The sequence below is a fragment of the Rhyacophila brunnea genome, unplaced genomic scaffold (assembly GCF_057557595.1).
Source record: "Rhyacophila brunnea isolate RB1 unplaced genomic scaffold, BYU_Rbru_1.0 scaffold_10, whole genome shotgun sequence".
NCBI lineage: Eukaryota > Metazoa > Arthropoda > Insecta > Trichoptera > Rhyacophilidae > Rhyacophila > Rhyacophila brunnea.
The window spans coordinates 9,945,873-10,000,000 of record NW_028232752.1 but is presented as its reverse complement, the minus strand read 5'-3'; the positions used below and the strand labels follow the sequence as shown (position 1 = coordinate 10,000,000).

The following is a 54,128-nucleotide window of genomic DNA, read 5'->3' as shown; positions in this document are numbered from 1 at the left end:
GGCTGACAGAAAACCCACAACATAGTATTTTTATTAGGTATATCAAAAATATATCTGCATTTTCTTTGTATGATAGAGTAGTTAGTATATCATTCTTTTGTATCTGAAATCAGAACTTAGGAACTTGTTTCTCTTGCAGATATAAAATAAGAAAAATGTCTGCTTGCATAATATTTTAATTTCCGACTTTCATCTCTTTATAAAGTTTTAGTGACGCTTTTTGCAAGTGGACTGTATAATGTTGAAGGTGTCATTCGCGCGGTATTGTTTGTTTGGGTTACCCGGTGCGCGGCACTTGACGGTACACTGTTTATGGATGATATAATATAGGTTGATGAATGACGATAAGTTGTATGAATGATTAGAATGCGACGTTTACTCAAGCCGTAACAGTCTTAGTGGAATGAAGTTTGAGCAGATATGTTTTTCGTTAACTTTTGAATCACGCTGTAGATAGGAAGCGACGGTGAAGTATAACAACTTTCCCACGTCCGCTTGTCGGATGTCATTCGAGCTAACTGAATGTCCTTTGCAGTTATGGTCGATTCCTGACCCGTAATTGCTCATATTCTGGTCTTGTAACAATAATAAATAAGGCGATTTGAGTAGGGGGGGGGGCTAAGGATCAATGTAACTACAATTTGGTCCAGCCATATTATTTTACTATGCATCGACATATATATATATATATTCTGTATTTGTTTTTGGTGGTCAAACCCTGTCATGATATATGTATATAACAGGTAAGAGAGTTGAGCTCAGACGATACAATGGTGGCGGGCGTCACGCGATACTATTTGGCGTTCACTGCTTGGCTAGCATTAAGTTGAAACGATTTTCTATGGCTAAGGTCATTAAGCAAATAACACAGGACCGTAAAAATAAAAAGAAAAGTTGATATTGGCCCCGACAATTAAGCACCCGGTTTATTTTTTTGATGGCGTTGCTCGATTTTTACAACTTTTTTTACGGCCCGCCACAATGAAATTTTTAAGCTGTTTTTAATCATGTTATATGCCAAACTTTATAAATAGAAAGCAGTCATTATTGTTCAATTTCCTGAATTTTGATAGACATGCAAAAGTACTACGCCATGAAATATGCCAAATAACCAAGTCTGAGTATCGCTCTGCCCATACAAACTATACTTCAACAGTTCAATGAAACTTTCAATGCGTAACATATTATAACTATTTTCCTTTCGATAATAATTCGTCAAATGATTATTTTTCGACTGCCTTTCTACAAGGCATGCTTACTTTTCACTCTCTTGAATCTCGTAGGTCTCTTCTGCTCTTGAAATATTGGTTCTTACAGTACTCTCTGAATCGTTTTCTAAATTGCGTTACTACTGTCAATCGGCTTTTGCATTTTAAACCAAAGTCGGTATTAATTACCTTGATTTATTACTAACCGGTTTCACGGATCACTCCAAGATTTTTTGTTGTAACTTACTTGAACTTGCTAATAATTAATAACTGTTTTTTTTTATTCAAACGAATTATTATTAATTAATAATCTCTTTTAATTAGTTAATTTAAAAACAATATTTTAGGAGCAAAATCAATTATAACAATATATAATAATTAACTGTTAATCATGCCCATTTTTTGTATAATAAAATGCCTAATTATTGTCAAATTTGGGATCACAGAGATTATAAAATATAATTTTTTATCGTAAATATTTCACTATATATAATGTTAACATTAATTATTTTATTAATGGTTTTATAAATGCGTTTAAAAATTAATAAATCTAAAAAATGTTAACACTACTGCACATGGATGTACTGAAAAATGGCTATATTATACAACATTAGATCGAGAGGTTTAAAAGAATACTATTTTATGTAACGTCCACGGTTTTCAATTTATGTGTGAGTCAGGGTATGGACCTAATAGGTTGAGCAAGTGGTTGACATCCATTTCTCGTAAAAAAACAAACCTCTACTCTGTAGAGGCCCATTATTATGATTCTATTACGATCGGTCATGGTCGAAAAAAAAAAGTAATAGAAAATACTTTATGCAGTCATCAAATGCTTAAAATAAATATAAAGGATAATAAAACTTCAATATTGTGTAAATAGATATTCTACAACGTTTAAGGAATGTCCAGGATTATGCTCTGCAAATACCATAAAATCTGCATTTTGACCTACGTTGAGCATGTCCCTCCTTAATTATTATATATTGTTATAACTGATTTGCTCCTAAAATAATGTTTTTAGGTTAACTACTTATTTTTTTATTCAAACGAATAATTTACAAGATTATTAATAAATAAATATTCGTTTGAATAAAAAAACAGTTAATTAATTATTAGCAAGTTCAAGTAAGTTCTTCTTAGTACTTCAAAAAAATAATGTTACATTCTTAAGTTTTATGAATTATTCGTTGAATAAAAAAAATTGTTTTTTTTTTGTTACCATTTCGCGAATCGAAAAATAAAATAATAATTATAATATTTTAGAGGACTTCTTCGTATTTTGTTTACTGTCTATTTGCAAATTTGACAACGGAAGCAACAACCGGCTTGCTTTTGTTTCAGGCACAAATAATTACATGTAAAATAATTGGTTAGCTCCTGTTGTTAGACGTATTAATATCTAACTCAAGCTGGGCTGCAGAGCCAGATGTTCCGGTATAATTTAATAATATCCATTTACGCATAATTTTGTGTAAAATAACCGAAAGAGGGGCATAATAAATAGCTGTAGTAATTTTACCGACTGAAACGCATCAAGTCCTTGTGTAAGAGAGATACTTTTTGTACTGACTCCTAAAACTTTTCGTTTATTTTATAATATTTATAACTAACTACTTTTTTTATTCAACGAATAATTCATAAGAAAGCTACAACATATATATCGCGGAGTAATCCGTGACGTCGTTTAGTAGGTATTTAACAGTGGCTAAGGCTCCATACTAGGCGATTATTTAAAGCCTACCTTCTAAGAAAAATATATCTTCAAGTATTTGATTTATATTAAAATAGTTAAATAAAAAATATGTATGCAAAATATAAAACAATTGAGTCAAACAATCGTCAAAATTTACAATACCGTTTAATTGAGTTGAGTTTCGAATAAAGAATAAGTGGCCACAAGCGCCATCTATTTTTAACTGAATTAACTTCGGATTCCGATCAACAGAATCCAAACTACTTTGTATCGCTATGACGTCACATAATATCAAGCATGTCTGTAAATTTGAACCAAATCTATAAGCGCTACAGAATACGCTTACTGTAGGTCCTACACTCTTTAGGAATATGTTTATTGTCGATGTCTTTCGCTTTAAACATATAACAACTACATTAACTACATAAAATGATTAAAACAAATCTATTGCATTCAATGAGATATAATTAAAAATTGATTTTAAAAATAAAAAAATAATTGTATCTTATGATGTGTGTCATTGTTTTGTGTACATATCCATCAGTAGTAATATCGAATTATCTCCTTATTACCCGTAAGTATATCTGACAAGTATATTTTTTTCTCATATCTCCACAGCCTACCTCTTTCAAAACGTCACCCTTCGCCACTGGTATTTAAAGTAAAACCTTCGTTGATTTAAAATACAAAAGCCAATAGTAGCTCAATTTAGAAAGTGATTCAGAGAGTATTATAAGAGTCATTAGTTAAAATTTGTCGTATTTAAGTATAAGTAGTACCTTTAGCATAGTGGTCTATGTGCGTGAGTGCGAAACCCAACAGGTTGAAACCCAGGTTCGATTTCTGCGCGGTGTCTTATTATTTTCAAAAAGATTTTTTTCTTTTGGTTTATAATGTTATATTTTCTTAGAAGTGCTTTCAATATTAAATATTATTTATTTTCTTTACCCTTTCTTTTCCCTCCACCAGCCGCCACGTCTCCACACCGACCATAACGAAAGTTAGGCGTCCTTTAAAAGTTATGCTGAAAGTATCCCGGTACATCTATTCTATCCACAAGACTGCTATCGAGGGTAATTTTTAGATAAAGGACAATATTATTATAACTTAAGTCCTAACCTCCTCCAAGAACTCCCCTATGTTGACACCATCCAACCATCAAAGTCTGGGCCTACCTGTCAACCTTTAACCACCCGGTTTAGTATCCTTCGCATCTATTCTATACAAAAGACTGCTGTCGGCCGCTATCGGCAGCTATCGAGGGTAGTTTTTAATACTGTTGTATCGAAGTATAAGCACTTATTGTAACAATTACAATAAATTTATTGTAATTATTACAATAAGTGCTATGTTTTAACAGCATCTCTCTTGGCTGTGCTAAATTTTAGAGCAAATTAGACAGTTTTGACTGTTTAAACGGCTAACGTATTGTAACAATGATGATACTTCGATACAAACATATGAAAAGCTACCCTCGAGAGCTGCCAATAGCATTCTTGTGTACTTATAGAATAGATGCGCATGAGCAACTTGCTTAGCAACCTTAGTTAGCGTGCACTAGAGTGTGGGTAATTCCTATTTTGATATAGTAAATTTACTAAATAGTCAATTACGTTATCTACACATATTAGAGAGATATAACTTCCCATTGTCATAATATATTATGATCATCTTGTTGTACCTATATTAGTTGGCCTACAGTTCATTATAAGCTATTGTATCAGAAATAGATGGCCCCATAGTATTGAGACCTAAGTTGAAGTCTAAATTAACCACAGGAATGTAAGCTAAAGAATACTAATTATTTAAAAATAGGTTACATTTAGGTGCTCGTCAGTGTCAAGACTGTCAAATCGTTTGAAATTGTAATGCCAAATCATAATAATGACAGCGTTATTATCAGATATTTTTTACCGATCACTATCATATTAATATTCGTATTGAATCTGCAATGCTCTGCAATTGAGTCATTTTTATATCTTAATACTATGATGCCGCAATGCAGAGAGTGCGACGTTCCGTACCCTTATGATACAACCTAAAGGGCTCCGTCGCCATGGCCGGGCCCTCCTTTCCGCTGCAGCGGCGTTACAAAAGTGATCTATGTGCTGCAGTTCTTGCATGGTTGTAGTCGCGAGATTTCGCGATGGATCGAAGGAAGTGGCGCGACTTGATGTGGCGATACTTGCCTTATGCCCCTATACTATTACTTGTTAGCTAGTGTGTCCGCCAAATTTTAGGAGTACTTTGGTACGACCGCGATATGAAGACTCGAGTGCGTGAGATAGCACGGCACTCCTCGGTGATTTAAGTAATTACAAGGAGACGCTTCACGTGGTTGGGACATGACGTGTTCCTAATGCCGTAATTAAATACGACACAACCTTAAGGGTTCCATTGATAGTAATCGTCAGATGGTGGAATGTGTGAGACGTGGCGATAGACCGAGGGAATCGGAGTAACGACGTACTTGCCATATGTCCCAACCATGGGCCCCATCTCGTGAAGCGGGCCCCCTACCTATCGCTAAGGATAAAAGCAGTATGACGCTCTACAGTAGCGTTTTCCAAATAATGGTGTACGCGGTAAAATTAATGTGTATGTTTAGTGTTTATTGTATACTTTAATACATCCATTTGAATTATGGAGATGTCGAGTATTGATACACAATTAAAAATTGTATCATACAACCACATAACTTTAAATAATAATATTATTGATGGAAAATAGCGCCGCAGTTGACTTTTTTTACTATTGAATCAAATTTTTGTGTGTTTATATCTCACTTATCTGGTCGTCTCGCCTCGCCGGGCCCCTCCTGAGCCTGGGCCCACAGGCTAGAGCCCTGTCAGCCCCCCCCTCCTCTTGTGGGGGCCATAGTCCCAACACTGAGGCGTTACAGGGCAAAGTAAGTAAGCATAGGAGGAGCTTTCAAATTATAATAAAATGTATTGTTACGGCATAAGCATTTTGTGCACCGAATGAGTATCCGTGAAACCGGCTAAAATTCTTCTTGAGCGAAACATAAAAACGTGACAGAAAAAAAAATTAAAATCAGTTAAAATATTAATAAGTTTTCTGTACCTACGCCCCACATATTGAAGATCATTTTTTTCGTATATTTTGGAAACCTACCTTTTACGTTCACGGCTGCGAAAGATAGATTTTAACGAGTATACAAGAAAGCTCGGGTGCCACGCTGCCAATTTATTTTATGGCCAATTTTTTAACATAAAAAAAGCATTGAAATCACTTTGAATAATTGACCCATTACATTTAACGTTTAAACGACACAATATAATCACTTTTATCATATTTTGGCGGGAGGTTTTTTGTTTAAAATGATGAGTCATTTATTCTGACCCATAAGTTCTTAGGTAAGTACTTATTATTATAATGCAGCAAAAACTCTGGTTAAGGCGATACCTCTACTTACCAGAGGCACCTAGTGAAAAAATACGAAGCTTGTAATTTATGAAATCGAGCTTCAATATTGGGACCATACCTGAATAAGATTCCGTATAAAAATAAAAGTCATAAACTTTTTTATTTTTATAAAAATCGATGTTTTTTTAAAATCAACATTTAAAAAATATTAAAACTATGAATAAGTCAAAAATCTCATCTTAAAGAAAATATAAAAAACTCAATAAACTAAATTTTAATAATAAATACAACCACAGAATATAATATTATGTAATAATAAGATGGGATCCTTTGACAAATTCACATTTATAACATATTTTTTACAATTTAAGCGCCTAGTTCCAAAATCCCCTAAAACGATTTGAGGTAGTTCTGAGAAAAATGAGAAAAACGATTTAAGGTAATTTTGAGAAAAATGAGAAAAACTCATATCTATTAAAAATGTGAACTTTATGTATTTATTTTTAATATGTTACATTTTAAAGAGTATTTTGGCTTTCCATTTTAGGGGTATTTGAAAAGCACACTCAACCATTTTAACGGGTTTTGAAATTTATCCTAATTTGAAATGGTTTTTGTCGTTTTTAAAGTTCAATCTTTGGCCATCATATAGGTAACAAAAATATCCATCTAAATACATTTATCTGATTCAAAAAATTTCTAAGACCTTTTTTTGGACGATTTGTCTAAGCGCTTCAATAAATTGTAAGTTTATCTTTGACTTAAAATAAAAATAATTACAAGATAAAAAAAAAAAATTATATACAGCGTTTTTAAATTTTCTGTTCAATTATTATGCTCAATATGCCCAAACTTGTACATAATGAAGTAAATAAAAAACAAACAAATATAGAATACTGAAATGTCATTTTGATTTCCATAGTAACGCACGTATATATTAATAATTTAGTTGCTAGGACCACCCACTTTGCAACCAATAATAGTGGATTGGATTACGAATTTCTTCCGATATAACTTTTCATACAAAACAGAATTAACTGAAAATTGATTCAATTCTACTTAAAGATGGCTAAAGGTATTAAAAGAGTGCATTGGCATCGTGTTCTGAAGTGTTTGGGAAGTTAGTTAAAAATCGATTGCAAGATTTGTACTGGATAAACAACCACCGGACAAATACGAATACGAGCTAATAAAAACGTTGTAAAATAAGTCCAAGTCGGTTATAGGGAAGCCAACGGCAAAAATATTTTGAAAATAGCCGATATACTGGATTATTTGTTAGATTGGGTTAGTTTAGGTTAGGTTAGGTTAGGTTTTAATTCTTGAATTCATGAATTTTGCCAAAATCATATTTTTCTTTTCAATGTTTTCAGATACATAATATTTATTAATTAATACAGTTTAAATTATCAAAAAAAATGTCTTAAATTGCAGGCTTCGTATTTTTTTGTAGAGGAATCGAACCCTTTATAGGGCAAAGGTCGAAAACGGTTTATTTATCGACCACCTCATTTATGAGCTATAAGTCATACACTAAATATGGAAATATCAACCTTAGTGCGTCAAGACGTTGTCGAGAACGTTATCTGGTTATGAAATAAACCATCTAATATGAAGTGTACGTCAATCGCTCGCAAAACACTATTTCAACGAATGGTCGATGTATCAGCCATTGCGCGTTTACGGTCACGACTCGACGAATTCGCGAGTGACATTTGACTTTGCAAGTCATTTTGTTGCCATTTATATTATGTGTTGTGAAAAAGGGTATGTACATAAGTATTTAATATGCATTTATTTATCGATTTACATTATATTTTTTACAAATATATTGTGATAGAGTACTTGTTTCATCATTCTATTGCCAAGCGGGAAGTACATAACCTCAAATTTGCGATTCGCACGGCTGACTTCTAGAATTATTTTAAAAATAAAAAAGCAGCTTAGGCAGCTGTGTATAGTTATATTTTATTGTGAATATAGTATACTATCATAAATATATTTTAGTTTTACTCAAAATATTTGGGATCGGAAAAGTTTTCAAAATATCCGCGAAGAAATGGTGTTTTTTTGTTAGTTGTGACATCAATTGAATGCTAAAGTACTAAATTACTATGAATATCGCAACTTTAATGGGTTTGTATTGTATTATATTTGACTGTTGAAGTCACATCATCATCAGCTGGGGTCTATCCGCTGCTGGATGAAGGCCTCCCCCATCATACTCCATTTTTCTCGGTCATTTCGTAATATGGTAATGTTGTAGGTCGGTAGGTACTGTTACGATAATATGTTTTATTTTTGTTTCAGTTCATGAGTAAATCTAAAAAAAAAAGAGCTGTCGATGTGCTTATTGTAGTACGGCTAAAGAGCCAAAACGCATATCTTATTTTTGTAAGCAATGTAACGTACCGCTTTGCATACTATGTTTTGAAAAGTATTACGTAAATGGGTGTAAAAAAATAAAAAATAAATTGTAACCTTTCTTATGATTAAATAAATAATATGTACAACCATTATTTATTTGTTTTATTTGAAAAAAATATATCAAAAAATCAAAAAAAAAAAAACACCTGAATGGGCACTGGTTGATAAAAAAACCATCATAAATTATAGTTTTTCCGAATTTCTGATAGGTATTTTTTATTTTTATATTGAAATTGTTTTAAGATATTAAATATCTGATGCAAAATGATAGAGATCGGTTTGAAATGAAGAAAAAAATGCTTTGCCCTATAAAGGGTTATTAAAGGTATATTATCAATATTATATTAGATAATGCTTGAACGTTTTGTTTACGTCACGTATTCAATTTTTGAGACACTGCTGATCTTAACGTATTAAAAAAAGCAACATAGATTTACTTCGAAGAGTTTAGATTTAGTCAGGTTAAATTGGAAACTTTGTTTAAAATATGTTAAAAAAGTTTTAGCAGTAAAAATTGAATGCCAGTTTTTTTTTTCTTTATTTGGAAGCAATTGAACTCTTCTCTGAATGGAAGGCTATTCTGCTTTACAATGGTGTACAAAAGTATACATACACTTTTTTTAACTACAGACATAAATAGTGACATTATTAATAATACAGAATTACATTTTTGTTACACTATACATGTACGTTACATTTTTAGAGAAATTCATGTACAATTTTCATAACTGAAATATTTGGTTTTGCTAGGAACGAATTAACCGTGAAAGGAGGGTATAACCTGCATTTTCCCAATTTATTCATTACCACCTCTCTCTCCTGGTCACAAGCATCACATTGGCAGACAATGTGGTTAAGATCTTGAGTGGGATGCCCACACTGACACTGAGGGCTCTCTACCACTTTAATTTTGTACAATGATTCGTTGAGACTGTAATGCCCTGTCCTGCTTCTAGCTATTGTCACTATTACATCTCGCTTTATTTTACAATGTTTACTAACCCAAGTTTTAGGAGATCTACTATAATAGTTTTGATAGTAGTGTGTTCTCTTTTTTTTCTCAAGATTTTCTAAATATTTACCGTTATTTTCGCTCAATGTTTGTTTAAACTGGGCTTTAAAATCTGTGTATAGAATTCTTATATTTTCTGATGGGTATTTTACAGATTTTTTGCCAATTGATCAGCAATTTCATTGCCACTAATTTCCTTATGAGCTGGAATCAGTATATCTGTATATTTGTACCGTGTTCGTTACTATTGCTAAATTTGGAAATGTTGGTTCTAATATTAAGAATGTAGTCATTAGTTTTGATGCTGAAATTTGGATTTTCGAGCGAGTGAATCAGACTTAAAAAGTAAGTTTATTTTTATTTTTGTAATTAAGTGCAATTTTAGTGGCTTCGCATAAGGCTTAGCACTCTGCTATATAGATGGAAGTGAATCTGTGGACACTTTTGCTAACCTACACCTACAAAAGGTGAATCGGGAATTTTGCTGCTAGTTTTAACATTTCGTTATAATAAAGATATGCAGTATAATAAGATTATTTTTTGTTACTCACAGTTTTGTATTATAATATTGACAATTATTTTTATCATCCAAATTACAAAAAATAACAAGATTGAAAAAATACAAAGACAGCTAGGTGGCCAGTACATCTACGTGCGCACATTTTGACATTGAAGTTAAAGTCTCTCCACCAATCCCGCCCCGTACCACCCTCGGTCTTAATCAAAAGTATCACGGAACCCGTCAATTGGTGATGTAAAGCATCTAAGAATTGGCCTGGGAGTGTCCTGGGAGAAGATGCCCAAGACTTAGATTGCTACGCTCAAAGTGAGCTCTGACTGAGTTTACTGAGTTTACTCTAATGCAGAGGAGGGCAAACTTTTTGGATGGAGGGCCAAACTCAAGAATTCAAAATTAGCGGCGGGCCGCAAATAAAATACCGTTTTTAGATATACACTATTTATTATCACGAAAAATAAACATTACAAAAAAATAATGAGAAGAATGAAACTGTTGTACATTTTTGATTTTTTTTTAAATTCAGGTGTTAATTAATATTGCTTAACAAAACTGCTTCTAAATGGGCATCGGAGATATTTGATCGTAAAGAATTTTTATTGAGGTTCATGATCGAAAATGTTTGTTCATATAATATTTAAGTAGGTTGATCTAAAAAAAACGAACATTTTTCTTGCATAATCTTTAAGTTGTTCGAATTCGTCTGAATTAAAGGCATTGTAAAATTTGGAGATTTCTTCACGACGAAGCAATTGTCTTAAATCAGTGTCACACTGCAGATCAATAATCTCAAGTTGTAGCTCTGTCGGTACACTATCAATATCTATTGATCTACATACAATATCTACATCCAGAGCGAGATTACAATCCGAAATTTCTTTCCATTCATTCCCAATCGATGTTCAACGTAGAAAATAGTGGTTACATAGTGTGAAACAAGACGAAAGGAAGACGTACTGAGATAATACATTTACGAAACAACAAGTTCTTCAAATTTTAATCTTTTGTCAATATTTTTTTAAAAAAATTATAAAAAAGTTATTCGTAATCAGAAGTACAATTAATGATGGCGGGCCGCAAAAAAATACCCGGAGGGCCACATGCGGCCCGCAGGCCGCAGTTTGCCCCCCCCCCCTGCTCTAATGCAAAGTGCCAGTGAGAGATAAAGCACATGGAAATTACTAAAAAGAAAATGAACCTACATGTTTTTTAAATTAAAGAACGAAGCTAATCATACAGGCAGCAAAATTTATGTGAAGAGATCTTCACGCCCGTAGTAAGACGCCGCAAATTTTTTGAAAGCAAGATAATTGGCCTCAGTAGCAACCAGGTCGGACGGACCGATGGGTCCAATAGCTGGTTGGACCGACCTGAGCATCTCCTCCCGTTCGGAGCACATACTCAGACACTCCCATAGGATGTGGTTGGCATCCTGTATTTCCCCTCCGCATGGACATGTCGGACGGCTTGCAAGTTTTGACAGTATATTTATGAGAAATTATATTTTTTCTTCCACCTGCGGCGCTGACTATTTTTACCTTAAATCTTAAAGACGCCCACGGTGGCCGCGCGGCTTAAGCGTTGGACTATCATGCCGTGGGTCCCAGATTCGAATCCTGGGTCTGGCAAGTACACATATTGTTTTTCAATTTAAGTGTGAGTCAGGGTATTGACCTAATGGGTTGAGCAAGTGGCTGACATCAATTTCTCGTAAAAACAAAATCTGTTAATACAAACCTCTACTCTGTGGAGGCCCATATGTTCCCATTAGAATCGGACATGTTCGGGAAAAAAAAAATCTTAACCTTCAGTGGATATTCGTGCCAGAAGTATCATCATCGTCGCTAGCTGAATCTATCCACTGTGGATGAAGGCCTCTTCAAACTGATTTCACTTCTCTCGGTCCTGTGTGTTGCGTGAACACGTACTTCCGCAGAACTTAACCATTTCATCGATCCAGTGACCTCTCGGTCTACCTTGCGGACATTTTGTACCACTGGATGACTAGGTTTGTCCCTTCTTCGAGCTATATGTCTAGTCTATTTCCATTTGAGGTTTTTAGCAAACAATATTACATCGCAAACCATTGTCTGTTTTTTTTTATCAAATCATTCCGCGTTTTTTCTTTTCGAGTTATCCTCAGTATGCACCTCTCCATACCATGCTGTGCTACTCTAAGTTTCTGGATCTTAGAGTCCATGTTTCACACGCATATTGTGTGATTAGAGGAAGCACACACTGGTTGAACACTTAACGCTTTCGGCACAGTGGGAGGTCATTTTTGAAGACATTTTTCAGTGGCCAAAAGTACTCCAGCCCAGCTTTACTCTGCGTACAATATCAAATATACATCCATCTATGGACACGTGCCTTCCCAGATAGATGTAGTTTTTCACTTGTCCAAGCTGAGTGCCATTCATGAGGATCTCTTTTTTGCCCATCTAAGGTAGGTATACACTCTTTATTCTTTGCTACTTTGAAAATTCCTTGATTAATAAAAACATCGCTTCTTCTGTAATACCTATTACTCGATTTATAATCTAACTAAACTTTAAAATACTTCGATGATTAATGGTTGGGCCAATTATGGTTGCTATTTCCCACCAACCTTAAATCTCCAGATATTATCGTAAGTCAGGGCGACCAGCAGTTACGGGTCATCAATCGACCGTGATTAAATAGCACCAGTTAGCTCAAGTTACCTCAAGACAACGGGTACATCTAGGCTTGTCGATTAATACGATTATACAGACTTATTCAGAAGTTATTCGTGGACCATGACCGGGTCAGCTTGATATGGTTTGACCGTCGTCCAAGCGATACTCCTGAATAACTGGAAAGCCATGAAACCAGCTCTTGTCATTCATCAAAAGTATACCATCAAGTGCCGCGCACCGGGTAACCCAACATACTATACCGCGCGAGTGATAGTGCAACCGGACCACGGAGCCTCAATAGTAAAAAGGTCAGTGCGTGGCATCCTAACATAACCCCCCCTCAGCATACGCATTCACCATCATTCCGTCACAAAATTACAGTACACTATGAAAAACGCAACTAATTATAAAATAAGTGCCAATTAATCATTTTTTAATTCTATTACAATACATAATTATTAAGCTGTCCTTTTTTCAGAAACTTTCGTGAATGCTCACGGAATACCAGTTGGGAATCACTCACTGGATTATTATTTATAAAATATACCAAACATTTTAAGTAACTTCTTCAGTCGTTAATAAAATATTTTATTATTGAATATTTTGACTCTGACTCATCGATTTAAATAACCTCAAATATAAAGAAAGAGAAAGGTATTAATCACCGAGAAAACCAAAATGATGTTGTGGTGAGTTTGTTTGAAACAATAAATCCACGTTGATTTTATGAACGTAAACAGTTGGAAATCTTACCTTTGCTGTCTTTTGTCAGTGGTAGGCCATAACTTAATTTTCTGCAAGCTTAAAATATAATTACCCAACTATTTTTTATTTCAACGAATTATGTACAAGATTTAAAAATTTTATATTGTTTTGTTGAACATACATAATTTGAAAACACTTCTGAAAAAATATATAACCAATAGAAAAAATCTTCCCAGAAAAAAACACCCAGCAGGAAAAGGACCTGCGTCTCTCGGGATTCGCGCCCACGCACATCGACCTTGATGCGATCGGCGTCCTATCTAATTGCGACAAATTTTATCTATTACAATATTCTTTAAAGCGCTTTCTAAATTGAGTTACTGCTGGCAATCGGCTTTTGTATTTTAATTCAAAATAAGTTAATTACTAACGTTATTTGATAGCACGCCTATAGTAATGTAGTCGATATGCGTGGGCGCGAATCCCGAGAGACGCAGGTTCGGTTCCTGCTGGGTGTCGTATTTTTTCAAAAAAAATTTTATCTATTAGTTTTTTATATTTCTTTTATATTTTTGACTGTCAATTGAGCCTTCAAGAAGTGAAGTAGGTCAAGTGACAAAATGGTGAAATTTTCTAATTTTAATGAATCTAGTTTAATGAACTTTTAACATCATTTTTTGTATGGAGCTATATTCATTTTTTTATATTAAATGGAAGTTTATTACATAAACAAATAGAAAAAAGTATTTATGGATAAGATTGATTGTAATAAGATAATAAAATGGGTGAGTTTACTTTACGTTTACTTATTATTAAGTATTAATGTCACTTGGCTCACTTAAGCCTATGTTATTCGTGTTCACCTCTACATACTAATAGTACTTAGCTCACTTTAAGATAAGTTAGTCATGTTCACTATTACGTGGGAAACTTGCATTAATGCATAGAAGTAAACACAGCTAACAAGCATGTTACCATAGCAACATGCGTGTTACCCGTGTTCACTTCTATAGGATAACAACACGATAACCAGTTGGTGAGAACGGTGAAGTGATCTCTTGGCTCACTTGGCTCACTTCACCATTTGACAATATTATACGATAGCTCAATGAATATTTTTATTTTTACAATAAAACACTAGTATATTATATTTACTTAGCTCACTTCACTTTTATGATAGTTTATGGCATGTAGAATACCATAACGCACCTAACTCCTTTTTTTCAAAAATTTCGTTTGGCTCACTCGACTTCTCCTTGGCTCAATAATTCATGGTGGAAATGCATTGTATTATTTAATTAATTATTTGTAATTAAATAAAACACATTTTTTAGAAGGCACTTATTCCACTTTTTAATTAAATTTTTGTACCGGTTTCTCTTCAAGGGGACATTATCAAGGACGAAACCGGTACAAAAATTTAATTAAAAAGTGAAATAAGTACTAAAAAATTGTGTTTTATTTAATTACAAATAATTAATCAAATTATGGTTATATAAATTTTCAGAAGTGCTTTCAAATTATGTAGGTTGGTATCTTAAAATAAAACTTTACGAAATAATAACGAATTGTATGAAATAGGTAACGGACTAATATTATTATATTTTCCCACGGTGAGTTGAAGCCGTGGGTGCAGTTTCGAGCTTGGATTTTTTGGAAAAAAAATCATGTTAAAAAATTCATTTAAAACCTCCACATAATATACAATCAGTATTAATTGCCAACTGTCATTCATAAAAATATGCCAGATAGGGTAAGAAAATAAGCTAGCAGACAGAAAAAAGTGCTAGATTTTCACAAGATTAAAAATAAACTAACATTTTCAAACATGCGCGTCAATATCATTTTACTCCCTACTTCAATTATAGTTTGTCAAATTATGGCTACGGCCGTATGTTGTAGCTTAACCACTGGGTAATGACAAAAGAAATGGCGTATTTCAAAAAAACATTTTCTTATTCTTAGGTCAATAATTATTATAAATCAATCATTATTCGTAAGATGTTTATCACACTTAAATGGTCAAAGACATAGCTTATAATATGTATCTTTAGAATCATCTTCAAATGTGTTAATCTTGCTGATTTTTTGAATAATAAAATGCCTAATTCTTGTCAAATTTGGGATCACAGAGATTATCATTATAATTTTTTATCGTAAATATTTTACTAAAATTATCACGTCATAAATTATACTTATGGTTTTATAAATGCGAATAAAAATTAATAAATGTAAAAAACCTTAACACCACTGCACATTCATGTACTGAAATATGACATTAGAGCGAGAGGTTTAAAAAAATACTATTTTATGTAACAAAAATACTTTATGCAGTCATAAAATAAATATAAAGGATAATAAAGCTTCAAAATTATATCAATAGATTATCTACAACGTTTAAGAAGTGTCCAGGATCATGGTTTGAAAATACAATAAAAACTCAATTTTGACCTACGCTGAGCATGTGGGCCGTTAATATAATGTTATATTTCAGCGTTTTTAAGAGAATGTAAAACTGTAAATGCTACATTTATTATACCATATGCCAAATGCATATTCAAAACTGCTATAACTGGTAAGAATAACGGTACATACAATGTAATTTATGAGAAACGAATGCCTCTAATGAATTTCATCCTGCCGCCAATACAATCAATGCCATGCAGACGTTGGAGCTACGGATGATGCATGAAGGCTACCGAGTGACAAGGGTTCTTGAAGATGACGCGTTGCGTATATATGCTCTAATTGAAGACTAATTAAAAAGAATATTTACAAGATAAAAAGAACTTTTTATATACAGCGTTTTAAAATTTTCTGTTGAATTATTAATTCTGCTTAATATGCTCAAACTTGTACTTGATATGAAGTAAAAAAAAATAAACAAAATATAGAATACTGAAATGTCATTTTGATTCCCATAGTAACGCACGTATATATTAATAATTTAGTTACTAGGACCATCTCCTTATCAACCAATAATAGTCTTTTACTTTTTACGGATTTTTCTGAAATAACTTTCTATACAAAACAGAATTAACTGAAAATTAATTCAATTCTGCTTAAAGATGTCTTAAAGTATTAAAAGAATGCATTGGCATCGTGTTCTGATATATTCTAAAAGTTTCAAATGTCTAGCTAGTCGGGAAGTTAGTTAAAAATTGATTGCAAGATTTGTACTGAACAAACAACTACTGGACAAACAAGAGCTAATAAAAACTTGTAATAAAATTAGACGCTAATGAAATCATGTTTTATATAGTATTTTTTAAATTGGATCCTATTTATTATTAAATATTATTTTATGGTCAGTTTTATTAATTTTTCTCTGTTTTGATAAGATTTTTGACCCCTTGATGGTTTTAATTTGTGTTTTATCTATTTAAATAGATAAAATATGACTTGATATCCTTTTTATTCATATCAAATCTAATTCAGGTAGGTATGGTCATAATGTTGTCATAGTGTTATAGGTCATAGTGTTAAATACGTTATTTTTATAAATTGTATTTATTGTGTATTATGGCGCATTAATCAGTCGTTGAAATTCCATAATACTCTTTTCTAAATTAATAAATAAATAATTAACTTATTTCTTTGCAACTCTTGAAGCTATTTTATTGTTGTGAAACATAGATTGTTTGAATATTATAAAATATAGTTAAAGCATGTCGTATTAACTTCTGGTGCCATTAGGTTTAAACAGTTTGCCTGTAATCCAATAAGCACGCCTTTGCAGCCGACAGAGCAGCGAACAACACTTTATCAAACAACAATGGAAATCTCATTTCAGAGAGAACAAAACAGACGAGGATTATTGTACGCGGTTTCCTGTGTTTTCCTTATTTTTATAGTGCCAGCCCAGACAGCAGCCGAACAGCAAACCCACCTACCCACCTACCCACCTAATACCTGCTTTTCCTTACAATCCTATTGAATCAAAGCGCCATTTCTCTGTTGTATGTTTTATAAAATGAGAAAGAAAAAATATATATTTAAAAAAAAATGCTACAATGGAAAGGCAACATCACAATCATTACAGTAGAATTTACAAAAAAAAATAGAAAATTTCAGTTTTTTTTCGGTTAGTATTGTAACGACGGATTGTGAAAAAATTCGCATCTTTTTAATATTTTAAAACTTTCTGGCGAAACTACCACATGAGGCATCTAATTCCAAAATCCGATAAGTCCACATTTAGTCAAAATCGAGAAAAAAATACCCACGTTATCTTTGTATAATTTTACACAATATGTATTGATCTATAAATTCCAAAACGCGACAAAACCCTACGAAAAAAAAAAATTAATTCTCGATTTATTACAAAAAGCGCTAAGTCCGTGTTTCATATTAAAGCTTGGTTGATTTCGCGCGTGTCAACCAATAAGAGAACGTTCAATATTGGGAATGAGGTATTTTCAGTTTGTATTTTTTGTAACTACGGATTGTGAAAAAATTCGCATGTTTTTAATATTTTGGAGCTTTCTGGCAAAACGACCGTGTCACATGTTATGGAAAACTATAACTAAAAAATAGTGATGAAGGGTGGAGGTAACCTGTGGAGATCCGACATAATTAATGTACACTAAACTTTGTCAGGCATACTTATTTATTTTCATTGAACTAAGAATACAAATTTCAGAAGGTATTAGTTAGTTTTTAAATTCAATTAAGTCCTGTCTAAACCAAGCCATAACAGTGGAGAAAAACTGTGGACATGCTACATAAATAGGGGTCTAGGACGATTTGGCACCGGGACAACTGGACGCCACGGAATTCGAAAATAAATAGACGTTTGGTACTTATATGTACTTTAAAAAAATATATTTTATATTAATATTTATATGATTATATGATGATTTAATAGTTGGTGAGAATGTAAATATGCAAACATAAATAATGATTTAATCGTGCATATGTTTAAGTTCCAACAAGAAAAGAGTTTTTTTATGTTATATAAAGCCTTAGGCATGGTAATTCTCAATCCGCAATAAAGAATACTTTATATTAAGAGTAAAATGAATTAAAACTACTGAGTAGTAGCTATAAACTGATTAAAATACCTCGTCTACGTTCTGTATGCGTGTCTACGACAGTGCGGCGTCCAATTGTCCGGAGTCCAGTCGTCCCATTCCCATAAATAGTGCCACAGTAAAATTTGTCAGGCATAATAACATAACAAATGTAACACTATCTACAATAATTTTTATTAATTCAATGGAAACAAATAAATATGACTGATAAAATTTGCACTATTTTTGTCAGATCTCCATAGCCTACCTTCACTGCTGTGGATTTTTTTAGGCAGGGTTTAATTGAATTTAAAAAACTAACCAATACCATCTGAAATTTGTATTCTTAGTTCAATGAAAACAATTAATATGTAAGTAGGTATGTCTGACAAAATTTAATGTGAATAATTTATGTGGGATCTCCACAGCCTAACTCTACCCTTCGCCAATGGTATGTAATGATAGTTTTCCATAAAATATGATGTGGTCGTTTCGTCATATAGTTCCAAAATCTTCAAAAGATTTTTCACAATCCGTAGTTACAAAAAATCTATTAAAGTATTTTTAAATGCTGGCAATGCCTACAAGTTACTATTGTTACAATTTGAACACACATTGCTTGGTAGTGGATCATAGAAGAAACGTAATATGAATGGGACACTTTTTATATGTTGTAATAGAGGGTGCATTAAGGCGAAGTCTTCACTGAGCCTTTTTTAAAGAGGCGCCTAGCGGAAAAATACGAAGCTCGCAATTTGAGACATTTTTTCGATAATTTACAATTTCAACTATATTAATGAATAAATATGTATCTGAAAACATTAAAAAGAAAAATATTTTTTATTTTTAGTCAAAGATAAACTTACAATTGTAAAAATTGTAATAATTATTACATATATTTTATGTTCATATTTATTATTAAAATTTATTTTATTAAGTTTTCTAATCATTACATACCTAAGAGATTTTTGACTAATTATTAGTTTTAATATTTTTATATCTATTTTAAAAAACATCGATTTTTATCAAAAATATAAATGTGTATAACTTGAAATCCTTTTTATTATTTAAACACTTTATATAAACTACTATAAACATTTATTATTGTGATAGTTTAATTTACACACTAATGGTACCAGTAAATCCATGCGCGTGTACAGGCGATATAAATAAATGTAAAATGTAAAAAGTAAAGTGACACATTTCAACCACAACCAATACAGTAATAAAAAGAACATACATTTCTCCTTAATTATGATAAAATAGATACGTTGTATGTATATAGAAGAAAAATGTGGAGTTTTTGATGTATGAAAAAATGTAGCATGACTCTCAACTTCTTTGTATGTTACAGAAATGAGTCGAAGGGGCCAGAGGTATTTGCGAGATAATCTTCAAGAAAACATTTCCGAAAACTTTTCGAGGATTTCTATCAGTGGGTCTATTCTATACTTATCGAACGCTAAAGTGATAAATAGTATCAAACTTAGGGTAGGTTTGTATCAAAATATTAGCACTTATTGTAACAATTACACGAAGTTGGTTCTTATTGTTGCAATAATATGTGTCTTATTTTAACAGCAGTAAGATAGGTGCTGTTAAAATATAGCACTTATTGCAACAATAAAAACCAACTTCGTGTAATTGTTACAATAAGTGCTAATATTTTTATACAAACCTACCCTAAGTTTGATAATATTTATCACTTTATCACTTTAGCGGTCGATAGGTATAGAATAGACCCACAGAGGCATAAAATCACCTAAACCTGGCTCTGTACAAATTTAATTCTAGAATCTAGCTAGATCTTATTAGAGATGTTATTTGATTTTATAAATTTTATCTATCCATTTATATCCTTAACACAATGTTTTTAAAATATCATGTGATCGCCGCCAAGGTATTGTTATCCGATATGGTAAATAAAAAACATCAAAAAGTTATGTAGATACATTTTTAAGGATTTTTTATTTAAATAAGTATGTTTTTTTTTTAAGTTTTGTAATAAGCTTTACAATACTTACATAATATTATTATAATGACGTGGATCTTGACCCCCTCAAAAGGGAATGTATTAACAAATTTTTGCTTTGACGTCAAAACTTAGCTGTCAAAATTGAAAATTCAGTAAGAAACTTCAGTATGTAGTTATTGCAATAATAATATTATTAACATAATACGTCGTAATGAACCATCTATTGCTGACTAACCGAATCAGTTTAATAAAATCAAGTTGTTTTATCTACATTTTAGAAGTTGTATCACTATTTTAAGAGATGTCAGTATAAAGTTTTTTTTTACTACAAAACTTTTTTATATTTTCAATAGATGACACTATCTAAGAAAAAGTAAGAATGATAAAATTAAATAAATTATTTATAATAATAATATTAATATGTGCAATTGAAAACTCAATAAACTAAATTTTAATAATAAATATGACCATAAAAATAATAAAATGTAATAATAACGTAACTCGTGATATAAATATTATGTAAAAAATTCACATTATTTTTACAATAATTATTGTAAGTTTATCTTTGACTTTAAAAAAATCTTTTTAATGTTTTCAGATACATATTCATTAATTTAAATTGTAAATTATCAAAAAAAATGTCTCAAATTGCAAGCTTCGTATTTTTCTGCTAGATGCCTCTGCTGGTATAAGGATCCCCCTTAATTTTATTATAAAAATATCAATATTTTTAAATATATCCGTAAATAACAAGAATTTAAATGTGAAAATGCAGTAAGTAAGTATAATATTATTGTAAATTATTATTATCCGACGTTTATTACCATTAATCCACACATATTAAGTAATTGTTTATTATTTTCCTAAACTTGAATCAAAATAATTATTTTGAATAAACCATTTGTTTTTAATTACCTACTTCACTCAATTTATTATATATAGAAGATAGTCCATCCTCATGATCATGATAATTATTTTTAGTTTCCCTAATGTTATGTCTAGACTTTTTAACATATTCAAAATATTCTATAAATAAGGCGTTTCATTTCCGCGATGCAGTGATTAATAACACCAATTAATAATTATCAATTTTACATGACAACTTTATACAAACTATTTAATTATATGTTCTCATGACACGGCAACATTTTAATAACCATATATGTATGTATAATTGGTAATTTCGTATTATTATATTATTATATTTTTTTCTTTTTGTTTTTGAATTGTCAAAGTAGGGGCTTAAAAATTATTTCGGTATATACATCAATGCAATGGAGATGAAAAGTTTATATTTATATTATTATATTTAGTTTTACGTTACAAATAAGTAACAATTATTGATCTTTATTAAGTTTTTGATTATATTTATTATGAATTGTTTAATTGAAATCTTCTAAAATGTTGTCTATTCTCAGACACTCAAAGAGCGTGACAACAAAGAGGGACATTACAATATTATTTTCTACCATAGTTGAAGAAAAGGTTCAAATTATTCTTTTCTTTATGGGTACCTACATAATTATTTTATATAATTATGTTTATAAACAAGAAGATATCAGGCTAGGCAAACAATAGTGTTATGTTATGACAAAATCAATTTAAAAAACGTTTTTATTTTATAAAAAGAACCAGGGAGCTCAGAAATAATAATGGGAACTGAAATACCTAACGGGTAAGGAGAAACAGTGTTACCGATCTTGAGTAGGGAAGAATACAGGATAAATTTAAACACGTGTCAAGAATACGTCATACGTCGAATACTGACAACTGCTCTCGGTTTATGCATTGACGATCATTTAATATTGGTGGATTACACACACTATTGCACGTCTATAATGCGGGGTTCACTTTCGTAGGACACACACACATTCAAAACCCTGCGTCAAAATTTACTATATTGGTATATAGTATATCGGAATTATATTTATTATTATTTTCTCTATGACAATGACATTATAAAATTTAATATTCTGAATTTCAGGCATGTACTCATTAATCTGCATCAGTTGAATGCAGTTCTATTATTACTTATATTTGAGACACTTTCAGAAGAGTGGTTTGAAACAGACTAATTCAGTTATTTATTATTTATATTATAGACAAAGATATGCACCGCTTTTTCTTCACTAATCCAACTACAATATGATGCATAAAAATAATAAATAATTTCAGTAAATTGTTTCTAAGAACTGTCTTGGTAAATATTTAAAAATGTGAGAATAGTTCTGTATTCAGTTGACGATAACATATTATGTGTCGTTGAGTTTCAAAATCCGCTATAACACTTTTTCATTATATTGAGAAAATCAATAAAAACTTTTTAAACTAAAAAGGTTTTTGAATGCTTCAGTAGTGTTATAGCAGGTTTTGATAGACGCATTGATTTTGTTTCATAAATGACAGTTAATCGTAGCGGATTTTGAAAGAGGCAATAAAATTTTCATGTAGAGATTTTAATAACGAATCCATCGATATATATATCTAAATTATTTCAAAAAAGTGTTATATTGGTTTTGAAAGTCAGCGAGATAATTATTAGAGTTGTAGAAGCAACACCTTTGCTAAAGACAAGATTCTGGTAAATACTCGTAATATAGGTAGGTACTGACATTCACTACACGCCGTAAGATAATGCGAACTTCAATATTATTTAAAAGAAGGTCCTTAATTAATTCTTTTTCAATAATATTTGTTCGTCCAACAATCATTACAATATTCAAAAGTTCACCCTGTCGAAGTGAAAAAAATATTCCTTCAGTTGGCTCTGAAAATATTGCAAAAATCATCGCCAATCAGTCATATATTGTTCCATTATTATAATAGGTGCCTCTGTACTGAAGTAGTACTTTATAAAAAAATAATTATTAGTGGAAGGACATGGATCTGGATGGTTTTAATAAAACATTTTGCGTGTTATTTGAATAATTAAAAGGCTGTTAGATTATTTAGGTTGATTTATTTGTCTCACAATGCAATCAATTAAATCGTGACTACATACAAGTGTTCCGATTAATGTCTCACAATGCAATCAAACACATTGTGACTACGTACATACAGTATTCCAATTTTTGCCACATCGCACGCAAGGGTCGCTATACCATGCACATTTTAATATAAAATTGCATTTTAAATCACATTTCTGTCTTAAAACTATATACAATAGGACATTGTCTTGTAGAACCAAGACACTTTTTTCAACTAGCGTCTAGATTTAGCCAATTCGTTTTATCAAATTCAGTCGTATCAACATACAAATAGATCAATTCAACATATAAAGTATATTGTATTCATTGCAAAACCCTCTATAATTTACAGTCACATTTTTCGTTGTAAAAAAAATGTAGTTTTCTTCGAAATATTTACTGTACTATTAAACAGTTAAAATAAACTGTAATAAATGTATGATAATTATATTGTTGAATAGTATTAAACTTTAGAAATTAATAAAAAAAATATGAATACTTATAGAGGACTTTAGCAATCTTTCAAAACTCAATGTAACTGAATTATAATATAACCACACGTTTACAGAAAAATTCTAGCAAGAAGAAAACATATTACAATATACTCGTTAAATTTTGTACTAATATCTACTAATACTACAATAATATTCTATTATAAAAGATCGCTAAAAATAACTAACAATATTAATGATAAACAATAAAAATATATAAACCTATAAGTTTTATAATGAAATGGCAAATGATTAATTTGATACAAAGCAACGAAATTATTTTAATATTAATACCAACACCCAGTAAAAAAGTTCAAATAATTCTAGCAAAACTCAATAAAATTATATAACTTTTTATGATGATTTGGTTCCTTTTTTTTAAATTTAGCTGCTATAAATAAATATTTTGTAGAACATATGACCATCATAACGTTACGAAAACTATTAAAGAATTGTGCATTTTTTATTTAGGTCAGTCTTGAGTAAATATGGCCACGTATGCCCCAGAAACTATAAAGCTAGCCGTTTGAGTACCGCGAGCGATACAAACGACAGCGACAGAATAATACTACTGCTTTTGGAGTGATAGTGTCGCCTGTCACTGTCGTACGTCTCAGTCGCAGGACTCAATTGACCAGCTTAACTACACAATAAAACTAAACTTTGTGTTTTTCATGACGCAATGTTGTCTAACGTAAGGCTACACAACATAAATCGTCTGTTTGAGAGCACATTTGCAATTTGTTTGCGGAAGATATTTGAACAATTTTATTGGATTCAACAAAAAGAATTAAATTATTTCTTAATATTATATAGAATTATTTAAATTGTTTTTTACGAGTATAACGTACCAAATCTGAAGCCCCCTTTTGAACCTGATAACGCGTTGTTGAAAAACTTTTGCGCAGTTTTACTAATAGAGTCTGTTGTGTCACCAAAGATGCTGACAAAAGGCTTATAAGTTACTGGCTTTTGCGTTGTGTATGCTTGATATCCAGATGGTCCGGAGTATTGGTTCACTAAGATGAACTTGTTCGAGTCAGTTTCCTTCTGGTAAGAGTTCTGTCCTTGAGACATTGATGGCCATTGGAAGTTGTTATTGTTGTTGTTGTTGTTATTGCTGGAGTCGTATGAGTTGTATGCTTTGTAGTTGTATGTGTTGTATGATGATGTGTCAATTGCATCGGGTGCGCTCTCGGGAATTGCGTTGATTGGGGCATGGTCGTAGCTGACTTCGTTGATTGTGTTACCGTATGAATCAGCTGTGGGCAAAGAAAAAATATTATCAGATTTTTGAACATTATTTAGCACTATAATTTATTTTAACTTAACTTTATTGTAGAATCTTCATAATAACTATTATTTTAAATCTAAAGAGAGTCATAACTAACATATACCAAAAATCAAGTTTTGAGATAATCGCAAAACACCACCAGAGCACTGTATTTTGTAATAAGAAGAAAATTAGTACTGAACTTTCTTGAATATCAATGAGTGAGTGAGTCGATATATTTTTTTTAAATATATGAGGCGTCTAATTACAAAAAGCGACAAGTCCACATTTCAATATTTTCGCGAAATAACGTTTTTATCTTTCAAGCTTCAATTATTTTTTTTAACGTTAGATTAGATTAGATTAGATTAGACGTTAGTTTTTTCCGTTGTATTCTATATCGAAATTAGAACCAAATGAAAATTTGTTTCAGCCGATAAACTCTCAAACTTAATAAATATATGTAAAATAAAATTGGACGTAGCGCTATTTGTACTTCACTTTTTAATTTACTCCGCATAAGGCACATATTTCCGTGGCACTGTCATGAGTTTACCAGATGCTACAGCATGGGAGACGCCCTTTTTAATATTAAACGTTCCATTATTGGTTGACTTAAGCACGCGCGAAATCAACCAAGCTTTAAATAATATGAAACATGGACTTGGCGCTTTTTGTATTAAATCGAGACTTAAAATATTTTTTTTCGAAGGGTTATGTCGCGTTTTGGAATTTATAGATCAGTACATATTGTGTAAAATTATACAAATAATACGTGCGTAATTTTTCTCGATTTTGACCAAATGTGGACTTATCGCTTTTTAGAATTAGACGCCTCATATATAATACTCCTAAGGCTGCAAACACACAGCACACTATGAAAATTAGAGCTCTCTATTTGGTTAGGTCATGTTTTTATTCATTGAAAATGTGAGTTATGAAACGAACAGTCAACTTTGTCAACGATTTTCATATGGTTTAAAGTGACTTTTTATAGCCAACTATTTTTCTTTCTATGAATCACTTGTTATATTTAACTCAAAATTGACAAAATTTCAAAATGTGAGTTATGACTCTAGGCGACTCAAATAATTTAGAACATCGAAATTGAAACTAAATGGAAAATAATGAATGTAAAGATTTCAAATTAAAGAAAACTGTGGAAAATAGAATCAAATATAAAATTAACATATTATGAAGAAAAATGATAATATTAAAGTGTTGAAATACATAAGAGCAACAGATATAACTAATGATAAATATAGTATTAGATGATAAAGTAAGCTTACCGCAAAGTCCACTGTATTTCTGAGAGTCAGAAAGGCCAAAGCTGGTGCAGGCTGGCACTCCCTTTTCATAAGGAATGATTCCGATTACGTTGCCTCCTGGTCCATAGTTGCAGACGTACAGTTTAGTGTAGCCACGAGATGGATCATGGAAGAACGAGAAACCGCATCCTACGTGAGATGACTCTCCCCAGACGAGCTACAATAATGGAAAGAAAAATATTTATAAGTTTAAAGTTAAATAATAATAATATGACGTTTTTAACTAGTATTAACTATATATTTATATTTGCTCTCAAAAATATGTAGATGAAATCAATATATAAGGCATCTAATTACAAAAAGCGATAAGTCCACAATTCAATATTTTCGGGAAAACACGTTTTTATGTTTCAAGCTTCAATTATCTGTTTTAACGTGAAATTATTTTTTTCCGCTGTTTCCTATGTCGAAATTAGAACCAAGTGGCAATTTGTTTCAGCCGATAAACTCTTAAATGTAAAAAATATAGGCAACATAAAATTGAACGTAGCGCTACTTGTACCTCACTTTTTAATTTATTCCGCATAAGGCACACATTTCCGTGGCACTGTCATGAGTTTACCAAATGCTACAGCATGGGAGACGCCCTTTTCATTATTGAACGTTCCCTCATTGGTTGAACACGCGCGAAATCAACCAAGCTTTAAATATTATGAAACACGGACTTGGCACTTTCTGTAATAAATTGAGACATTAAATATTTTTTTTCGTAGGGTTACGTCGCGTTTTGGAATTTATAGATCAATACATATTGTGTAAAATTATACAAAAAATACGTGCGAATTTTTTCTCGCTTTTGATCATAATACGTGGACTTATCGCTTTTTGGAATTAGACGCCTCATATATATTTTTTTTATTTTTACTAAGATGTAGTAACCTATTCGTTGTCATTTTATTTACCTGTGAATAGTGTCCAGTTCCGTGGCCGTGACCAGTGGGTTTGAATCCATACGCTCTGACTTCATCAAACCAAGCGTTGATCTGCTTGTCAAAGTCTGGAACTGAATCTCCATTGCTGGAAGGTTGCCTCGTGGTCCACGTGGCTGCGATGTTTTGTCCAACTGGGAATCGACCCACGTCTCTCTGTGTCGCTCTATCGTGAGCTGTCATACAGTTATCGGCCCAGTGTTGTGCTCTGGCGGCTAATTCATCATCCCATTTCTGTGAAATAAATAAAAAGCACTCAATTAGAAAATGTTCACGTTGTAAGCACATAAAATTATTAATATAATGTTTTATTAACTGTTTTATACTACTATAATAATATATACATAATTAAATTTTAAATTAAATAAAATCAATTACTTTTATTTTCATAATACTTACTTAAGTATTGCATGTTTATGAGAAATTAGAAATGTAGAAAATTGTCTATGAATTGACATAGCACGATTTTAAAATACACGAAATAGTACTAATTATTAATTAACATGTTATGAATAATCTTCAATATTGAGAATTTTCTCATGTAAAAAAAATAATGTTTATATTTTCCTTCATACACTATTATACTTAAACGACAATGTCAGTAAAATAGGTAAAATATTTTAAATGCATTAAAAACATTCTTGTAGTTTAAATACTTTTGGTAAATAAATACACGTGTCCTATAAAAATGTTAGAACAAATAAATTAAGCCACCCACACTAAAAAAAACTCAGTCATTATTCGCCATTTTGAATTATTATGAGATAACGAGATCAACTGAAAACTTCATTTACCACTGAAATAAAAGGTCACATTAATACTTTGCAGATATTTAGTCTCCAGTAAATAAAAAAAAACGAACACAAAATTCCAATACAGCCATAAGTTATCATCTGATATAAGTTTCCTTGTGGGCATATATGTATTATTTATTTATTCAACTTTTCAATGCGTATTATTAGTCATAAGATAGGTATAATGACAGAAAACTAAAGAAATTTTCTATATTAATAAAAGCAACATTAACATAAAATGTTATTATTTGTCACTATACAGTTCTTTGGCATGTTTAAGTTCATGATTCCAATAATTTTGAGACCTATTTTAGAATAGTTTAATTTACATTGTTACACAGTAATTTATATATCGTACACAAGGTGTAAACGTGGATAGAATAGTGACGAAGTGTAGAGGTAGGCTATTACGATCCGAAATAAATATTGCACACTAAACTTGGTCAGTTATACGTATTTGTTTTTATGGAACTAAGACTACAATCTACAGCTGATAGTGATGGTTAATTTTTAAAAATCAAATAAGCTCTGCCAAAACCGAACCATAATAGTTTTTGTATGCTATGTGTAATCCGACAAACTAGTGTACACTTTTTCATTAATACCAAACCGTAATAGATAAAAAAAATATTATTCTATCTATATAATATCCAAAATTATGAAAAATTTAATGGCATAATATGACTATTTTCTAGTGTGGCTTGGTTTCGCGTGGTTTAATTGAATTTTAAAAACCAACCATCACCATCTGTAAATTGTAGTTTTATTTCAATGAAACTCAAAAAGTTTAGTCGGATGTCGGATCTTAACATCCTACCTCCACCCTTCGCCATTAAGTAAATGCGTAATTATAGTATTAAATAGTTCGTATTATTTGAATTACAAATAACAAAACTTCATTCATTTATATTATATTATTAACTTTCAGTAAAATCATTTCATTTTCTAATACTTAAGTTAGCAGTTATTATATGAAAAAATGAGTTTATTTTTACGACATTTTTTTAATTGCTTGACACCTGGTCACTTTGAATCACGTATGATTTTTTTTATACAGTTTATTTTTAATTATTGATATGACGAATAATAAAAAAAAACCTAAAGTCAATAAACTATCAAGTATATGGTTTTATACATAAATATTTCTCGTTTGGCAAGATGCTGCAATTAAATTAGTCTTTTTTTCAATATGTTGATTTTGTCGATATCAAGATTTTTAGATTTCTATTATATTTTATTTTATTCGTAATTATTTATTGATAAAAAAAGAATATTTCGGGACACGTTTTTAAAACTGTCGTCAAGCTGATAATGCATAATTGAATATTCGTGATGATATTCGATTAGCATCTCTCTAAAACAAATATTTAAGCACACATTTCGCATGGCAAAAAAACTTTGAATTGTTAATTTATACAAGGATTGCTAGGTTTTTAGTGACGTATGTTCAAAATGATATACTTAATAGAATCTGTCAAGTTTTCCAATATAGATAATGGAAACCGTGGAGTAGGTAGGTACTAATTATTCTTTTTAACATATATAATATATATATACGTATATTATTTGAAAAACGTTTTACTTATATTAAATTGTATAATGATAATAATAATATTATTTTATATCTACTTGTGACTAAGTAACCAATAAAGTAATCGATGAAAGTTGAAACAAAATGATATTATTTGTATTATCTTTGATTTAAAATACATAACCTGATAGCCAATAGTAACTCAATTTAGAAAACGCTTCAGACAGTATTATAATAACCATTTTGTCGTAATTAAGTATGGTACCTTTAGCATAGTGATCTACGTGCATAGGCGCGAAATCTGAAAGATACTGGTTCGATTCCTGTTCTTTTTTAAATAAAAAATATATTTTCTTAGAATTGTTTTAAAAAATATGTATGTTTAATAATAAGAATGTTACATTCTTAAATCTTGTGAATTATTCATTGAATAAAAAAATTAATTAATTATAAACATATATTTTGGTTTTGGGATTTTTGTAATTTCTAATAAAAACAACAAAAATTTGGAATACGAAAATTTTCCGCATATTACTTTCTAGTAAATTTAGTTAAGTACGTAATAATTTGCTTGTTTTAATTTAATAACCTATGATTGTTATATTATAAATTCAGTGGAGGATATATTTTTAATGTTGATTGAATTTATTTAAATTTTTAGTTAATGATAATAAATTTTGATATTCTGGTTTAGCCTAATTTTATTTATTCTATTCATTTATATGATGATAAAGAAGTTTCGTACAGCAGTAGTAGTTGAAGATGTGACCTGTGAACTTTTCATTGTCAAACTATCTTATTGCCCACGTTTACGTATTCGGAATGGAAAATTTTTCGCTAAAAACTTGATTTTAAACCAGTGAAACTGGATAATTTAACAGTTCTGCGCTGTCGTCCAAATTCGACGATTATTATCTTAAAATTTGCGTCAATTCGAATATTGATCACCATAACCGGTCCACGTAGAAAGTTAAACTGACTGAATCATTCGTTCCTTAGCGACACGTGTTTCAAATATGGAAGTTACCTACGTTTGATTATTTAAATCGCTGATTTATCGAAAAAATAATATTTTGTTATATGTCTCAAGATTGTTTGAAAGAGATTTGGCATTGATTCTGATTTATGGCACACTTAATAAAAAAGCTTTTCGGTCAAGACCAGATGTACGTAGTATCTAAATAAATATTATATACATTACGTAATATACAGCAGAATTCATTGAATGAAATTAAAAGGATTATAAAATCAGTTAGGTATTGAAAATATGTATTATATGTGTCGTTGGATTTCAAAATCAGCCAAGTCCATAATAGATGAATAGGACAAAAACAGCTTTTTGTTTTCTCAAATACACAGTTACAAGGGTGAAAGTTTATATTATTTCGAGTATTGAATATTTAAAATAGATAAATTTCACATTTTGATAATGGAGAAATGTTAGAAAGCAGTAGTTCTTCAGAAATTCACAAAAAAATCAAAAATACCTAAAGGTTGACTTGGCTGATTTTTAAATGTAGCGACACATATATGTATTACTCTTCTATATGACTAATATTTCTTGTATTGATAGTAAAACCATATTATACTTGTTCTAAAGTTTCTTGTCTTTGAATTAAATTTATTTTTGTAATTATTATTGTCGTAACTGAAATATTTCATAAAATAATTTGTAATAATTTGAAGGACTTGAATTAAAGTGTGGCTGTGTATTACTGCCAAAAGTATCTAAATCATATTTTGCAGTATTGAAATTTGAAGTTTTACATATAAGTTCCCTCTAAAATACTGCTAATTTATTTGTGCTTTATGTGCATGGCCTTCATTTTTTTTCTAGCATACATATTTACATATAAACACATAATCCGTTGTTAACTCTAACTACCTAAATTATCGACTTACTTACTTAATTACTTTTGGCAGCAACCCCACAAAATAATCAAATAAATGTTTAAAAAAATGTTTTTATATAATTAAATTAATGTATGTACGTGATAGCATTATGTTATAATGAATATAATTTACAGGGTGTATCAGTTAACGTTATATAACTTTGTCCAAATTTATTTATTAAGTATGAGAAAAATACTATTTTATACATAGTGTTACAGTGCTTATAAATCACAGTAAAACCGTGATCTTAATATTTATTTTCAAATTTAGAATATTATGTACTTATTTATAAATTAATATCTCACTTATATTGTAAATTACGAATTGCGAACTCTTTTATAATATATCATTATGCTAATTGATAATAAATCAACTTAATTAAACGATGCATTTAACTAATGAATGTATAAATTAATTTATAATACCATCTATCATTTAGTTAGAAATAACGTGTAAATTATTACAAGATGAACAAAGATAACTTGTAATGATACAGTGTTATTATTGAATTAGAATGAAATTAATTATAGGCAATAAACAAACCATTTCCATCATGTTGGCCGCTGGAGGCTGGCTCGATACTTGTCCCAGGGCGACGGACTGTCTCAGTCTATTATGAGAGTCAACTATCGCTTGCCTCTCCTGCTGTGTTATTCCACCAGATTCTGTTAAAAAAAACACATTATATAATATTATTCACCAAGTTTTTTTATCATATAAAATAAAAATATATTGAAATGAATAGTTTTAACATAGACTTTACATTATATTTTAAATTTGGAATACCTGTTTCTATATTTATATAATACTAACAAAAATACAATAATGAAGTACCTATATTTAAATGATTAAACACCTAACTTCCGCAAAGAAGATTGATTTAAATAATCGACAAAATATTGATAGAATATTCAAAATATATGTACATATTTTTTTAATATAATTAATAAATATTATTCTTTAGACAGTAAAGTGAATCTTGATTTTCGATGAAACAATACAAATTAACTTATTTAGTGCTGACACCGCGACTAGCGCGTTTGCTTTACCTGACCATTCGATATAATTAACATGCTGTTTAAGTGTTGTAATTAAAAATAAATAACAGCTCAGCAGTGATTGTGTAATTAACGTTACGTAAATAAATATTATAAACATAATATTTAGACGAATATCGAACGTTTATTTATACGTAAAATTATATTGTACTATTTTTGCTTAAAATACGATAAGTCATAAACATTTATCCTACATACAGTTATCTAAAACAAATTATAAGGGTAATGATTTTAATGTAATTTTACTAAATTAACTTAGTTTTGGATAAGAGATTTTTGACAAATTTAATTTAATTAAGTTTTGATATTAACTTTATTTTTATACATTGAGTTGATGAATAAAATTTTCATTATTTTCCTTGTATAATAAAAATAAATTACGGCTAGACGCCGCATGATGTCTCGATAAAACACTACTTATGTTTAATGCAAATATGATATTACAGGTCAAATATTATTAAAAATTAAAATGCAAATTTTATTACAAAATTCGAACAAACTGGTTAAAAAAATCAAACGTGTTATGTATGTAAAAAGAATAATATAAAATAAGTTTTTTATGTTATCAGTAAGCTGTCTTCCCAAATTCAGTGTTTATTTGATCGCCGCATGATTTTTTTTTACCTAGCCTGTTTTATCAATTAGGATATAATATTTATATATTTAAGATGTAGAACTAGTCTTTTATATGCAGTGATAAGATTTGAATATAAACACATTACAAGTGACATTAAATTTTATATATGTTTTTTCGGACCATGAATCGACACATATAATCTTACAAGTTTTAGCAAAATTAACATAAAAAATATATTTATTTTATAGAAGAAAAATACAGACTATCAATGAAAATACTAGTTTTATGACGTTGTTTTTTTAACCAATATTTAAAAGAAGGCGTATTCTCATATTTGATATTTTTTTCATTTATTTCAAATTTAATAACATTACATATTTTAGAATCTTAAGTAGAGAATTAAGATTTCGTTCAATCAATTAAGATAAAGTAAAACTTTCTTTTCATACTCGTATATTGTCACACATGGCTATTGTATAATAAATCGTTGTTAAAACAATTTCCTTATTTAAATCTGTGATTAATTTTACCTACTGTTATCGTAAGGATTTAAATATTGCAAAATGTATATTGTTAAAACTAATTTAAAATTTATGTGTTTTAAAATTCACGTCGATAATAATAAATCTTCTGTTTAAATCTTATGCATAATGATTATAAAAATGGGACTCTTTTCTTCAGATCAATACTAGCTGGAGTTAAAACTCTGGATAACTTTCTGTACGATTATTATACCTAATATAATCATAAATAGTATAGATATTTTTTTTACTTACTAATCATTTGTTTTCCCACAGAGCACCCACTTGCCATCGATACAAACATAGCGATCACAAAAAATTCCACAGTATACATCTTAGATTTATTTTTATTTAACTCTGATAAAATATAAATTAAACACTTGTCAAAAAATATGCTAGAGTCCTTTCAAAACGAAGATGTCCTTTTATATTGTATATAGTAATAGATTAAGTCACAGGAAATTTCTTTGTCACTTTTTTCTCAATAATTAACAACTGGTCGGTAGTTTAGAGATACTTTGCAGTTCACTTCTTTGGAAATTGTTTAAAAATACCAAAAGAATTTGAACTATACAACTATCTTCTCGATATCACCGCCAGATCTTTAATGCTTGTGCACCCGCTCAGGTGGTTCTTTTATAGGCGTTTCGAGAATCACAGGCCTCCCCGGTTGTCATGGAGACTGATTTTGTATGGAAGATACAAACTGACCTGACGCTTCTCAGTAAAACCTTAATTCACGCTGCATGAACTATGTCATAAAATTCATATACGCTGATCACATAAATATAATTATTTATTATTACTATTGTCAATATAATACCAATTAAACATAAAACGTCTCCAAAATACGTGATTAATAATTTTAACAATAAGTATAAATAGATTTTTAATATACCTAATTAACTTAGTATTAAATTAATTTGAGGCGTCTAATTACAAAAAGCGACAAGTCCACAATTCAATATTTTCGGCAAACAAACGTTTTTATGTTTTAAGCTTCAATGATTTGTTCAAACGTGAGATTATGTTTTCTGTTGTATTCTATGTCGAAATTAGAACCAAATGTTTCAGCCGATAAACTCTTAAATGTTATAAATACATAAATATAGGCAAAATAAAATTGGACGTAGCGCTACTTGTACCTCACTTTTAAATTTATTCCGCATAAGGCACATATTTCCGTGGCAACGTCATGAGTTTACCAGATGCTACAGCATGGGAGACGCCCTTTTTATTATTGAACGTTCCCTTATTGGTTGATTTAAAATACGCGGGAAATCAACCAAGCTTTAAATAATATGAAACACGGACTTGGCGCTTTTCGTAATAAATCGAGACTTTTGGAATTTATAGATCAATACATATTGTATAAAATTATACAAAGAATACGTGCGTATTTTTTCTCGATTTTGACCAAATGTGGACTTATCGATTTTTGGAATTAGACGCCTTATTTAGGTTTTCTATTATTCCATTTTTATTACTAATAACCATGTCCTTGCTTTTTCGTACAAGGTGGTTGTTAGTAATTTTGAAAGATCACAAACACCCAGGCTTTGAGAAAATCAAATAATTTTATGTGTCCTCACCGGGGATCGAACCCAGAAATCTCGGATGGAAGGCCAGCGCTTTACGCACTGCACCACGAGAGCCGTCCCTATTATTCCATTTAAGTATTTTTTTGGCACTCACAAATGGCTAATATACACTGACATGGAATACAGTACAATAAAATAATATATAACCTTATAACTAAGTAAAAGAGCAGGTATTAAAACAAGTGTTGGTATTTGAAGTAATTGAAAACACCATAAGTAGCTAGGTATTTTAGATTCACAGTAATTTTCTAAATTACGATTGTTTTAAAAATCTTCCTTATTACAAATTCGCGTAATAATTTTATCGATCCCATTTTATTATATAAGGTATTTTCAACCTTTTTCATTCCACTCGGACAGCAAAGTTCATACTAATATACGCAAATACTGCAGAAAATATATTTGAAAATAACTATTTAACCATATATTTTTTGTGTTTCAAATTAGATGGTCTGTCCGATCTTAAAATTCTAAAATTAAAATGAAAATACTTTCAAGTCGTGCCAAGTAAAAAGGCGGTAAATATTATTTAAAATTTGTGTATACATAGACAAACGTAAATGCTTCAATGTGCCTGGATACTTGATTAAATTTTATAATGTAATCATTACATGCTATCGCGAGGGATTTTTTCCAATCCTGGTGTCCTAAAGAATTTGAATTTACATGCGCCTGTCGCAGCCGTAATTTATTCTGGATCGGAATCGTTTCCTCGTGTCAAGCCTATCAGGCACCATTGGCGAGGGGTGCAAGACTAGTTAATGCGCTCCCCAAAGACGTAGACATTTTCGGTGACATGCTATGTATTATTTTGTATTCGTATTTCATTTTTCTGTAGAAAATTGTACTATATGTTTTATCATTATTATTATTATTATTATAAGTATAATATATTCTTTTTTCTCCCTTGTGAGGGTAATATTTTCTATAATTTAAATCTTATGTTGTGAACGTCTTGAATTTAGAGTTGTAATGTCCACCATAATTGTTTCCATAAATTAAAAAAAATACTAAATGGATAAATATGTTTGCCGTATAAATGAATAGTGCATAAAAATGATAGCTTAACAATGTTAATATAAAAATTCGTCAAAGAAGATATAAGAAGGCAGTAGTAAAAAACATCATACATCAAAACGGAGTAAGAAAATGTTCATTGCTCAAGTTTCTTAAATCATATAAAACACCTGATTCTTCGCGAATATCATCTAATTACTAATGCACACACACACGTATCTCCACCAACATTTGCATAGCCTTTGGTGGCAACCAGATACTCTGGCGCCGTCTATACAATCTTAGATCTAAAGTTTTGCAGGCTGTTAACACATATTGCCTTATTCAATATCATATTCGGATTGCGTTATAAAGTTGTAAAATTATAAAAGATATAACTCAGGAAAACTAAAGATTCATATCTAACTTTTTATAATAATTGTATTGTGTATTCGAATCGAGGACAAGGTTTTTAGTTATTGTAATATATTTCGATTTCTCTACCCTCTTTGCAAATCACGACCCAAAAGTTAGATCATATTTAGTTAAGTTAACTCATACTTAAATGTTAACTCACATTGTAAGAGGTAGTAATCAAGATAATGTTTTTTCCTAAGTAAAGTCTGATGTTTGGTATATTTTAATACGTGATTTAACAATATTTTTGTATTAGTTAACAATAGTGCTGTGAAAACAGGTTTTATTACGTTAATTAAGATTTAGTAGTATCAAAACTAAATTCTTTTTTTACGTTTTCTTCATAAATTATTGTGTCATTCAATTTGTGTCCACTACAACATAAAAAATACAGTTTCGTTGTGCTAAGGGAAGAAACTCTAAATAAGTTCATAATCATGATAGTTATACCTAAGTGGTTTCAAAGTGTGTCACAGGCCTCATTACGCTAATGCATGATCACAATAATATACATAAATCTTGGCCGAACTTATTTTGAGACCGTAATTTTATGTACATTATAATATTGATTCGCTTATAAACCATTACCTTACTACCCGTATCTTGTAAGTAATCTATTGTTTTTCATATGTAAAGTATATTATATATATATATATACTAGTGGTGACTTTGTCAGTCATACATATTTGTTTTCATTGAGATAATAATTTACAGACGGAATTAACCCCTGCGAACCAAGCCATAATAAAAAATAATTATCAAAAAATACTCGTCTATCTATAATATATCTAAAATTATGCTATTAAATTATACATAACTTTGGATATTTTATTGATAGAATAATATTATAGTTTGGTTTAGGCAGCGCTTAATGAAGTTTAACAAAGTGAACCGGCAATATGACGTGTAACAATGTATTCTTAATATAACGAAAACAAATAAATATGAATGAAAAATTGTGCACAATTTTGTCGTATCACTCAAAGTATAATACCAAACCTAGTATGGTTCCGTTTAGGCAGGGTTTAATTGATTTTTGAAAACTAACCTACACCATCTGTAAATAATTGTAGCCTTAGTTCGATAATAACAAATACTATTTCTTTTATTCAAACGAATAATTCACAAGATTTAAGAATATATAATTCTGATTATTGAACATTATATAATTTAGAAAAACACTTTCTGAGAGAGTATATTATAACCAATAGAAATAATCTTTTTGAAAAAACTAATCCACCCGGCCGGGAATCGAACCCTGCATCTCTACGGGTGAACGCCCCAATTGTCGCATTTATCCAATATGCTACGGTGTGACATACTAATAGCGACAAATTTAAACTATTGGTCATTTTAATACCTACTCATTAGCTTATTTTTTTAACATTTTTACTTTTTTCAAAATGATTTTTTTTATTGGTTATAATATACTCTCTCAGAAAGTGTTTTTTTCTAAATTATATAATGTTCAATAACAAATACGTATGACTAACAGAGATTAATGTGCACTATTTATGGCGGATCTTAACAGCCTACCTCTACCCTTTGCTACTAATATTTATATTCATGCAAACCACAATACTACAATTAAATGATACTTATTGTAGATATTACACATTAATTAATAAATGATTTTAATTATTTATAATATTCATGTAATATTACACACGTTCATAGTAGCTATGAAGCTTACCTACTATTTGAAAATTCTCACACAATTTTTGTAACGTTTATAATATTATCATTATTTAACAAATTGTTGACTTCTCATAATTTAAAAATATAATAAATTAGTTTTTATGTAATGTCAATTTTCTGTGTTATTTTTATAAATATGACATAAAATAAATAATAGTTTTCATTATGCAATGTATATATATATATTTTGCAGTTGTTTGCGATTAATTACTAAAAACAACTTCGTGGATATTAGTTTGAATGATTTAGTGATTACATTAAATCAATACTATAATTATGATTGAATTAGCAAGACCTAAAAAAATGTATTTAGTTATTGCCAACATTGAATCTCACACATTTTATTACATACTTCTCAAAGTAAATATTCATATTGAATAATAAATCAATATTTTCTCGTGTGTATGAATTAAAGATACAGCATTTTATTTACTGTTCTGACATTCATTGCAAACCTCGTTAATTTTAGTATATTGACAGTTTATAAAGCTTACTAAAAGCTTGTTCTGTGAGAATAATTTTTTGTGTTCCTTTTTTAAAATGAAAACTTTAAACAGACACCTTAATTAATTCAAACGTAGTTCAGATAATAATATTAGTATTTTATATTAAAAACCGAATATTCATATTAAAAATACACAGTATAAAATTAATACTATCGACGGAGCATAGGTATTTAATGAAATTTTAGTTTTAATTTAATTGATATAAGTTTTTTACTCTTCCAAATCGATTAAAATAAAAAAAATACAAATCTTAAATAAATTATAATGAATAATAGGTATATTGAGCTTAGATGGAGCTTTTTAAATATTTAAATATAACATTTTACTAACCATCTCAGATTACACTCATATTAATTCAAACGTAGTTCAGATAAAAATATAAGTATTTTATATTCAAAACCGAATATTATGTATATTCAAAATACACAGTATAAAATTAATACTGTCGACTGAACGTATGTATTTAATGGAATTTTAATTAAATTGATTTAAGTTTTGTACGTTTCCAAAACGATTCAAATAAAAAAAATTAAAATATTAAATAAATTCGAATAAACCTTATATTAAGCTAGATGGAGCTTTTTAACTAGGTACCTATTTAAATATATCATTTTAATAAGCATCCCAGATTATACTTGTAGGCGATGAGCACCCTTTTTGCAAATGACATTATAATAATAATATGTATTCAAACAAATTTTTTTCTAGAACTTTTCTAAATAAGTGTGTTTTTGAAACATTCCAAAATAACGTATTTCCAATAAAAAGTTTTTAATAATAATAATAAATAAGTGAAAGTAATATTAATTTGGATAACGTTTGACCCTATTATATATAAGTTTGCTCATTAATGTCATTATATTAATTTTAATTTAAGAGATTATAGATGATAATAATATATGGAATTATTGCCAAGGGTCGAACTAATTGTATTAATTGTAACCTCCATCATATATGAAAAACACTTACTTAACAGGAGATTTATGTATTCTTTTCGTATTATACTCGGCCAATGAATTTTTCTACTATAACAAAATTATAAGATATTTTTGTTTTATTTTTTTACTTAAATAAAATAAATGAATAAATACATACGATATTAAAAAAACCGGCGTCGATTACTCTTACAACATTAATTAATAATTTTTAATAATTTTCTTAGACAAATTAAAATGAGGCAAATGTAATAAATTTTGTTTATATCATAATAATAATATAATTAGAAAAATAAACAAAAATTAAATTAATTGCTTAAAATATTTTTATTCTCTTAAAATAGATCCTAATATAATTGAAATTCTTCAGTATTTATAAATCCGTCATAAATTTCTTATTTAATTACGGTCAAAGGCTATTATCAATTCAAAATGTTTAAACGTTTCCATTTGGTTAATTTATGATTCACTTTTACAAACAGGTCAAAAACCTTTTAAATGCAAATAAATCCAGTTATAAAAATTATTCACTCCAAAAATATTCCCTAAACTTAAATGATCTGTTTTATAAAATGGTAAACAAAATAACCATTGCTGAAGTCGATATTTTAAGTTTTTTTAATATAATATAAGTAATAATCACAAACAGAATATTATGCAAAAGTACAATATACATCATATTTTTTCTTCGATGGCACTACAGTTCAACCAGAGTTTTAACCTTGACCATTACCTTCCAGAAGTCCATTTTAGTACTTATAACCTCATATGTAGCCTTAAACTTAGTCCTACCAGAAAATCCGTTGCATTACAACTGATTCTTTCCCTCCTGGACTTCCAACAAGGACTTTGGCATACGCTTGATAATATGAACTCTCCAATCTGGCTGTAGAGTTTTTGAAAGAGAGCTTAGAATCCTATAAATTACGATATAATTCATTATAACGAATGTCAATAAGTCCAGCTAATATTTCATTTTATACTAAATATTTTTGCTTTAAGTGTTTCATCGGTACTACAGTTTATTTACAAGAAGGAGGGAAATAAGACTAAAAGTGTGATAATTAGACTGTACGTAGGCATTTCTCAAACATCTATTATAAAACGTGAATGTTTGAATATGCGTACGTTTAGTTGTTCACTTTTCACTGTGCTCTTGACGTGAAATGTTCTCCTGTCAATTTTAAAATAAAGCCAATATGGGTATTTGTTTTGATGTAGCTACTTATTCACATTGTTAATGTTACAGTTACATTATTTTTCATCACTCCAAATCTATATTATCTAATAGTGAATTGAAACCAAATTAGAATCCAAATATTATGTTATCATATTCATATATACGGCAGATGATAATCTATGTAGCAAAGAGGTTACCCAAATTATTGCATTATTAGGACGCATATTGTTTTAAATATATTATATAAATATAGGTTTGTAATAACTGACAATTATATTAAATAATAATTAAGTCTATCTTTAATTCTGACAATAAATGAGGTAAAAGGTTATTAAAATAATGAATATATAACAAAATCTATTTTATAATGAATATTTCTTATAATATTTATAGACAATATCAACTTTTATTTAAATTCTTTATGAATAATAAAATAATGTATTAATATAAAAATACTAATATAATCTTCGTTATTCTTGGAAACACTAATTACTTTTGATTACGATCTGTAAACAATTCAACAATTTATTTAATTACACTTACCTAATCATACAGGTAAAATATATATTCATACAACTTGGTAATTATTATTTGTTGTGACCCTGTTTTCGCCTCTAGAGACAGAAGCTAATTAATTAGCTATTGATTGGTCATTGATTTCAATGGAAAAATTACAATGAAGAGATCGATTTAAATGTAGCAAGATTTTAATTAATATTAATCTTATATACAGATAAAAATAGTTTTTCCCAATGTCACATGCAGTCAATTTATGTTTTGAACATAATTTTCAATCGATGGTATTGAAATATATATGCATTACTTAAATACGTCTAACAATTGTCAACAAAACAACAGACTAAAGACTTACAAGTTGTTTTTTTTTCGAATAATATTCAAAATCTACTTGTCTAATTATATCAAAAATTAAAGGTGACAAAATGCAGTCAAAATAATTCAAGTTTGTTAACATTAAGTAAACAAAACATACATACTTTGACAAATTTTCCATTAGATAAGTTACAACGATAAACTTGTGTCCAGTGTTGTCAAATGTACTATAAATTATTGTACAATACTATAATTTCAATAATTTGAGACAAAAAATATTGCTGTACTATAGTTTTTCAGCAGTATTATAATTTTTATCCTTTTGTACTATAATAATTAATATATAAAAAAGAAGGCGTCTCTTGTGGTGCAGTGCGTAAGGCTCTGTCCTTCCATCCGAGAGTTCTGGGTTCGATCCTGGTGAAGACACAATATTTATGTGTTTTTCTCAAAGCCTGGGTATTTGCGATTATTCAAAATTACTAACAACCAACCACCTTGTACAAAAAATCAAGGACATGGTTATTAATAAATTTAAAAAAACATATAATATAAGACGATTTTTTAACATTACTGAAAACAAACTTGTTCAATAATATTGTGTAGGATGAAATATTATTATTTAATTTGAATCATTTCTAATAAATTAAGGATTAACTATTGAATAATAAATATATAAAGTTTATTAAACAGAATATCAGCTTTATTTCATCAGACAATCAATTAAAAAACACTTTTTTTAGTATTCATATACTTCATGCAAAAAAAGAGCGGCCCAGAAACTCAGAGCGTAGTATGGAGAGGTGCATGCTGGGCATAACGCGGATAAAAAAACATATTAATTGGATATGGCAACAAACAAGGGTGAAGGCAGGACACATAGCTCGAAGAAGAGACAATCGCTAATGAAAATAATTCATAATCATTTTCATCTCATGTCATCATAATCCACTCTGGAAATATTGTTACAATTAATTTATAGTCTTATTTGTTACCTACATACAGCACATATTAATTTTTATAAATAATAATTTAACTCAATGATCGAAATCAGTAATGACGGATATAATAAATGATAACAAGTAATTTGACAACTATTTAACCAACCTCCCAATTTGACATTAGCTTAATCTGATACCCTATTAACTCCATTTAGGCAAATTGTTCAGGAAGGAGAAAAAACTTAATAATTTAACTATCGAGCACAATTAATTATTTAACAATTCCAAAAATACACTTCGTCACTTTTTATTTAAAAATACGCTGTACTATGAAATAACTCTAATTTAGCTTATCTTTTATATTATTATAAAGACAATTTAAACAAAGAACGGAATTGTTCCATTTACAATATTGGAAATTTTGCATCTGCAGTTGACTGTTTTGTTTGAAGAACGTTAACGCATTTATTTATAGGTTTATTAGTTTGAAATTTTGTGTGAGCATATAAAACATAGTTTATAACAAAGGTGCCATCAAAATCTTATTTTTGGTCAAAAGTGCAGTTAGCTGGTTTGCAGATTAACTCATTTAGTGCTAACACCGTGACTGGCGCGTTTTGAGTCGTTGGTCATTAGATATAATTAACATATTATTTAAATGTGGTAAATAAAGAGTTAGCAGTGATTGTGCAATCGATAAAAAATAGTATGGTATCGGATATGAAACGCAATTTTGAGAATTATACTCAAAGAAAAGAGAATTATCTCTGAAAAAATTGATTTCTTTAAGAATAATAAAATTATTATGCTCTATTCTAATTGAAAAGATTTTTAAAGTGAATAAATCGAATTTAAAATGTTAAAAAATCAACAAAGTGGCGTTTAGTTAAGAAATTATGTGCACACAATCAATCAAATAATCTCATTTTTGGTCAAAAGTGTAGTTAACTGGTTTGCAGATAAGCAGTTGCATTGTAACTTATTGAATATGAAAATTTTTGTGTTTTGGTTTTCTGGATATCGTCTGACAGCCATAAATAATAATTAAGTACATAAAATTATGATATTGCATATATATTAAATTTTTATTTTTAATCACATTAGTAACAAAGTTAATTTAGTAGTGTCATAAAATCAAAAGCAAGGAAAGAAGTTCTGATTTTTATCTGTCAGTGATTTATATCGACGAGAACTCTTTTTGTAATCATCTTCTTGAATATGACAACGATTCACACAAATTCACTTTAATAAATCTTTTACAAAGCGGTCGAGTGTCGTGCGGCTCCTTTATGCAATATGTGTTGGATACTCTCCGTTTAATTATTTCAGATTTATGTTTGCGATATTGCGAAAAACGCTGATAGTAATTCACATAGTAACTTTTGCGCCATTCAAACTTATGCACATGAATCAAAAATTTATGTTGCTCCTTGGTTTTTGCGTATTATACATTGTCAGTTTATTACACTGGTTTGTGCAAACTTCAAATAATATAATATTATCTTTGTCGTTTTGATTTAAATTTGATTTATTGAAGATTCATTATCGAAACGTATTATACCTGAATTTATATAACATTATAATATTAATACTATCTACCGAAGGTACTTGATGGAATTTGAATTTATATTCTGATGGATTAAGTTTTGTACAATTCCATCGGAGTCTTTTTTGCGACCGAACACTGACAGTGTTTATTTTTTGCCTTTTGGAATGGAATTATATAGAACTGAAATCTATTAGAATTTATGTAACATTAATAAACATTATTTTTAATCATTGAATAATTCACAATATTTGTGAATGTAAATATCTTCATTGAACATACATAATTTAAAAAACACTTACAAAAACCTACATTTTAGAAAAAAAAATCTACAAAACATACGACACCTGACAGCTGTATTGAAAATATCCGATATACTGGATTATTTGTTAGTTTAGATTAGGCTAGATTGGGTTAGGTTAGGTTAGGTTAGGTTAACCTAATGTCACCACCTACCTGTAGGTAGGTGCCTTCGCACAATAAATTGATTAGTAATAAGCCGACATGTAAACCTGATCTCTAACTATACGGCTTAGTAAAACGCCTAAAAACGCTTCCTTGTCGAATCACATATAAATTGTTTATCTGTTCACAGGTTTTTACGCTACCCGTTCGGTATGTAAACGTATCGAACGGGGCATCGATTGCTACGAGCAGGGTAATGCAGTGTGAAAGAATGATGGATGTAAAATTGCCTTGTTCTGTACAATAAAAAAACCTGTGACGATGTTATTATAAAATGTTAGATATAAATGTATTATGTAACTGTATATTAGTATAAAAGGGGAAGAATGATTGTTAAACATAAAGAGACGAATGCAGTAGCGAGAGATTATTATAAGAGTGTAACATATTTAATATATTTTGTAATAGTATGAAAGAAGAAGAATAACTGTTAACATAAAGAAGAAGAACGCGGTAGCGAGTGATTAGTATTAAAAGTGTATATAATTAATTAATATGTCATGTGGAACACACTAATCGAATAGTATTTCGATTCGTAAACTCATTAATAGCAAACTAATAATTATAGAATCAATTATCCGCGAGTGGCAACACTTGAAAATTATAACGCAGCAACACCTACCAACGCGTTGGTATGGGTGTGCCTCTGTGCGTGTATACGAAAATGTTACCGGCTAAAAAGTATCCGGCGCACAGATTAACTCAGAAAATAACGCCTTAAAGTCTCTAGAATTCAACTTTTCGGAAATATTATTTCATTATTGTGTTCCTAATTAGGGTATTTATCGTCTGTAATATAAAACATGAGGAAATTCGCATATTTAAGAAAGAGTAAATTCTTGATAGCAACAGACGGGAGCTTCGCCGATTTCTAATAAAATAAATTAAAATCACGACCTTTATGCAGCTGTGCGGTGTAAAGACAGCGGCTAAAAATAAGGCAATGCGGGGGAAATATCGCCGATCGATATACTCTTCGACATTGAATTGCGAATTACCTCTGTGAAGAAGTAGTATTTTGCTATCTTTCGGAAATAGTAAAATATTATTTCGTATTACTATATAAGACGTAGTTTTAAGATTAAACTGTTATTATTATAAATGTAACATTGTAAAAGGTAAAGGCAACAGACAGGTTTTACGTCGTAAAATCACAAATGTTTATGTGAAGGTCGATGGATAATGATTACAGGGCCTATTATTATGTCAATAGGTACCTAGTAAGTAGTTGTAAATGCATGTAATTTAAACGCTAATCAAATCGTGTGTTTACTCCTGGCATAAGACTAAAACCGCGAGTTTATGCCGGAGATAGCTATTTAAATGCTCTAAATAAATTCATATAAAATCCATAGAATTAGATAGACGATATTTTATAACGTCAATATATCCATCCACGTGCACAGAATATATTATCTCTTGATACTTGGTCCTTCTGACAATCCAGTAAATTCTTATTAAATAAACAAGAGATATTACGCAGTACGAAATTAACGGACATAGTAGAATCTTTGGTCACCCCTTCTCAAACTCTTTGGACCAATTAGAATAAGGGAGGCTGCTATAAAAGAGGGCGCATCCGAGAGATTTTTATCAGTCTACCGGATCCTCCCTCGGGAACAAGTCTCATCTCTACTAGCAGCCTCTCTTCAAACACTCTGGACCAGTTTCATCAGTTCTCGCCGCGCATCTCTTCGCTTCTTGAACGCCGAAGTACTCCCCGGGGAGAGTTTCACATCCCGTTTACCTACGGGTGGGAAACATCTCTCGCGTTCGCAGTCATCGGTCGTCACGTATTCCTGTCTGCCGCCTTCACCTACATTTGGCCTGTAAAATTATTTACTAGACGCTACATACAAGGAAATAAAACCAAGTCATTACCGACTTTTTCAAAAGGAAACATCGTTATTATTAATAACCCCTCCACCGACTGAGCTAGGAAAATACATCAACGAAGTGCGCAGTGGCGTATCGTTGAGGGGGTGTTGTTACTAACCTAATGAATAATTCAGTATATCGGCTATTTTCAAAATGTGTTTTCCGTTGTATTTCTCATAACTGAACTATACCTTAATATCTATTAACGCTTCAGTAGTACAACTACAACCTAATTTTGGCGTAATTAGGTAGGACGCAGGTAGCTGAATTAGTGAAGTACACAGGTCGGAATCCGATGAATATTTTAGGTTTAAGTCCTTTCCGGCCTCGTAGTTTTATCAATATGTGTGATTCTAACGAGTTTTAAAATTATGAATGAAATTATAAATTTCACATGATAAATAACACAATGTTTATTATTGTAATATATTTATATAATATATTTATTTTATATATTTATTTTATACATTTATTTATACAATATATTTATTTAATGAATGTACTCTATTTATACCACATCATAAAACTCTGCCTTGCGTATTTTTTGCTTGTTCCAGTATAACTAAAAGACCGCTAAAAAACCACTGGACCATTGATGAAACTTGCACAGTATATAGAATTGATTGTTGGTACAAATCTGTTGCAAAGTGACAAGAAAAAGCTTCAATGTAATATAACTTATGATATAAAGTGGTCAGATAGCAGTGCTGGAGTGGCGAGGTGATGAACGCAGTTTAAAAAAATAAAAATATATTCAGTCTATTTCTTAATTTATATCCCAATTTCACAGAAACGAAGCGGCTAGCTATCGCCAGTAGGTACTAATAGTATTTATTATATTGTTGAATAAAAGAAAAAAGTTTTATAATACTTATAATGTTGATTTAAAATTACATATTATTATCTAAATTGTAAACAAAACATTATTTTATTTAGAACTACCTAAAACTGGATTGTTTTGTATTTTAAATGCATTAATGACATTTCATTATTATGAGAATGTCAGATGCATTGGAAAAATTAGCTACCATTAGCTTAATCGAAATATTTTCTATGGAAAAATTTGGAACTGATGAACATATTAATAAAATATTTTATTAATACAACACTTCTTAGAAATAGTAAATGTACAAATTTATTGGCATACCTTTAAGCACTCCATATTAATTGCGATAACAAACAAGAAAGATCGGTAAACAATACAATTATACTTATTATTTGAGTTTTTTAATATTAAATTCTGTATATTTTGTAATAAAGAAAATTGTAATTTTATAAAAATTAGCACGTAATTTTTATTAAATGTTTAAATCTGTTGCGTCATTTAAATAAGTGCATAGGGTTCCCCTTTTTTGTTATTGAAGCTATATTGTTTTATGTTACAATTTTATTATAGGCATGTTTTTCACTTAGAGCTCAAACACACGATATCGCAGTTAACGTGCGTCGACGTAGGTCTTACTTGATTCCAAATGCATCCGATTAGAATTTCCAATTTAATAAAAAAAAAATGAAATCCTGATCGGATGCATTTGCAATTAGGTGAGACCTGAGTCAACGCATGCAAACTGCAGTCTTTAATTGGAAAGTGTGAGTTGTTAAAACTATAACAATCTCGAAGATTTTGAAACAAGCATTATTTTATAGAGGTGAAGCCATATAATAATAAGTCAAAAGGTGTTTCTGGGATTTTTATACATGTTCTGAAAAGAGTTTTTTTTGTTTTCAATTCATTCATTTAAGTCAAACTGGATTACAAAAACAACATATCAATTCTGTCAGAATAAAAACTTACCTAGTAGAATATTTTCCTTTTCAATTATAATTTTTTTATGCGATACCACACATATGTGGTTATTTTTTAATGGGTTAATATTATACATTAGGCTAACTTTTTAAACAACATGACATGATGCCTCAAATTCAATATGAAAAAAACTGACATAATAACGTCTCTGATCTGGCAGAACGCACTAACTGGAGAATACTAGTTTTGAGTAATTTGACTTTGAAGTTGTTAAAATGTTTGAAATGGTCTATCATGTGAGTTTATTAAGTAATCGTAAAAAGGATGACTTTAAAATAAATACTGTTTATTTATTAAGAAGGTTTCCAGACGGTAAAGTTTGAAATAAGGAACATTTTGGTATAACTAACTCAATATGTCATTTTTTCGAATTAGTGTCTTCTGCCAGAACAGTGACGATATTATGTATGTCGTTTTTGTAATCCACCCTTCATTTGCTTCTGAGATTTTCATAATAACACTACATAAGACTTTATCTCAAAGAAGATCCAATATCTTTAAAATACCCATGCTTATATTTATTTAATTGTAAAAATATAATTATTATTTAATATACAATTATTGGATTGTCGTTACTTTTCATAAATAATTGTTATCATCTTGTATACAATAATTGAAAAATTGATAAATATTTTTTTTAAATTAAAAATGTACAACTTTGTGATAAAACTTTTTTATCGATTGTAATATAGCACAAATCAAGCCTTAGCCAAATAAATATTGTTTTAATAAGATACGTGATACTTGGTCCTTCCTCTATTTTTGGCTCCAATCCTGACATCCAACGATATAATATTCATCACTTCCCAATCATTTGTATCATATTATTTTTTAGAATCAGCTAAAAATATTTAAATTTCTCATATTATAAAATGCAACACAAAAACAATGTAATATTATATTTTTAGAATAAAAGATTGATACTTTTTTAATTTATGTATTTTTTAATAATTTAATGAAAACACAAATATTATGTTGATTATTTTGCTAAACAAAAACGCAATTTTAATGCGAATATAATGATTTTAATAAAATAACCATGCATGTTATTTTAGGAATATTTTGAATATTTGTTAATAAATTTAAATTAAAACCATTAACGACATATTTTTATTGGTATTTAAAATTTTTAGCCTTCAATATATCATTAAACCCATCGACACTACAGTTAATCTGTCAACGTGATGTCATAATATACTTATATTTCCGGTTTGATTAACATCGAGACAATGTTTTGTTCAAGATCTATTGGTAACAATTATAAAGAAGACAATTCGTCCTCCTTGACTTTTCAGTATGAAAACATGAAAATTAAATCAACGACAAAACTTTTTGGTGAATGCTCACTTGTTTGTCAACCAATCAATCTCTATGAAATAACAAGGAATTTGTTAATAGATTCGTTATTTGTTTATGTTAATTTATATATATACATTAAAATTAAAACAAAACAAAATGTTAAAAATAAGATCGTCAACATATTAAAGATGTCTTTCTATCTATTGATAGGTCAATAATATTTTAAGTATCATCAGCCGAGAATGATCCATTGCTACAATAAAATCTCCCCTAAATTCTTGACTTTTCTCTGTCCATTTGACGATTACGTACCTTTTAAAACGATTGTTGTTTAGTGTTTTTTGGGTTCGGCTACTATTAGTAATCTGGCTTATTGCTATTTTATTAGCTTATCAACCTCTATAATAACACGAACATAGACCCTCTAAAACCAACATGCCTCGCACCACGCTCGGTCTTAATTGAGTACATCACAAGGCACTACGTTTGGATGTACAACATTAGCAGTTTTTCACGTCTGGGAATACCTCAGGAGCATATATACAAAACTGAGGTCGTCACGCATTTGAGTGTATTTATACTGAGCTTAATTAAGATTTTCTAAAGAAAAGTACTTATTGAAGTGAGAAACACGGTGTCTTAACTTAACATGCCATAATAGATCATAATAAAAATAAACCTCTCTATCAGACATCTACTGGTCGATCGTACTATAATTTGAATCGTAAAAATATAAAAAGCCTATTAAGCAGAGAATTAGAATGGCCGGAATTGGTTTAGTTATTCAGGAGTTCCAAAGGAGATTAAAAATGTTTATCAATTGCAGAGTATGTGTAAATTTTATTTAAACATTATTTTGATATTGCAGATATTAAGATATTATAAGTAAAAAATATTCATTGAGCAGAGAATCACTTAAAATTTAGAAATTAACTACATAAAAGTCAAATTTTACACTTGTATTACGGTTAAACTGATCTGATTTTACCATGTTTTTATTAGCTAGTATTCTTGTTTGTCCAAGATTTTTAACTAACTTTCCGACTAGCTAGACATTTGAAACTTTTAAAATATATCAGAACACGACGGTAATGCATTTTTAATACGTTTGGCAATCTTTAAGCAGAATTGAATTCATTTTCAGTTAATTCTGTTTTGTATGTTTCGGAAAAAAATCGTTAAAAGTAATATTTACTACTCCCTATTATTGGTTGCTAAGGGGGTCCTTGTAACAAAACTATTAATTTATACTTGCGTTATTATGGCAATAAATATGAAATGTCAAAATGACATTTCTGTATTCTATATTTATAAATACATAGAATTGTCAAGTTTATGATTCAATAGAAAATTTAAAAATGTGGTATATAAAAGGTTATTTTTATCTTGTAATTATTTTATATTATCTTATAGTGACGAAATACAATATATTATGTTCCAATATAACAAATGAACACCTTCAGAATTCGTCGAAGCTGGTTCTCATCTAGTATTCTCCTTCTCATCCTGTGTTATTATTTTTACCATAACCTCATCTAAATATAATACGTTCGCTTAATTTGAGTTATGTCAATGGGAGAATTCGGTTGATCAATTCTCGTTTTTATACTAGATAGCTAGCTAATTATTTAATATGATAGTAATGTAATACATATTATCTGACTTTCTATTTAGAACTAATCTATTAGACTTTCTGAATAATTATGATTGGAATGTATAATTTCATGCAACTGTTATACTACCCTTATTTTTGGTTTATAAATATATAACAATAAAAAGATACTGAGCGAATAATGTCTTCAAAAATAAGCACTGTGGTAACAATGAATAGTGTTAAGGTAGAGATCTTCCTTGTATAAATTTGAAATAATGACCCTTAGTAAAGGAAAAGTCTAAAAACTTTTAAAGCATAATATCGTCACTGTTCTGGCAGAAGACAGTAATTCGAAAAAAATACATATTGAGTTAGTTATACCAAAATGTTCGTTATTTCAAACTTTACCGTCTGAAAACCTTCTTAATACCTAAATAAATAGTTTTTATTTTAAAGTCATCCTTTTTACGATTACTTAATAAACTCACAATATGATTGACCATTTCAAACATTTTAACAACTTCAATGTGAAATTACTCAAAACTAGTATTATCCAGTTAGTGTCTTCTGCCAGAACAGAGACAATATGGTATGGAATGGTAAATATGTGTCATAAAATTTAAGAATAAAATGATATAAATAAATAAGGGAGCAAATTTTCTAAGTCGAAATGGTTGTAATTTAATAATTATAGATATACAAAGAAACAGTATCTCTAATAAACGTAGTCATTTAGGGGTACTCAAAAAAGATACATCACTGCACCGATTAAATAGTCAGGGCTCGAAATGAACCGGAGCGCCGTTCCGGGTCGTAAAATCGGCAACATTGTCGTTCCGTCTCGTGAAAAAAAAAATTAACCGTTTGAGAATGACCGTATAACAAAAAGTCTAGCTCACTTATTTTTATAAAACACACATAAAACTCGATAACTATATTAATATTTTCAGTAAAATTAACGAGCGCTCTGGTCCATGAGATTCTCCGTTTCGAGCGCTGTAAATAGTATTAATTTATTGAAACTTCTGCAAAATTACGTGATAACACCCAACCCAGGGGAAAATGTCAAATAATATGCTGCAAGACATCTTCACTCGTCAGTGGATTGATGCAAACTGACAATGATGATTATTTTAATTTGCATAGCAACCATTGCAAAGTGTCATAAACTGTTATTTTTGTAACGCTTGTAATGGATAGTGTGTACTCATAGTGGAATCGTGGACAATAGGTACGCCCGTCTCTAGATCGGCGTTTGTGAGTTTAATCATATGGCTGACACAATAGTTCAAATACTATATTTTCTATGTGTCTGATTATTTGTAATACAGTAGGCATATTATAAAATAAAATTAATACAAAAAATATATAGTTCCAACCGGTGAAATACCATTTCCGGGTAATATCTGTATGTTATTGGGAAAAAACATGGCTGCAATTTGACAATTTTATTGGCTATGAATTCAAAAGAAATTATACCTCTATACGATATTATTATCCTAATAACACTCATGTGTATATCTTAGATGTATTTTTTTCATTATACCAGGAGTCATTGATTTATTTTACAGTTTATTATTTGAATTTGATGATGTGATATTATGAACAACATGGCATGACGAGGTGTGAATTTTGTTTAATCCGTGATAAACCATATTATTTAACTTTCAGAATCATTTTATGGTTCGAAGTCGAACTTTGGATTCCATGGAATATTATAGTGAATATTTTTCACGTACCGGCAAGTTTTAGGATTTAACACCTTATATATTATTATGTTTTTGTTGGCTTAGAGAATATGCTAGAAAATAATAATAAGGCTATACAATAATAAATTATTGGAAATTTAACACTTTACTTAATTAATATTAACTCATAATTAATATTAACGAATTTTTTCCTGTTTTTCTATACAAAAATATAATGTGTGATATTGATCTAAAGTCTAAACTAAAACTATTACTTTACATTCCTAGTAAATATTATTTTAATATTTTAAAATATAAATATATAAATTTGATCTCCATAGTATTATTTTAGAATGTATTAAACAAACTATATAATATAGCCAAATGATTTTATAATATTGCGATAAATTGTTGAAATATATTGTGAATTATAACGTGCAATATAAAGTTTTACCGAAAATATTTTATATTTTTGAATTATAATAACAATAATAAAAATGTTTTGTTATAGAAGATATTATATAATATATATTAACATTGTTAACGATATAACCTCCACTTTGTGGAGTCCCATAATAATATGTACTTCTTAACGGCCCACGTGCTCGTCGTAGGTCAAAATTGAGTTTTTATTGTATTTTCAAACCATGATCCTGGACACTCCTTAAACGTTGTAGATAATATATTTATATAATTTTGAAGCCTTATTATCTTTTATAGTTATTTTAAACATTTGATGACTGCATAAAGTATTTTTATTACATAAAATAGTATTCTTTTAAACCTCTC

At 29.6% G+C, this 54,128-nt stretch overlaps 1 protein-coding gene across 1 annotated transcript; it reads right to left on the bottom strand.

Annotated features, from left to right (window-relative positions):
• Positions 1–23,535: 23,535 nt before the first annotated feature.
• Positions 23,536–34,566, bottom strand: LOC147078871 (salivary antigen-5-like). The gene is made up of 5 exons (XM_085950611.1): positions 34,213–34,566; positions 32,345–32,466; positions 27,557–27,817; positions 26,616–26,811; positions 23,536–25,315 (listed from the first exon to the last, which is right to left on the bottom strand). Exons 1-5 carry the CDS (start codon positions 34,289–34,291, stop codon positions 24,888–24,890), a joined length of 1,086 nt encoding a protein of 361 aa, XP_085806737.1. The 5' UTR covers positions 34,292–34,566; the 3' UTR covers positions 23,536–24,887.
• Positions 34,567–54,128: the final 19,562 nt, after the last annotated feature.

What these genes read in the sequence shown, in the direction of transcription:
- LOC147078871 (XM_085950611.1), bottom strand. Translation starts at nt 34,291, where the DNA reads ATGTATACTGTGGAATTTTTTGTGATCGCTATGTTTGTATCGATGGCA. An exon ending in CGGCCAACATGATGGAAATG is followed by an intron (nt 27,818 to 32,344) that starts GTTTGTTTATTG and finishes TTTATTTCACAG; the next exon opens with AAATGGGATGATGAATTAGC. An exon ending in GAAATACAGTGGACTTTGCG is followed by an intron (nt 25,316 to 26,615) that starts GTAAGCTTACTT and finishes CTTTGCCCACAG; the next exon opens with CTGATTCATACGGTAACACA.